At 35.3% G+C, this 70,385-nt stretch overlaps 9 protein-coding genes across 10 annotated transcripts in view; 6 read left to right on the top strand and 3 right to left on the bottom strand.

The window, feature by feature from the left end:
• LOC130235800 (uncharacterized) overlaps window positions 1-6,864 on the top strand; it is an 11,675-nt gene extending 4,811 nt beyond the window's left edge. Inside the window, exons 4-8 of the mRNA XM_056466300.1 lie at window positions 1-66; window positions 362-414; window positions 583-707; window positions 4,260-4,577; window positions 4,656-6,864. The exon at window positions 1-66 is cut by the window's left edge and continues 74 nt beyond it. Coding sequence (XP_056322275.1) covers window positions 1-66; window positions 362-414; window positions 583-707; window positions 4,260-4,577; window positions 4,656-4,988 — 895 coding nt within the window. The 3' untranslated portion in view covers window positions 4,989-6,864. The remainder of the gene's footprint in view (window positions 67-361; window positions 415-582; window positions 708-4,259; window positions 4,578-4,655) is intronic.
• A 315-nt stretch (window positions 6,865-7,179) lies between these two features.
• im:7136398 (schwannomin-interacting protein 1) lies at window positions 7,180-18,924 on the top strand. The gene is made up of 7 exons (XM_056466301.1): window positions 7,180-7,504; window positions 12,092-12,327; window positions 14,498-14,628; window positions 14,732-14,819; window positions 14,892-15,005; window positions 18,037-18,154; window positions 18,283-18,924. The coding sequence occupies exons 2-7, from the start codon at window positions 12,127-12,129 to the stop codon at window positions 18,381-18,383; spliced, it is 753 nt and encodes a 250-aa protein (XP_056322276.1). The 5' UTR covers window positions 7,180-7,504; window positions 12,092-12,126; the 3' UTR covers window positions 18,384-18,924.
• A 4,478-nt stretch (window positions 18,925-23,402) lies between these two features.
• LOC130236540 (P2Y purinoceptor 3) lies at window positions 23,403-24,665 on the top strand. The gene has a single exon (XM_056467263.1). The coding sequence runs from the start codon at window positions 23,403-23,405 to the stop codon at window positions 24,663-24,665; it is 1,263 nt and encodes a 420-aa protein (XP_056323238.1).
• A 2,697-nt stretch (window positions 24,666-27,362) lies between these two features.
• LOC130235769 (PPP2R1A-PPP2R2A-interacting phosphatase regulator 1) lies at window positions 27,363-36,322 on the top strand. The gene is made up of 9 exons (XM_056466227.1): window positions 27,363-28,249; window positions 28,412-28,496; window positions 28,580-28,636; window positions 29,912-29,958; window positions 30,037-30,094; window positions 30,188-30,255; window positions 30,381-30,436; window positions 32,492-32,576; window positions 32,654-36,322. Exons 1-9 carry the CDS (start codon window positions 28,164-28,166, stop codon window positions 32,763-32,765), a joined length of 654 nt encoding a protein of 217 aa, XP_056322202.1. The 5' UTR covers window positions 27,363-28,163; the 3' UTR covers window positions 32,766-36,322.
• On the bottom strand, window positions 36,166-43,884 carry c10h17orf49 (chromosome 10 C17orf49 homolog). The gene is made up of 6 exons (XM_056466228.1): window positions 43,650-43,884; window positions 43,474-43,568; window positions 42,813-42,914; window positions 41,203-41,432; window positions 41,010-41,111; window positions 36,166-39,061 (listed from the first exon to the last, which is right to left on the bottom strand). The coding sequence occupies exons 1-6, from the start codon at window positions 43,668-43,670 to the stop codon at window positions 38,997-38,999; spliced, it is 615 nt and encodes a 204-aa protein (XP_056322203.1). The 5' UTR covers window positions 43,671-43,884; the 3' UTR covers window positions 36,166-38,996.
• A 135-nt stretch (window positions 43,885-44,019) lies between these two features.
• rnasekb (ribonuclease, RNase K b) lies at window positions 44,020-46,215 on the top strand. The gene is made up of 3 exons (XM_056466512.1): window positions 44,020-44,223; window positions 44,655-44,737; window positions 45,605-46,215. Exons 1-3 carry the CDS (start codon window positions 44,146-44,148, stop codon window positions 45,747-45,749), a joined length of 306 nt encoding a protein of 101 aa, XP_056322487.1. The 5' UTR covers window positions 44,020-44,145; the 3' UTR covers window positions 45,750-46,215.
• Window positions 46,216-46,231: 16 nt separating this feature from the next.
• med11 (mediator complex subunit 11) lies at window positions 46,232-50,285 on the bottom strand. The gene is made up of 4 exons (XM_056466511.1): window positions 50,183-50,285; window positions 49,914-49,997; window positions 46,887-47,017; window positions 46,232-46,624 (listed from the first exon to the last, which is right to left on the bottom strand). The coding sequence occupies exons 2-4, from the start codon at window positions 49,981-49,983 to the stop codon at window positions 46,481-46,483; spliced, it is 345 nt and encodes a 114-aa protein (XP_056322486.1). The 5' UTR covers window positions 49,984-49,997; window positions 50,183-50,285; the 3' UTR covers window positions 46,232-46,480.
• A 9-nt stretch (window positions 50,286-50,294) lies between these two features.
• On the top strand, window positions 50,295-55,305 carry si:ch1073-143l10.2 (uncharacterized protein LOC565165 homolog). The gene is made up of 6 exons (XM_056466510.1): window positions 50,295-50,577; window positions 50,671-50,734; window positions 50,828-50,915; window positions 52,276-52,349; window positions 52,426-52,677; window positions 54,890-55,305. Exons 1-6 carry the CDS (start codon window positions 50,490-50,492, stop codon window positions 55,008-55,010), a joined length of 687 nt encoding a protein of 228 aa, XP_056322485.1. The 5' UTR covers window positions 50,295-50,489; the 3' UTR covers window positions 55,011-55,305.
• Window positions 55,306-55,334: 29 nt separating this feature from the next.
• Window positions 55,335-70,034, bottom strand: arrb2a (arrestin, beta 2a). Of its 2 annotated transcripts, XM_056466507.1 has the most exons (16): window positions 69,907-70,034; window positions 69,342-69,372; window positions 69,191-69,251; window positions 69,059-69,103; window positions 67,002-67,198; window positions 66,207-66,266; window positions 65,998-66,065; window positions 65,756-65,891; window positions 62,306-62,390; window positions 62,109-62,181; window positions 61,781-61,918; window positions 60,479-60,562; window positions 58,182-58,205; window positions 56,306-56,382; window positions 56,146-56,200; window positions 55,335-56,057 (listed from the first exon to the last, which is right to left on the bottom strand). In XM_056466507.1, exons 1-16 carry the CDS (start codon window positions 69,927-69,929, stop codon window positions 55,970-55,972), a joined length of 1,245 nt encoding a protein of 414 aa, XP_056322482.1. In that variant the 5' UTR covers window positions 69,930-70,034; the 3' UTR covers window positions 55,335-55,969. The 2 variants fall into 2 exon arrangements, with proteins under 2 accessions (XP_056322482.1, XP_056322483.1); XM_056466508.1 differs by lacking the exon at window positions 58,182-58,205.
• Window positions 70,035-70,385: the final 351 nt, after the last annotated feature.

The raw sequence follows: 70,385 nt of genomic DNA, 5'->3' as shown, positions 1-70,385 counted from the left end.
AATTTCGCGCAGCACATGTGGAGAGCAGAACACGCAGACGTTCGACTCTGTGTTCGTCTGCAACGGGTGAGGAATGCCATCTTAAAGAGATCCTTTTATCTCGCAGACATGCTCAAACGGACACAACGGCATCTAATCTCCCGTTGCAGCTCCGCAGTGATGTTCTAAATGCATAACATTATTCAAATAGTGGCATGTTCATTTACCTCACAAAATACCCACGGGCTTTTATCTCGTCGAGGTGATGTGAATAGGTATTATGTTCTGCATTCATGTGGCATTTCTGCAAGGGAATTCAGAAGACCACAGGAGCCCTTTAGCATCTCGGCGCTGACTCATTTTTCCTTGCCTCTTTCTGCAGGCATTACTCCGACCCCCACCTGCCCTACATTCCTGGAATAGAGCATTTCAAAGGTACAACAAATGATCACTGATCACTACAAATGCATAACCCTGAGAGGCCCAACCATTAGTCTCATCGCACCCCTGCGTCTCCCCTTTTATCTCTCTGTCTCTCATCTTCGTTCATTTGTCTTTGTGTTCTTCCATTGCTGTTTTTTATTTATTTATTTATTTTTGTAGGGAAAGTCTTACACAGTCACTCATACCGCCATCCAGAGCCCTTCGCCAACAAGTCTGTTGTGGTCTTGGGGGCCAAAGCATCTGGCGTGGACATTTCTATAGAGTTAGCCCAAGTTAACGCTCAGGTTGGTGATATACAGTTGAAGTCAGAATTATTAGCCCCCTGTATTTTTTCCCCCAATTTCTGTTTAATTGAGAGGTTTTTTTCAACACATTTCTAAACATAATCATTTTAATAACTCATCTCTAATAACTGATTTATTTTATCTTTTCATGATGACAGTAAATAATATTTGACTAGATATTTTTCAAGACACTTCTGTACAGCTTAAAGTGACATTTAAAGTCTTAACTAGGTTAATTAGGTTAACTAGGCAGGTTAGGGTAATTAGGCAAGTTATTGTATAAAGAAAGTTTGTTCTGTAGACTATCGAAAAAAAAATTGCTTAAAGGGGCTAATAATTTTGACCTTAAATGGTTCTTTAAAATTTCCTTGCTGTTAAACATCATTTGGGAAATATTTAAAAAAGAAAGAAAAATTCAAAGGGAGGCTATTAATTCTGACTTCAACTGTAAATATATATATATTTTTCTTAACAAAATTGCATGCCAGTTTAAGTGGCACAGCTTCGTTTGGTTGTGAATTAGAGGGTTCGTCTGATGAAAATGAAAATCTGTCATTATTTATTCAGCCCTCATGTACCTCCAAAGCTGAATGACTTTTTTTTAGACTGTGGAACACTAAAGATGTTCATTCATGCAGCTCTGGATGATGAAGGACCCTGTCAAGCTACAAAAAAAACATTTAAATATATTAAAGCAGCGTTATTTTAATATGATTCATAAATCATAGATTTTTAGTTGTAGTAATTTTGTGATTTTTTTTTTTGTTTTGTTTTTCTTTTGACTTATTTCAAGTAATGAAATTGTTTATAGATTCAGTTTCAATCCTTAATCCCTGATTCAAAGTGGTCTAAAGCTGAAAAAATGTTCAATTTTATTTTGTTAATCATATTATAGATTCAATTCATCAGTACATGTGTTTCAAGTAATCAGAAACTTCATGACTTCTTGAGGTTCACAAAATAAAAAACAGGATGATACATTTATAAATATTGTTCTAAATATAAAAAATAAAGTCCACACCAGGACTATAACAATAACCCATTGGAATCATTTGCAACACAATTTAGAGCTGAGGAATGATAAAAATCATTAATAACCAATCACATTTTTCTACATTTAACCACGTACCTGATATCTTTGTTTAGTTCACCCAAAACTGAAAATTTTCTTATCATTCACTCACACTTTACTTGTTCCAAACCTGTTTGAGTTTCTTTCTTCTGTTGAACACAAAAGAAGATATTTTGAAAAATGTTAGAAACCTGTAACCATACATTGACTTTTCCTACTATGGGTTTTATTGGTGTGGTATTCAGCTTTCTTCAAAATATCTTCTTTTGTGAGTTGTGAAACTCTTAAATGTTTGGAACCACTTGAGGGTGAGTAAATAGTGAGTAAATATTTGGTTTAGGTGAACTACCAGAGCTTTATGGATGGTGTATGTTAAGGCCTTTTTGATCTTAAAATCTAATGTTTCTTAATAAACTCATGCAGATTGTGTATGTAAAAAAATTAATGTTAAAAGCAACAGCACTGTAAATAAAACACTACAGAGAGCAGCAATCCGCCAAGCATTGCGGGTTTGTGGTTTAGAATCGGTACTGGTTAAAAAACATTCCTTTTGCATAGTTTTGCCTTCAAACCAAACATATGATTTTAGATTGCAGCTCCAAACTGTTTAGTATCGTTTAACAATATGCCACATCATGTTTGAAAAATAGATCAGTTATTGGAGAATAATAGGCTTTTGGTGACTGGTTGCACCAACATAGACTCATTCTAAAAACAAAGCCCTAAATACATTTCTGGAGATCGTGAATTATGTAGCCAGAAGTACGTACTGCATGACTACATTTCATCTTTCAAACGAACACTACGGGGTGTTACGCTGCACTTACCAGCTGACAGCTTACCTCCGTATGGACTGCCTCCCGCTGTTACCAGTTTGTCCAGTTAGCTCGCCATGTACGTTGGCGGACTTGAGATGCAGAGAGGAGTTGACCACGACGACGGGGTTCGAGTCTGGCGAAGAACGGTTCCAGAAATCGGGGAAGACAAAAACAGAAGCCAAAAAATAAAATAAATAATAAGGTGAGAATGTGGTAAAAACTGAAAACATGGTAAAAATCAGGCGAAGGCTTTTCATTTTCTGGATTGTATTTTAAAACTCGGTTGGGTTTAGGGAAGTGGGTGAGCGGGTCAGTCTGTGCTTTTGAAAACGCTATTGGTTGGGTTTAGGGAAGGGAAGGAGGAGGGTAGTTCAGTCAGTCGACAGCGGCCTCTGGGGAATTAAGTGAGAACAGCAGGCGCAAATGGCACTCGCAAAAGAAATTTGAGATCTCAAAAAGCTTACACAGCGACCTCTGGTGGAATCACGAAAACAAATACTGCAAAAAACTGGGACGTATTTGGCACTCTCCAGAAATGTATATAGGGGTACGTTTTCAGAATGAGCCTGGGTTGGTTTGCACACAGTGAACCACATGAGCAATTAAATGGATAGTAGTTCACCCGAAACTGTTGAACAGAAAAGAAGATATTTTGTAGAAAGCTGGAAACATGTAACCATTAACTTAATGAAAGCAGTTTAGTTGAAGACATATTCAACTGTATTTAGAAGCGGTCGAAAATAGACAAGCTCAAAATGTTTCAAACCCCAGTAATACTTGTTTTTAACATCATCCACTTGTGATCAGATTGACAAAACAAATCTTAAAGGGACGGTTCACCCAAAAATGAAAAATATATATATATATATAATATCTTTTTTCTGTTGAAATCAGAAGAAAATGTTTTAAAATATCTTGGAAAACAGTATCCATTTACTTCGTAGAAAAAGAAGTCGATGGTCACCAGCATCCAACATTTTTAAAATATCTTCTTTTGTGTTCAACAGAAGAGAGAAAATCTGGCAGGATTGAAACAAGTGGAGGGGAAAACTATGACAGAATTTAAATTTTTTAAATATCCCTTTAATACTAGGCTAAAATCAAGCTTTGTATATCAATTCCATCTCACTGATTAATATTTCAAATCTTAAACACTTTTTTTTAAATAAAGACAGAAATTCAAGACGATTTTGTCACGAGTGGAGACGAGGGCAAAGACAACAAAGATAGGATCCAAGTACAATGTAATGGAAAAAATATTCGTGCCAGCATACAATAGTCGAAATCATGGAAAAAAAAACTAAGCGGCAATCAAAAATCACAAAGTATCAAAACAACGATCAGAAACAAAGCAAGAAAACGTAAACAAGAAAAACACAAGTGACGTGAAACAAAGACTCAGTCCAGACTGGTGTATGAAAAGTGTATAAATAGTCTAGATAATTCGTGATGACAGGATTCAGCTGTGCGTGAGTGATCAGTGGTGAATGGTGACTGGTGTGTGTGAAATGGCTTGCTGGGATTTATAGTTCGTGAATGACATGTGTATTTCACCAGAGATATGCAGGAATAGATCGCTGGTGATCATGACAGATTTACAATTGATATTTGAGTGACTCTTCTATCTCTCTTTCTCATCCAGTAACATGTTTTTCTTTGTAGGTGATTCTCAGTCATAACACACAAACCGTGTCCTTACCTTCACCTCTGGGCATCCGGCAGGCCAGCTCTGTTGTTAGGGTTTTGGAGGATGGATCTTTACAGTTTCAGGATGGATCAGTGACTCGGGCTGATGTTCTTCTCTTTTGTACAGGATACAACTTTAACTTCCCTTTCCTCTCTCCATCAGAGCTCGGCCTGGACATACAAGACCTTTTAGTGGCTCCTCTATACAAATACCTGCTGCCCCCTAGCTTTCCTTCCATTTTTTTTATTGGCATTTGCAAAATTATTTGCCCCTTCATACATTTTGATTGTCAGGTGAGCAGAAAACTTAATACAGTTTGAAAACTCAGTGTGATTCGTTCTCACTTTTGCATATTTTGCTTTTATACACAGGTTAAATTTGCTCTTGCTGTTCTGGAGGGCTTGACAAAACTGCCCACCCAGGACGAGATGGAGATGGAGGTACATGGAGAGATGCAAAGAAAACAAGACACAGGTGTGCAGATGAAGCACCTGCTCAATTTGGACAGGGATCAGTGGGATTATTACCTGGATCTGGCCAAGATGGGCCAATTCACACCTCCTCTGGCTGTGCTTGAGAGTTTGTATGAGGAGGTACGCAGACAAAGGCAGAAAGACCCGCAGAAATACAGACTCATTAACTATAGGCTCATTGACGCCACACAGTGGGAGCTTTTGGAAGCTCCGTCTGAACAAACTGCTTGATTGTTCAGCTACTAACTAGTGAATGAGATTTACACACTCTTACTGCCATTCCTATGAAAAAAGAAGAGAGAACATCAGTAGAAATGCTGAAAAAAGAAAATAAAAGCTTAATAATTCCAAAAAGCATTTAGATAGATAGATAGATAGATAGATAGATAGATAGATAGATAGATAGATAGATAGATAGATAGATAGATAGATAGATAGATAGATAGATAGATAGATAGATAGATGTTAAAAAATAAAGAGGTCACCATTCTCCGTTTCTTTGGATTAACAATTTATAGTTGTGTTTGAGAAAACACTTGATTTATTCTGTAAACTACTGATGACATTTCTTCCTAATTTAAAATAAAACTGTTGTCATTTTTAGTTTTTTTTCATAGAAAACTAAGAAGTGCTATGTTTTTATATGTTTAAATTTGATATACAACACCATTATCTTTTTTAAGAAAGCAATATTTGATGGAATAACCCTGATTTTTCAATCACAGCAAATGAAAATACCTGTTTTTCTGACCAATTGTCATTACCTGAAAAAAATCCTTTTACAATATTTTTAATTTGATATTTGGAAGAAATGTTATCAGACTTTTACTTATGATATAACGATAAATAGTAATACTAATATTAATAATAAAGCAAAATATAAAAAACAATATTAATAAAGTAAATAAAAAAAGAGAATTTGCAAAAGGTCTCTTAATATTTTTCATAGCTATACATTAGGATTATTTAGATGTAAGAACTATGTGAATATAATAAGAGACGAGTGAAGGATTACACTGTATTTATACATTTATCTGCCATCCTAACAACGGTTTTATCCATTTATTAACAGGATTATAATCATTTAAATATTTTTTTTTTTTAATAATTGAAGGACAGAGTAAAAATGTTTCATTTTTACATAAATGTTGGACTGGTGGGTGTAATGAATTCATGTAATGATGTAATGAATGAATAATGAATGTTGGTTATTACACCCATATTTTGAGATTTTATTTTCAATTATTGTCAAATTATTTGTCTTTTTAACATTCAGTTATATAATGACAAAACACAATAACATTTTTATGTAAGCATATTTTAAAAACTAAATTTGTATTATTCTATAAACCTGAAGCTGATAGAATAAAAAATCTGAAATAAAAAATATATATAAAATTAGCATCTATTCTTAACCACTTTGTTGCCATACAACAACACTCTCAAAAGTTTAGAGTTAAATATTTGACTATTAGGATTGTTTTGTTATTGTTTTTTTGGCATATTATCATTTAATACATATTGTCTACACCAGAAATGCCCAAGCCTGCGGAAACCCAAAGTTTTCTATTTAGGGAAAACTATGGGTAGGGGTAGGGAATGCCTTTAATAGTTTGTCATCTCTAATTTAACATAACCTTTTGTTTGTTTGTGTTATTGTTAAGCTACAAAAAAAGCTAACTTAAATGTTTCAATTAAATGTTCAGATTTTTTCAAATCTACATACTGTCACTCATAGAGAACAATGCACAAGACAATGCAAAAGAACGGGCAGCTTGACCAGTGTTTTCAGCAGGGTTCTAAAAGGATTTTTTTATATGTTCATCATAAAATGTTTAAAAAAGCATTAACGGTTAATGTTTTGTATTTATTTTGAAATATTATTAAATAAATTGGATAATTACCCATGGTACCCATTAATCTAATATAGTTTGTTATATTTAACTTCGGCCCAAAGCCCTCAATCAGGTTTTTGGCCCGTCATAAGAAAACGTTTGGCCACCCCTGGTCTACACAAACGTTTTAAGATTTATTTTTTAAATATTTCATCTATATATCTTTTTAGACTGTATAACTCTGCAAAATTAAATTATTTTCAACCTTCAAACACGCTTCCCTCCTTCATTTCAGTGGTAAATGTTTGCTGACACATATTTTCAGCAGGCTACACCCCATGTTACCTCAAGGCTTCTCGAGAAACATTTAAATATTTGCACCGAGATGCGACGTGAAGTTTACGTTAGGCTTTAAGAGGATGTGATTTTCTGCATTATTCAAGCATTGCATCACAGCTTTCATCAGCAGTGTGAACAACAAACCACAATCCCACAGACTTTCCCATCTGCTCGCGCTCTTCATCTCCCAACATGTGAAATCGGACACCTACTTTCTCAACCCTTCCCAAACAGTCTTATCTGCACTTCCAGCTGTCACTATAACAGTACACAAAACATTCACGCGCAAATCCAAACTTGACCAGCAGCGACGGACTCTTCAAGTTCAGAACATATCGATGTAGATTAATAAGAAGAAAGTAAAACTAGCCGTAAACTTGCGGTTTAAGAAAACATACACGAGAAGAAACACTGACGGAGGGCGGGAGGAAAGGGAAAGCCAAAGGGGTGTTTCCTCTCCAGCAGAGGAAGGACCGAAGTTGAGAAATAAGTCAGTAAACTATACGCGAAATGTGTACAAGCGTTAAACTTTATGTGACAGTCGCGATGTCGACGTCAGTTTTCCGATAAAAGGTGAGTGAATTAATGTCATCTTCGTGGTAAGAAAACAAGAACCGCAGTGGCTTAACCGCGATACAATGTTGCACACTTGTGATATAAAGTGTATGATTTATGGGATAAAAACAGCTTTGCGGTTTGTTTGTACTTAAAGATGCGCGTGTTAGTCATCGTGCGTCACGAAGCAAACAGAAAAGCTCCTTCACTGTAGTGTGACTGGACAACGTGAGTGCGTTTGAGTTGTTTGCTCTGAAAACAGGAATTTTAATGTAGCATGGGTTTCTTGTAAAGGTCTGGTGAGAAATTTAATGCCCCGGTGTCTAATTTGGAGGGTCATTTAATTTAATTATGTCCCTCATGAATGGGTAAACAATGACATGAAGTAGCTATTCAAAGCTGATAACAAACTGTGCTCTTACTATCTATTGTATGTAGCTACATATAATTTTATGCAAAAATGATTAAATAAAGACTAAATTCAGATGACAAAACCTCTAAATGCCATCTAAAATGTCCTCCTAAAAGGAACATTTTTCGAGCCTCCTATGAGCAATTCCATGCAAATGTCAATCTTGCCATGAAAAATTTTTCTTTTTACCAAAATATGGAAACCGCTTCTAAGTTTTTTGTGTGTAAGGAAGTATTTTACAATACTTTAGAAATACTCAAACAATTATATTTACTTTACCAAAGTCTCACAAGTGGCAATTTCACATCTTTCACATAACGGAGAGATGTCACATCCATTACAACACTTTTTCCTCATAAATGCAAAAATATAAAATAAAATAAAATCAATAATTTTTGTTCTAGTGAGCCAACTCTTCTCCTTTTGATAATCATTATTTCTTTTGGGTTGTGGAGTTTAATTTACAGAATTTCTACAAAGTATGTTGAATTTTGCACTGTAAACCCAACAGTCAACTTTATCAAATAAAATGAGTGTAGTTAACTTGAAATGTACTGAAAGTTAACTCTACTTATTTGCAAAGAGTTTTGAACTCAGTGTTGAAGGTTTATTAAATACCTCATTACTTAAATGGAGTAAGCTCACTGTATGGTGAACTTACTCCATTTAAGTAATGAAGTATTTAATTAACTCATTACCTTCAACACTGAGTTCAAAACTCTTTACAAATGAGTTTGAGGAAACCGATTGCTACAAATTATTTTTTAACTCAAATGGTTTGAGTTGCCTTAACTTATTGGGTTTTACAGTACTCAGTTGGTTTGAGTTCTCTTTATTTGTTGGGTTTTACTGTGCTCACATTTCTTTGTTTACTCAAATGGATTAAGTTCACAGTACTCATTAGGACTAGTTTTTGAACTAAAATGGTTTGTTGCCATCGGTTTCCTCAAACGGTTTGAGTTACCTTAACTTTTTGGGTTTTACAGTGTGCAAACTCACATACTTTTTTGGTCACATCCAAAACGCTTGTTTATTTTCCTCATTTAAAGTACAAAACATGTATACAGATTGATATTTTCCTTTAATTCTGTGGTCAGTTTTTCTGGAAAATATAAACAGATGTTTCACTATAATGTTGTTAACATGTACTTAATATGTGAATTTATTTTTTTTAAGTTTTAACTGCAAATGTCACATCCATAACGCTGGAATTGCTCCTATATTAATGTTTAGTTATTTCAGTTTAAAGCCAAGGAAAAGTACTTATTCGTCACAATAAAAGTAAAATTACTGAGTCCACAGACAGGAGTTGAAGAAAAATGCTAATTTTAGAAGAAAATATTAAATGGCATTTGGAAGTTTTTGCATCTAAAACTCTTCAAATGAAGCCTACATTTATTTTTGGTTTCATTATGAAGGTTATGGCCTGTGTCCATGCAGCCATATTTCCAAATTCCCCATGCTGTGTTACAAAATATGCTCATTTTGATTGCTAAATATGCTATAAAACTGTCAATCCGGCTAACTCGTACTACTGTTCACAAGTTTGGTGTCTTTAAGATCACCTTTTACAGAAATTATACTTTTGTTTAGCAATAATGTATCAAATCTGGCATTTGTAATGTTAAAATTCTGTTTCAAATATATGCTGTTCTTTTAATCTCCATCAAAAGATCCCAAAATAAAAAAATGAGCTTCAAATCAGCATAAGCAAATCCATGCAAATGTCAACAATGCCATGAAAACTAAAGTTTTTTTTACTAAAGTATCCCTTTCTAAGGTTTTTTTGTAGGTTTGTGTTTTTAAAAGTACTCAAAAATGTTTCTGTCAATGTTCTCAAACAATTATATTTGATTTACCAAAGTCCCACAAGTGGCAATTTTACACCAGTCACAACCATAACGAAGCTTATTCCTTATGAATACAAAAATGTCAAATAAAATGAAATCAATCATTTTTGTTCTATAGTGAGCCAACTCTTCTCCTTTAGATGATCATTATTTCTTTTGGGTTGTGAAGTTTAATTCACAGAATTTCTACAAAGTATGTTGAATACTGCAAACTTGCAAGACTGCAAGACTTTTTTGGTCACATCCATAACACATGTTTAGATTCCTCATTTAAATTATAAAAACTGTTAAGAGATTTATATTTTTCTGATCCCTTGACTCTGTGATTAGTAGTTTTGAAAAATATAAACAGATGTTTCAATATAATGTTAACATATACTCTCTATGTAAATTCATGTTTTGAGATTTTACTGCAAACGTCACATCCATAACGCTGGAATTGCTCGCATATTAAAAAGTATTTTTTTTAAATAATGGCACAGAAGACTGAATCCTTCTGGAAAATCAGCTTCATCATCTCAATTAAATACATTTTTAAATATCAATTATATCATATTTTGTAGTTATTTCACAATATAACAGTTAGCATCATGTTTTTGGTCAAATAAATGTAACACTTTTTAAAGATCTGTCAAAATTGCGCAGTGTGTACTTTAATATAATTACAGAAGTTTCAATATTATTGTGACAATTTGAAAGGTAGAGTCTGTAACATTTTAATATTTCTTTTGAATTACCAAAGCAAACTTATGATAAATTATCTGAAAGTTGTACTTTTAGGGAAAAAAATTGTGGAAATGGATGTTTTATTTCTTCCATTTTGCTATACTAATAGCAGTTTTATATTAATTTAACAAAAAAAATGCACATATTTCATTACACATCAAGGAAAATATGAAAACATGAATACAGTTGAAGTCAGAATAATTAAACCCCCTGAATTATTAGCCCCCCTGTTTATTTAAGTGACATTTAAAGCCTTAACTAGGTTAATTAGGTTAACTAGGCAGGTTTGCGTAATTAGGCAAGTTATTACATTTACATTTACTCATTTAGCAGACGCTTTTATCCAAAGCGACTTACAAATGAGGACAAGGAAGCAATTTACACAACTATAAGAGCAGCAGTGAACAAGTGCTATAGACAAGTTTCAGGTGTGTAGAGTCTAAGGAGCAAAGCATTAGTAAATTTTTTATTTTTTTTGAGAGAGAGAGAGAGAGAGAGAGTACAGTTAGTGGTATAGCCAGAGAGACAGTTAAGATTAGGGAGGAAAGTGGAGACTAAACAGTTGAGTTTTTAGTCGTTTCTTGAAGACAGCAAGTGACTCTGCCGTTCTGATGTAGTTAGGGAGTTCATTCCACCAACTGGGCAGATTGAATGTGAGAGTTCGGGAAAGTGATTTCTTCCCTCTTATGGATAGAACAATGAGGCGACGTTCATTCACAGAATGCAAGTTTCTGGAGGGCACATACAACTGCAGAAGTGAGAGCAGATACGAAGGAGCAAAGCCAGAGGTCGCTTTGTAAGCAAACATCAGAGCTTTGAATTTGATGCGGGCAGCAACTGGCAGCCAGTGCAAACGGGTGAGTAGCGGAGTGACATGTGCTCTTTTGGGTTCATCAAAGACCACTCGTGCTGCTGCGTTCTGAAGCAGCTGAAGAGGTTTGATAGATTTAGCTGGAAGCCCGGCTAGTAGAGAGTTGCATTAGTCCAGTTTGGAGAGCACAAGAGCTTGAACAATGAGTTGAGCTGTATGTTCAGATAGGAAGGGTCGGACCTTTCTGATGTTATAGAGTGCGAATCTGCAAGATCGAGCAGTTCTAGAAATGTGGTCAGAGAAGTTTAGTTGGTCATCAATCGTTACTCCAAGGCTTTTTACCATTTTGGATGCAGTAATGGTTGCCCCATCCATCTGGATTGATTATAATGAATATAATCTGGATTATATAATGATGGTTTGTTCTGTAGACTATCGAAAAAAATTGCTTAAAGGGGCTAATAATTTTGACCTTACAATAGTTTAAAAAAATTAAAAACTGCTGTTATTCTAGCCAAAATAAAACAAATAAGACTTTCTCCAGAATGAAAAATATTATCAGACATACTGTGAAAATTTCCTTTCTCTGTTAATCATCATTTGGAAAATATTTTAAAAAGAAAAAAAATTCAAAGCGTGTTTAATAATTCTGATTTCAACTGTATGTTAAATATACTCACGAAGAAGAAAAAATGTTTATGCATAAAGATACACAAACTGCATGTAAAATGTAAATGTAAGGAATATTTGGACTAATGTTTATCATTTAGTGACTTTAAATGCATGTGTAATTCATCTGCTTTTAGCCTGCCTGTGCTTGACCAGCATTACTCTCCACCGGATGGAGGAGAATCCAGACAGCGACAGGCGTTATTCGAGGACCACCGATGACCCCTCACCCTCTGACCAGGGGACCAGACAGCAGAGTGAAGAACAGTCTCCTCTGGGTGACCACGACCTTCCCATCATGCAGTGGGAAGAGTTGAGTTTGCGGATTGCAGAGCTGGAGAGGCAGGAAGAGGAAAGAAGGAAAAAAGCAGAGGTAATATCATACACACACTGTATAAATCTTCTCCCACACTTTGTGATTAACGAATGCTTTATTTCAGGATTCACATTGCTTCATAGGATCTTGATCTCTGTCAACATTTGATGTCGAAAAAATTAACAGTAATTATTTTGACATTTTGTTAGTTTCTAATGATATATTGACTGGGTTTGTTGTGTAAATGTCAGTACAACAATTTGGCAATCTGCTGGCAGTATTCTTATTTATTTATTGCTATATATTATTACTTATACAGTATAGTTTTACTCTACTACAAATGTCAAATTTTCATCATCAAGGTCCCATGATGCAAATTGAAACTGTAAATAAATGGAAGGCATGTGTGAATAAAGAGCAATGAACAACTGTTCAGTATCAGTTTATTACCGTAGACATATAGACATTATATACACAACATATTATACTCTAATAGCCAAAAAAAAAAGAATAATTAAGGGTTATTAAAGGTTTTTTATTCTCTTCAAGACATAATCAGAAAACTATTTTATATAGGATGCCTTACAATATTATATGTTTGCATATACATTAGATTAGTCAGTACTGCAGCCAAATCTGGAGCTAATCTGACAAAATAATTTACGATAAGAATTAGTAGCGCAACCCTATGTGTTAGGGAAAAATATTAAATGAAACGTTTAAAACAGGAAAAATTTAAAGAAACAAAACCAAATATATATAAAATTTTGTTGATATTTTGTTGTTTGTCTTTTTTTTTTTTTCAATATTTCACATGAATGTCATTGTATTCTCTTTCCATTTCTAAAGATGTTTGGTGACTAAAATATTATTTTAATAAATACATCTGTTTAATAAATCTGTTTTGTTCAAATGCTTTAAAATACTACCTATAGTCACTGAGAAATAGATAAAAATATTGTATATATTAGATCTATGTATATTAAAATGTAATCAATTCCTCTTTTGGCAAAACAAATAGAATGTATAAATTAATACATTGATTTTAAAATTATATAAAAATTATACAATTATATAAAAAAGTAATTACAAGTATCTACTTTAAGCCAAAATTATTATTCAGTATAACAGATGTAAAATGTGAACACTTATTCTCACCTTATTATTAAAATCTATTAAAGACTATGAGACTGTACAAATTGTTATTATATTATCAGTTATTAAAACTTAAAGGGCACCTATTTTACCTCTTTTACAAGATGTAAGATAAGCCTTTGGTGTCTCCAGAATGTGTCCGTAAAGTTTCAGCTCAAAATACCCATCAGATTATTTATTATAGCCTCCAGAATCTGCCAATTTTGGTGTCTGAGGGCTATGTAGCTGTTTTTGTAGCCTGCGCCTTTAAATCCAAATGAGCTACTTCTCCCCACCCACCATTCCCACGTGCGTGTCTGCTTCACATGCGTTACGTCATATAAACAGCAGTCAGTGACTAAGGCAGAAATGGATGAAGCTGAAATACAGCTCATTAATCAAAAATACCAAGTAAGTTTATTTGATGTGTTTGAGGTGGAGTTTATTCAAGCCTTTCTGAGTCACACACAAATGCTGTTTGCAATACACACACACACACATTTACTCACACCATGCGGCCATGGTGATTATAGCAGTTAAGAATTAGATAGCGATTTTGCTGTGTTTATTACAAATATACAAATATGTTTTAAAAACATTTTAAACTTATAAAACTTATAAAAGTCAAAGATAATTGTAACATATGTTTTAATACATTTTCTTTGCAAAAACTGTTCTGTGGACGTGTGTACATGTTATTATGGAGACATGGCACCTGTCCATCAATTCGGTGGGCAGTGAAAACCCCACTCCTACGGTACATCACATTGTGGTGGGCCTCAAAATCACTGGGATTTGGATCCTATTTTAACATCAAGAAATGTATTTATATAAAGAGACTCGTTGTGTTTATATGACTCCAATATGACTATGGACACACTATACCAACACACAGTTCTGTCCAAACTCTTTCCAAAAGTTGATTTTGCCTCATAGGTGCCCTTTAACATACTTAAAAATAAACAATGCTAAGATTTTTGGGCCTTTTTTGATCATGTAAATCAGGGTAAAATGTATATTACACATTATTTCAGAAACAAAAAAATCTGTTTTCAAAAACATTTCAAACAGTAAAGTCCTCATTGTGTTTCAGAGTCTGGGTCTATCAGAGCGAGACCGAATACTTGGATGCTGGACCGAATCAAAACACCATTCAGTCCACCGGGAGCCATGGGCAGATGAGAACGACTACAGTCCCTGTCGCATTCCTGTCATAACCTCACGGTATTCCTCATGTTCACATTCATAAAGGCATGAGGAACGTCATTAGGCACGTCATTTAAGATGCTTCTTTTTCAAATATGTACCCTGTGCTTACATCCGGCAGGTTTAACAGCCCTAAAAATCTTCAGCTCTGTTTCATCAACAACAGCGAAAGCGAGGAGGACGAAGACGAAGGTGCATCAAGCAAAGAGGTGGATAGAAGTTTACCAGTTTTTCAAAAATACGTTTAAGTTGTTATGATTGATGATGTTTTTTGTCCTCAGAGCTCATGTGAAGCAGAGGTACGTGGGAGTTATTCTGCAGGGCTAAAACAGGAAGTGAAAATAGCACTCAGGGCTCTCAGAGACGAGCTTTTGGCCGAACAGAAAGAGAAAGAGGTGAGATGTTTCAAAGACACAGTTCATCCAACAGCCTCATGTGACTGTCTTTCTCCCGAGAAACACAAAAGACGATGTTTTAAAGAATGTGCTGGGTGGTTTTTACATGCAGTTACATAAATGTGGAGCTTGTAATGGGGACGGAAGCTTTCAAGTTTCAGAATGGATTCAGGAGCTCCTTAAGAGTATCATTCGGGGTATTTACTATTGTGTTCCGCAGTATAAAGTTACTCAGGATCACATGAGGTGAGCAAATAATGACAGAAAACAGCCTCGCTTCCGGAAGCATTTTTCTACCGTGATTTTCTCCACAAAGATGTTTGGAGTTGAAGCAGACCAATAGGCTCTGGGATGATTCACATCACAATCTTTCCCCACACACTCTCCCTCTCTCTCACACACTATGTAGGCCTACTTGTTTTTTATATCCAGGTGGGGACTTAAACCTGAATGCACACAGACTCACGGGAACCAAAATTGAGGTCCCAATGGGCAAACATGCTTAAAATCACACAGAATTAAGTATTTTGAAAATGTAAAAGGAGTGGGGTGGGGGGATAGAATGTACGGTTTGTATAGTGGAAACATCATTATGTCTGTGGGTCCCTACTGGGATATAGGAACAAGTACATACACACATGTTTGTTTTTCTGAATTGTGGGGACATTCCATAGGTTTCCATTGTTTTTATACTGTTCAAACTGTATTTTCTTTCATCCTATAACCCAACTTTATCCCTAAACCCAACCCTTACAGGAAATTGTGTGCATAAAATATCTGTGTGGTTTATAAGCCTTTTGAAAATGGGGATATGGTGCAATATCACCATATCTCCTTGTCCTTGTAATAACTATGTCATACTAATGTTATTATATAAAATTGTGTCCTTCTGATTTGTCACAAAAAAGGCCCACATCATGTACACACTCACTCATACGGCCACTTTATTATGTGTGTGCTCCTGCCTTCATTCCTAATGGCATAGATTCAACAAAGGGCTGGAAGGATACATAAACATATTTTGGTCCATAATGAAAATACAGCATCATACAACTGACGCAGATTTGTCAACTGCACATCCATAATTCAAATCTCCGGTTTCAGCACATCCCACATATTGGATTGAGATCTGCTGACTGAAGTCATCTGGGTTTAGTGAACTCACTGTCATGTTCAAGAAACCAGTTGAAGATGATTTGAGCTTTGCGACATGATGGCACGTTATTCAGCTGGAAGTAGCCATCACAGGGTTTTCAGCCATAGAACTGCAGCTCAGTGATATTTTCTATATCAATCTTATTTAAACCCTAATAATGATTGCGTGTGAAAATCCCAGTGGTTCAGCAGTTTCTGAAATACTCAGATCAGCCAGTTCTGAAGTGCAAAACATGAATCGTGTGGACCAATTCACTATACATAATGACAAACAAGAGATGTGTTTTTTAAATAAACTAAGAGATGATGTACTTCTAAGTAGATATTCTCACAGAACAGAATCAGCAGCTGTTGTATAATGCTGAAGGGCTTTATTCTACAAAATAAATAACTGCCTACATATACATTATCCTGTTTATGCATTTAAGTATTGTTTTTAGTTTGAATCAGTATTTTTATTATGGTATTGTAACATCTGACTATGGGACCACCAATGAAAACTAGTCTTTGGACTAATTAGTGTACATTTACGTTGTTGGGGATTGATTAATGTACACTGTCCCTTGTTGTGAAATAAATAAACAAACAAACAAATCAGACACAAACTAATTAACCGTAAAGCTTTCAGTAACAAAAACAGCTAAATGCAGCCTACACTAACCTACTGATTATTCAGTGGCAATATGGCGCCAAACCCTCAAGAACAGCAGCTTTTTGAATTTTCTGTAAAAACCAAACCAGAAATTGAGGATGTGTGACGTCATTAGCATGATGACACAAGATACAGTCTGTGTTTCTAGCTAAAATGACTTATTTCTCTGAATTTGAACACTCCTCAAATCATTCAGCCGATTCTAATGTTATCACTCGATTGAATGGGCATTATCAGTGGTTATCAGTTGATAGATATGGGCCAGTAGTTGCCTTCTGTTATCATCCATCCACATGGTTAATTAGCTATAGATCACATACGGCTGCGGCTGGAAGTTAATGAGAATTACAAGAGAACGAAAATACAAGATATTTAAATTATTTATTCAATTTCTCATTAATTGTAATATTAATAATAATAATAATAATTAATTATTCCTTTATGAATTAGGAGGCCATGATGGACCAATGGGCAAATTTGGCCAGGATGCTGGGGTTAAACCCCTACTCTTTTTCGAAGGACATTCTGGGATTTTTAATGACCACAGAGAGTCAGGACCTCCGTTTAACGTCTCATCCGAAAGACGACACTCACTGAGCAGTATAAAGTCCCCTTCACTATACTGAGGCGTTAAGACCCACACAGACCGCAGGTTAAGCATCCCCTGCTAGCCTCACCAACACCACTTCCGGCAGCAACTTAGCTTTCCCATGTGGTCTCTGATCCAGATACTGACCCAGCCCTGCTTAGCTTCAGTGGGCGACCATGTTAGAGTTGCAGAGAGCTAGCTGCCGGCAGAACTAAACCGAACCATCGCAGTAATGTAAAAACAGATCTGGATCTTCTCTATTAGTATAGATGATTAGCAATGTGGATGGATGATACCAGCCTTCTGAGCCTACTAGTAGGCACAGAAGGCCCCTACTGGCCTATATCTATCAGCTGATAACCACTGATAACGCTCATTCAATCGAGTGATAACATATTGTGCCTTTAAACGCACTAAACTCCTGTCACATGATGGCTTAACAGATATTTGCTAACACACAGTTGAACAGGTGAACCTAAATATAGCCAGTGTTAATACAGAATTATCATAAATCAGATTCTCTATAGAAATAACTCAGCAGTATTTTTTACTTTTGGGATCTTATTGTTGTGCGCCAACTTTCGATGTGATTTGCTTTATGTGTGACTGGTCATTTCTCTGGTATTTAATTTCAGCAAGCCCCCCACAGTAACATGAACATTCGGAGAAAGATCCTGAGCCTGAGTGATCTGCAGACGTGCTCTTTACTGCAGCTGAATGCACTCAGAGCTTCACTCAATGAGGACATTCAAGGTATCATTTCCCATAATGAAACAGTGTGTAGTTATTGAACAAGATGTTCAATCAATAATGCCTCGGCTCGCACAAATGTGTTGTCATTTTGTTTTCACCTGGTGCATTATTTTGATTCATGCTTTCAGATTTGAGCTCGGAACTGGTGAAGCATCTGGTAATACGGGACCACCTTCGGACCAAGCAAGACGCTTTGCTCCTGGATGTACAGGATATGACGTCATTGTGAATGATTTTTTGTTTGCGATGCTGCGTGACAGCAGTTCAACGTTGGCACTTTCTGAAAGCGGTAATTTACTGTTACTCATCCTGTGGACTAACAAAGGCCAGAATATCCTGTTTGTTCTTGAAGAAACGTAGCCCTCAGAAACTTTGATAAAATGTGAGTCACATTGATAAAAGTCACAAGTTTTATTGTGGAAAAAAACAAGTGCCTTAATAACGAATCCTAATGGCTCTGATTCATGTCTCAGCACTTGGTTTAATTTAGCTTCCATAAATTAGTGAATATATGTATAATAAGCTGCTGTCAAAGCCATATGTGATCAATAACTGGGATGTATTAACCATCAGTTTCTCTGAAGCATTCCAATACTGAAATACAGTATATATATATATAATCGTCATGACAATATAAACTGAATGAAGCTGTCTGTCATATGAATGTGCCTTACAACTTTCCTGTGTATCGAACTTATACATGAGAATGAAATATATCTGAATTCTTAATATTCACTATAATTTAATAAAATCATTTATTTTATATTTTATACACGTTGTCAGACTTTTTTCTCCTTTATAATAGTGTGAAATTTGTTTAAAAATACATTTGAACAAGTCACAAATGAATTATAGATACTGCCCAATAATGTGGTGCAGAACACATTCATTTAACAAACATAAAATTGGCCATTTTATACAATTTTATAGTTATATAGTAATTTTATAGATAAATAGATATATTTATTGTGTTTTTTGCAACCAAGAGCTATGTTTCCATCCAAAAACGCGAATTAACTTCATGCGCCAAACTGGATTATTGCGTAAAAGACGTGCGAATAAAGTAGCGTTTCCATCCAATGAGTCAAAGCGAACAAAATCATCACTTCTTGAGTATCTGGCGCCAAATATCAACAGTAAAAACAGAATTTGCTGTGGTAGTAGAAGCTGCGTGAATCTTTTCTTTTTTAAATGACTTTCGTCCCAGAAGGCAATCCTGTGAACGCATGGTGGCGTGAGACGCGGAGCACAGACGCTCTTAACAATTCTGGAGGTCATTAATAATATAATAACACTAATACTGAAATGGGTAAGGCATTTTAGAATGACCAAAACAACATTTCAGATGTTTTACAATGTTGTCGGCCTGCTGATTTATCCATTCGCACACATTTTGATCATCACATGATCTCTCTTATAACAAATTCACATTAATTTTTTAAAATGGTTATATCGGTAAAAAGTGTTTCCCCTGTAGTTTATGCGCATCTTTTCTTATTGAATAAAATGTTTATCCTACTCAGTTATGCGTACATTTTTTTATGCGCATTTTCAAAATTTTTGTGCATCTTGGCATTTCCATCAACCAAAATGCGCATGAAAATGGGTGGATGGAAATGTAGCTAATGTAATGTGTATTTATATAGCGCATTTATCGTGTATGGCCATCCGTGGTGGAAAGAGTACAGAAAATTCACTCAAGTTAAAGTACCATTACTTGCCTAAAAATGTAATGCACATAGAGTAAAAGTATCTGTTGTAAATATTACTCAAAGTATGAGTAAAAAGACCTTTCAAAAGTACTCAAGAGTAATGAGTAGTGAGTACTACGCTGTTAAAAGCAGATGCGTTTACATGTAATTTGTGCATGTGTGTGTAAATGTAACATTCTGTAGTGCATTTAGTTATTGCCCAGCAGGCACACAACATCATAAGACGTTAATACTAGGTTAGATTTTGGTCGTGACGTCAGGCGACCAAAATTCAATGTCTTGCCAGCGCCAAAGGACAACGTTATTTTGACGTTCAATAATGACATCAATAGTTGTTAGAATGTGACCAAAATCCATCGTCAAGGCAACATCTTAAACCAACATCATATTGATGTCAAATACTGACATTTATTCGTCAGGTATGGCAAATAGAATCTAACGCCTGATAGACGTCATAGTGGTAACGTCCACACAACATCAAGCTGACGTTAATATTTGGTTGATTTTAGGTTGGATGTTGGACATGTTGGCCTGATATTGAGTTCTGACGTCAACCCGATTTCTTTATTTCCAAACAAAATGCAACATCCCCACAAAGCTGGATTACAACATCAATCTGACACCATGTTGACATCTTGTGCCTGCTGGGTGTTTAAGGCCATTTTGGTGATCATAGAGTAAACATCCGTCATTTCTCATCAGTGACATGCATCTAAACAGTCTCTGGGTCAATGAGTGTAAAGATTTTGGACATCGTTCTGGACACTTTTAACACTTCCAAACAGTTTGCTGTAATTATAAATCACCATGTCTTGAGGTAGTTCATTATGATGCGATTTACCTTCTATGTGCAATTTGATTGGACAGGAATCACAGGACTGATTTTTCTAATACCCACAAGAAAAAAATAAAGTAATGACTGCAGGTTGAAGGAAAGTAGTGGAGTAAAAATACCGATACTGCACATAAAATGTACTCAATGGAAAGTAAAAGTACACATTTTTAAAACTACTTAGTAAATTACAACTCCTGAGAAAAACTACTCAATTACAGCCATTTGAGTATTTGTAATTAGTTACTTTACATCACTGATGGCCATACACCCAAAGCACAATCATGAGGAGGCTCTCTCCGCAGCACCACCAATGTGCAGCATCCACTTGGATGATGCGACAGCAGCCACAGTACAACGGTGCCAGTGCGCTCACCACACACCAGCTATTGGTGGAATGGAATTGCCATAGTATTTTTAATGACCTCAATTTAACATCACATCTGAAAAACGACGCCCACTGATAGTATAGTGTCCCCTTCACTTAACTGGGGTATTAGGACTCAAACATACTGCAGGTTGAGCGCCCCCTTCTGGTCTCACTAACACCACTTCCAACAGCAACCTAGTTTTCATTAGCTTTTCATCTGGTCTCTCATCCAGGTATTAACCAGGCTCAGCCCTGCTTTGCTTCAGTGAGTAACCGGTCCTGGGTTGCAGGGTGATATGGCTAGTAATTTAATTTAATAGGACATTTGAATATATGCGCACATTTATATAAACTTTGCAGAATGTGTATTTTTTCCCCACATGGTTAGTGTTGTATTATTTGTGACTTTAAACATGTTAATGATGTTAATCATGTGAATAAATGGCTATAATGCTGATTAAAAAAAGCATGTTTTTGCAGAAACTGAGCTTAAAGTACTCAACCGTGGCTTGGCTGAGTGGATGGTGAGAGAGCAAGAGAGAGAGAAAGCAGAGACGAGAGAGAGAGAGAGAGAGAGAGAGAGAGAGAGAGAGAGAGAGAGGGAGGAAAGAAGCACACAGAATTACTGATTGAGAAGTGATTATTAAAATCTGCAGCTCTGGATAGTAAATTGGGAAAGTAATTTGTAAACAGAGACCGTAGTTGCAATGCAGGAAAAGCTGAAGTTTTTCTCCTGACCTTTTATCAAATCCGAGAAGAAATGAATGCATTTTGACTTCCCTTTGGAGTTTGCGTTTTTCTTGACCTTTAAGCAGGTAAGCTATTTCATATAGATCTATTTTCAGCAGTCTGCAGAGCAAATTTTGCTTTACTACTAAAGGAAAGAAGATTGCCTTAAATGAACAAAGATGACCTATTCCTTTCATTCTCTTAAATGCATTTTTAAATCATTTCCCCTTTATCTAGTTTAACATTTAATAATGGAATGATGGTATTTATGATCGCTATGCACAGTTTTGTGCTAAACTGTATGCTGGATTGGGTTTCCGCTCAGCATTTCTTGTCTGAATGAACGGGTATTAATTATTTACTGGAACATACCTGCCAGGACACATGATATTGTAATACCAAAGCTGCTTCTGGTACACAGTAATATTCATTAAGAAATAATCTCAAGTATGTAGCGAACTAAAACAAGAGACCTTGTCATTAGATTTACATTATGTAGGTCCTCTGCATGTAGATGAATGTAACGGTCATGTCTAGACATAAATTAGGCATCTTAACACACACGCTTACCAGTTTTCATTGCAAGCGGGGTCAGCTAGGTCAGGAAGTGACTCATGTTGACACCTCTTAATCTGTACAAAGAAAAAAAAAAGGGTCACATTTTATATTAAGCAGCCTTAACTACTTTGCACTTGAGCATTTATTACAATACTTCTGTACATATATGATTATGTGCTGTAATTACATTTAAAGTAAACTTTTATAGCTAAATTTACCTATTTCCAGAACACAAAGTCTTATCATAATAGCCAAACTTCTCAAACCCTAACATTGAGCTTGAACATTTGTACATTTCAACATACTGTACTGTAAACCCTACCCTTACTCTTAAACTTAACCAAGTTTCAAACAAACTTATGTTCCCTTACTTACCGTATGCTATACCTAAAAGGAAGATTTATAGTTACACACTTATCTTTATTCCAAAACAACAACTAACCTCTTACTTTACATCCCAAACCCTACCATTTCTCATACTTAACCCAAACCCTAAATCTTACACCAAACTAAACCCCAAGTAAACATTTATATGCTGAAAACCTAAACCCTACTTTTAATCCTTACCTCAAACCTAAAGATTACTAGCAGCGAATGTGAAACCTTTCCAGAATAACTAGCATCTACTACGCAGTAAACCCATAGTCTTGTAGTATTTATTGTTAGTACATTGCAGTTATAAAGTGCAACTCATCCAAAACATTGGACTGCAAAATGGGGGATGGAAAGATGAATGAAGGGTTTGTGGAATTCTTTGTTACTGATTGATGGGTTAATAGAGCAGAAGAAGCTGATTCGGCACTATTTACAAATAAAGTTGAGTCACTGGTCAACCTTCAGTTTGCTTGTGAAATGAACTAAAGAGCGGACAGCGAAAACACTGAATGCTCAGTTTTACGGTAACTCTGATCTGTTTTCTCCATCTTGGAGTCATGTCCTTACAGGATATCCTGAAGAATGGATCACTTCGAGATTCTAGATTGAGTTGAAGGGGTGTTAGGAAGAAGTGATGTGGCTCTGTGGACACAAGGTCAAGGATAGATTACCATGAAGACCACGGCTTCGATCTTCAACGCATCGGTGAATGTTCAAAACCACAGCTCTCTGCATAGCTGCAGCATCGACGAGTCCTACAAGTATGTCATCTTACCGTTGTGCTACTCTTTAACCTTCTTGCTCAGCCTTGTCCTGAACTCCACCGTCCTTCTCCGCTCCTACCGATGCAAGAGTAGCCGACAGTGGAACACTTCGCTCATCTACATGGTCAATCTAGCCTCTACGGATTTAATGTACAGCTTCTCGCTGCCGTTCCTCGTGGCTAGCTACTTAATGCGTGACCATTGGGTTTTCGGGGACTTCATGTGCAGGCTAGTGCGTTTCTTGTTTTACTTCAACCTGTACTGCAGCATCTTCTTCCTCACTTGCATATCCGTCCATCGCTACATGGGCATCTGCCATCCAATCAGAACCATCGCTCTGGAAAGCAAGCGGGCGGTTAGAGCCATCTGCGCAACCGTTTGGGTCATCGTGTTCATCCTTACCTGCCCCATTGTCCGGTTTGCCAAAACAGGGGAGGTTTTGAGGAAAACAGGAGGCGGGATGAATGAAGGAGTTGATTCTTGGTTGGAAGGAAGCGGCGATGGTGGGAAAGTTGAGACGTATAAGAATTGCTGGGATGATGCAATAGACAGTGAGTTTTCCGAATACGTGCCTTATGGAATTATCCTACACATTTTGGGTTTCTTTTTCCCATTCATCGTCATTGCGTGGTGTTACTCGCAAGTTGTGCGGACCATCTTCGAGACGATTCATTCCCAGCCACAGGTTCAGGAGGAAGGAGGAATGTGTGGAGCGGTGGAAGGAGCGAAGAATAGGACGTCTGTGTCCATTTCTGGTTCCCAACATGCGCCGTACTTTAACATGCGACGCAAGTCGATCAAAACCATCATCACCATCACTTTGCTCTTCGCGCTTTGCTTCCTGCCCTTCCACATCACACGCACTCTCTTCCTGGTCCTCAAGGAAACAAAGGCCGTCAAGTGCCAAACCATGCGGATGGTTTCCATTTTTTACAAGATCACTCGGCCGCTGGCTTCCTGCAACTCGTGGCTCAATGCACTCCTTTATTTCTTAACAGGAGACAATAGCTTAGCCTGCTGCAGACGGGCCAGCGGCGGTCACAACACCCACCTTCTGTGGCCTTTGCAGATTCTCAAAAAACAGAAAGAGGTTGAGGATCAAGAGCAAGGCAACTCACATAAAGCAGATGAAGGTCAGGACAGTGACTCCAAATCTTCAGGAATAACATAGAATGCAGACTCTACTTTAAATGGTCCATGTTATTTATTATTCACTGATACTACTGAGCACATAACCTTGAGTATGTTTTATTCTAGTATGTGATGAGCAGTTTTATCCACCCACCTCTCTTCAAAAGAAAATCTGTGTGTGTTTGTTTGTTTCTTGTGGGTATTTTGCAAGTAAAAAATAGCACTTCTTAAGAAAAAAATAAGTTATTAAAGTTTTGAAATTATCGCCATAATATCAAAACTAACCATATGATTTTGTTAGCTGAACATAGTTTTGTGCTGAATAATTCATCTGTGCATGTCAATAAGAAAAAAAATGTTGTCCTTCTAATCTTTAATTGAAATCTGAAAATGCACTTCATGTTTGTTTCCAGTTGTATTATCAGATTATGTGATTTTGAGGTAATGGGCATGGCTAACGCTGCTCCAACTGTCAGTTTTGACAATAAACAGAAATGGTGAGCAGGAGGAGTCTAGTTAGGTTGTAATAACTCTTATAAAACCCCTGTCCCCATCTTTCAGAATGAAATGACTACTTTATTACATCCAATCAGCCTACAGTAGAAAAAAACAAGCCACGGCCACTGTTTGCTCATTTCATATTCCGTTTCTCTAGCGACTGCCTCACAATACGAAAAAAATAACAATCACAGCTTTCGGTTCATTGGGACGTTAATAGCTGACTGACCAGAAGTCAGGTACAGTTAAAAGGCCGAAATAATATACAATAGAAACAGTTTTGTTTTTAATGTATAGATCTAAACATGGACACCTGTGTTCATGCTCATTGTGTTTTTGCCTTTATGGTTAAATGGGGCATATGCACACGGACTGTCTTTTCATAACAAAATTGTCACGTTTAAGATCTGATTTCTTAAAAATTCAGCGATCTTCACTGCCTCTTAGATATACGTTATCAAATGGGTCTCAGATCAGACAAGAAGCACTGCATTAAATTCCATTTCCCACCACCATGTCTTTAAAATATGACCGTTATTTTACCCCAGTATTTTCAATGGAATTTCTGCGCTAGCCTGTAGCTACTGACGGCGCTAGTGGTTACAACGGTCTTTCATCTCGTTTTACGTTTGAACAACTAAATGAAGGCTTAAGTCTATTTAACTGAATGTATTTTATTTACATTACAACATCGATGCTGTAAAAACAACCTTGTGAAATAAAAAAATAGTCACATTAAGCTTTCACTAGAAGCTTATCATTGGCTTTAAAACTCTAGCTGTGCATAGAGCCCGTTGATCATTCCAAAGCATTCATCAATTCATAAGAAAAGTAAAAACCCTGATATTTGTGTTTATGGATGATGTTCATGTTGACTGAATAAATGTCAAAACAATTTATTTAGTTCAAAATTGTGATACATTTGTGGAAATGCATACACATACAGTTTCAGACTATTGTTGTGATTAGCTTGAATATGTGATGTACATGCGTATATATTTGTTGTATGACGTTATGACGAGATTAACTTGACATAATTCAATATGTTTAATTATGTTTACCTTAAATACAGTTTTGAAAGTTGTACACACTTTCAGATTTGTAAACAATTGTTCGGGAGTATATCCTGTATGTTCCTACCATTATATGATTGTAATTCGCATTTACTTGTTAACACTTAAAAATAAAACTCCATTTGTAAACATTGTTAATGCTTTAGGTAATGACTCAACAATGAATAATACTTTCATTTAAACCATTATTAACATTAAATGATAAATTATGCGAACACAAATAAACAATACACAACAAAACTTTTGTACTTTAACACAAATAAATGATTTAAAAAAATGTAAGATCACCAAATCTAATGAATTTTACTCACCCTCATGTCATCCAAGACTTTTTCTTCAGTAGAACACTGTTGTAAATAAAGCTTGTTTTCTTGTCATTTCACTTCGTGTTAATTTTCTTATGCTTGTATGTTTTTTCAACTCTCAATGCGCCCGAAGTCCTTGACTTGCATGTTGTAGATGACCAAGGACCACAGTTTAAGCTAAATATCTTCTTACTTGTTTTTCCAAAGAAAAAAAGGTCACCTACATCTTTCTTGGCTTGAGAAAAAGTAAATGAAGCGCTATTAGATGTGAATTATGAACTGACTAACTAAGGCTAATAGATGAAACCATATTACTTACTGTGATATATGAGTACACCCCTCACAAATCTATCTTTTTTAATTTATATTTTTAAATAGGAAGCTATACAATATTATATTTGTGCATATACATTAGATTAGTCAGTACTGAAGCCAAATCCGCAGCTCAAAAAAACAATCCAAAAACTAGTACACCAAAATGTATATGTTATAGAAAGATTAAATACAAATAAAAAAAGAGGGAAAATCAAGTTATTATAAATCAAATATTAACTTATTAGTATTAACAAGCTTAATATAGCTTATACATATTTTCTGGAGAGAATTACTGGTGTATTTTAGCTTAGTATGACTGTTGTGCAAGCCTAAATGAAAGAAAATTGAAAATTACAATAATTTCTTTCACTATTTGTGTTCATTTTTCTTTTACTCAGGTTAACCCGAGATTGAAACTATAGTTATCTTCCTATAAAGCCACAGTAGCTGGCAGAAGAGTTTGCAGTAAACAGCCACATACTCGCTTCTCTTGAGAACAGTGCTTTATCTCTATGTGAATTTCTCCGGTCTACCAGAGCGAGGCGCTGTTGGACAAGTAGATGCACATTCTCCGTTTGGTTGCGGGAAATATGTTTTATTTTCTAAATTAAGAAATGACCGGAAAACTTTTAATGTACCCCGTGTTTCAGACTGTACCAGGAGACACTTTCAGATGAGGATGCTTTCACCGACGAAGCCGGCGATCACCTACTTGATCGGGATTGTGTTATGCCATTTTTCCGACTGCTTTACAAACTAGCAGGTAAACTTGAAAAAATAAGCCGTGGCAGAAAGCTTCACCTTTACCGCGACATTTGACCGAAAAGCCCTGACAGTGTATTTTCTGACCACTTTGGTCGTTGTTAATTCGCTGTTTGTGATTTTTGGTGTTTTATTTGCTCCGTTTGGATAAGTTGGACCGGATTAAAAAGCCAAAGGACCTTGTCGAGTAAGTGGCTGTTCATTGGAAACAGTGCTGAATATCCCTCATTTGTGGCCTGAATATGAATAACCTCTCTAATGCACAGATATAACGGTGTTTACTTGACGAAATCAACCTGAGGAGTTCATACTAAGTTTGTGCGCGAACACATAAAGCGGCTGAAGCGCTGAATCTCACAGCTGTTCATTTAAACAACTGTATCAAGCGGACAGGATTTTACCTAAAAATCTAACGAAATGCGATAGACGCGAGAAAGCAGTCCTCTCGGTTACATTGGATCGGGTGTTTTGGCGTGAGGCCTGCTGGTCGGGCTTTTGCCGGGTGATATTTGGGGCTAAGGCCGCGTCAGGGCGCGTGGAGCCCGGCCGAGAGTGACGCGCAGTCTCGGTGTCAGAGGACGAGCTATGGAGAGGATGGAGGTGGACCAGTGCGCAGGCGCAGGAGGAGCCCTCCGAAGGTCGAACAGCGCCCCGATGATCACGAACGTCAGGTGAGAGAACTGCAGCTATGCCTTGGAGCCGACTATTTAATAAAACTTGCTATTTCTTTTCATTATTCCAAGGCATAAACAAGCTTCCATGTAGCATACACCACAAAATAATGCAGACAATAAATACTTTGATTCTCTTTTTATTTTACATTTGCACAACAGTGATGGAACGACAGTATTCAGCTCCACTAGTTCAGCTCGGTATCGCCGGAGCAGTGTGTCCATAAACCCTAGCTGTCCATCCCGGGTGAGTGTTCAAACAGTCTGTTAATGTCAGTATCGGGCATTTAGTTCTAAAAACCTCAATTACATATTATCTTTGTGTTGCAGACCCTCCCTCTGTCCCCGTTCTCTCTGTCATGTGAGAGATCTGAACACAAGAGACCGGTGAGAAATAAAGGAGTGATGACTGTAAATCACAGATGTCAAATCCAGTTCCTGGAGAGCCGCAGCTCTGCACACTTTAGCTTTAACCCTAATTAAACTCATCTGAACAAACTAATTGAGTCCTTCAGGGTTGTTTTAAACCTCCAGGTAATGCTGCGGTCACATTAGTTTGTGCGTGCGAAATTCTGTTGCATTTAAAAAGCGAGCGATTGGTCCATGTTTTAAATTTCTGCCCAGAGAGGTTATGATTTGATCTTCGATTGGTCTCACGCAATCATGTGATGCAATTTGCAGGTCAGAGTTCACCAAGCTTGAACTTTCCAATGCAACGAAACTGCGAAACTTGTCACACGAGCTTGCACTTCCGGTCTGATGCATTCATGTGCGTATGAATGGAAGTCTATGGGGAGAAAAGTGCAGTGTGACCGCAGCTTGTGTGTAGAAGCAGGGATGGAAACAGTGCAGGGCTGCGGGCCTCCAGGAACTGAGTTTGACACCTCTGCTTTAAATAGAGGGGCGAGAGATGACAGAATTAAAAAAATATAATTCAATTAAAATGCAACTGACTTTTTTTTCTCTCAAGTCTGACTTTATTCTCACAATTCAGGAAAAAAAAGCCAGAATTCAGAGCAAAACCCTGAAGGCATATAAACTGCTGAATTTATTTGACTTATTTACTCAGTATTGTTCACATTTACAAGTTTACTTGGAGTTTATTTCTTACAGTTTCCAAGTTTATAAATTGCAAAATGTATTTTTGAATTAATTTTTAAAAATCTGAATTATGAGTTGTAAACTGGCAATTGTACAAAAATCAGAACTATAGTGTAATAATACTTTTTTTAATTAACTTATTTAATTTGTGTTGAATCAAGCTTCAATATAGAGCACTTGTTGAAATAAAAATGTGTAAAATTTGTTGCATTCAATATTAGTGACTATTGTCTACAAATTGATTCAGAATTAGTGACAATAGTCAGTGTCAGCACATTAATTTGACATATTGAATCATAAGTTTTTGAATCAAAATAGTTTTAGATTAGCATTTGTGTAACAATGCGGCAATGTTCGTTTTATTTAAACAGCGTTATTATAATAAAACATTTTATTTTTAATGCTTAAAACTGTAATTGAGACAACATGAGGTTATCATTACCCTATAAGCAAAGAAAAGGCCTATACCTGTTAATTTGTACTCCAAAATATAGTGAAAATGGAGTGAAAATGATAATTCAGGCGTTATTATTTCTTTTGCACCTTGTTTTTTTTTCCCAGATTGAGAATATGGAGCTGACTTTAAGAGGGAGTTTACAGAGATTAAGGTATCCACGTGTATATAATTTGTTATCAAGATACACATTTTTGGATCGTTTATTAATAAAGTTTTCCCCTCATCTAAGTGCCTCATCCGCTGTTCCTCTCCCTCCTGCGAGTCACTGGCATGATCATCTGTCTCCAGTCAGTATTTCACTTTTCTCGTTTCACCTCATCACTTTAATCCATTGTCATTATGTTCATTCTCTCTCTCTCTCTCTGTTTGTCCCATTATAGGGATTTCATTCTCAAGACAGCGGCGTCACCCCTAATTCCTCACCCAGCCCGACTCGAAGGTTTCGAGGGTAAGTTCATGAGTTAAACTACATCAGTGGAAAGTATCCTTCAATTGTCAATACTGGAGTCATCTTTAGTTATTTGAAACTGTAATATGCATGTTTTCTGAACACGAGTTGTTTTTCTTGAACAGAGGATCTGTAAGCTCTGGAGTGAGATGGCCATCAGCTGCACCTTTGAAAAGGAAAGGTGAGGTTATTTTTTCCTGTTCAACCGGTTTCTTGTAAATGCTTTTGGTAAAGAACATTTGAATCGTTTATTAGCATGATGGCAACAAAAGAAAGCAGTTACCAGTTTTTAATATTTAATTTATTTGTCATTTTTGAGTAACAAAATTGAAGTCCCTTATGCTCAGCAAGCATTCGTTGATTTCTTTTGTTAAAAAATGACGAACATAACAATTTAAAGTGACTGTTTTGTCTGTTTTTAATATTTATTTAAATATAAATGCTTCCTGTGATGACAAAATTATATTTCCAGCAGCTATTACTCCAGGTTTTAATCTTCGTTTGTTATTATCTTTCTAATATATTTAAAATCTCAATTTTAATAGAAGAATATAGACTTTTGGGCTACACGGTGGCTCAGTGGTTAGCACTGTGGCCTCACAGCAAGAAGGTTGCTGGTTCAAGTCCCGGCTGGGTCAGTTGGCATTTCTGTGTGGAGTTTGCATGTTCTCCCCATGTCCGCATGGGTTTCCTCCGGGTGCTCCGGTTTCCCCCACAGTCCAAAAACATGCGCTATAGGTGAATTGAATAAGCTAAATTGTCTGTAGTGTATATGTGTGAATGAGTGTATGGGTGTTTCCCAGTGATGTATTGCAGCTGGAAGGGCATCCACTGCATAAAACAAATGCTGGATAAATTGGCGGTTCATTCCACTGTGGTGACCCCAGGTTAATAAAGGGACTAAGCCAAAAAGAATATGAATAAATGAAATGAATATAGATTTTTTACATTACATACTTTTCTATGTCCAATCAATTAAAATCATAAAACCTAGTCAATTTATTGGTGGGCAAAGATTGATCGCGATTAATCACATCCAAAATAAGTTTGTTTTGACATTATATTTGTGTGTGTGTGTGTTATTTATGTTTATTTCATATATGTGAGACACACAAACAGAAACACAACTATACAAAACAATTCTGTTACATAAATATTTAAATGTATTTATAATTTGTATTTTCTATGTAAATATAAATTAATTTAGGCATTCATGTGTGTATTTATATATACATAATAAATCTCCACAGCACTCAAAACACACTTCTATTTTGGATGCGATTAATCATAATTAATTTATGCCCAGCACTATTTAAAAGAAAAAAATCTAATAAAATGTATTTGTATATACAGTGGTCCCTCGTTATTCGCGGAAGTTACATTCTAAAAATAACCCCCAAAAGGCGAAATCTGCAAAGTGGTCAGCTTTACTTTTTACAATAGTTATAGATGTTTTACGGCTGTAAAAGCTCTCACTACACATGTTCACACGTTTCTGGTTTGTTTAAACATTCTCAAAGTTCAAACCTTCACAGTAAAATAAGCCTAGTTTTAATAGAATGAAACCAAACATTAAAACCCTTGGATCCTCATTTATTTATTCCGTAATGGCGCCTAACTTCTACCTTCTCTTAGTATGTCCAGAAGTCCAACTTTTTGTGTGATGTTAGCATCTTCCTCTGCCTTTTGGGTGCTACCGCAGGTGCCTTTTGGTACAAAATGTTTCATCCACATTTCGGAAAACTGGCAAACACACAGTGCAGCACTTCAGAGTCACACTGCTAGCGATCAAAGATTTCTGTAAATTTGGCAAGCTGAACGCATTCTGTACTGTACAGGAGACACAGCACGGAGGAAATTGATTGACAATGGTCTACAGCCAATCAGGACGCAGAACACAATGTGCTGTAGGAAAAAAGCATGTCAAATTGCTAAACTACGAGGCCGCGAAAAGTGAACCACGTTGTAGCGAGGGACCACTTTATTTGGTTTATTCCAATTTACTTGAAAATATTAAACAAATATTTAGAAATTATTTTGTCAACATTTTCTGTGTTGTGGAATTCATCTGTTCATGCTGTTTTTGATGAGTATAAAGTAACAATTCTTGGTTCTTTTCTAGCGAGACATGACTAAACACTTCATTTGGAATGATTCAATAACAAGAATTGGCTCGTTTGTGAAATATGATTCATTTAAAATCTCCACTTTATAACAAATATATACGTTTGCTCAGGTGGAGTGGAATCAGACGGTCCTCCCAAAAAGCTCTTTGTCGCTGGAGTCACAGACCCTGCTCACATAACCAGTTACACAGTCAGGTGAGTCTTGATGATGCTCAAACAACACACTCAACTGAATCTCATGCTTCATTAATGAATCTCTTCACACTTTCTAGTGTTTCCCAGTCAGTGGACTCATCCTCTGGGACGCCTCCTGCCAGCTCAAACACCCAGGCCCTGTCCCTCTCCCCTCCGCCCCCGTTCACCTCGCACCATCCCAGCATCTGAACCCAAGTGTTCATCACACCACAGTCCAGGTGTTGTAAAATGAAGACCAAACTTATCCCTGTTTTCCTGCTTTTTTTGTCATTGTTGTTGTTCATTTGGTGCTTTGATGAGAGTCTCTTAGCTCAATCACTTCTGAAGGAAAGTCCTCGTAACTGACTTTGATTTCTTCGAAAGTCAAAATGCAACGTTAGGATGATTAAATCTTGACGTATCTGACTACACGGACGCTGAAAACGATCATGTAATTTATAGTTCTGGATCTTCGGTGCCTACAGAGTAGTGTGCTGTACATCTAAAAGAGTATCTGCAATGACAGCGTTCAGGTTACTGCTGCAACCTGGCCAATCTTGACTCAAAGAGCCTTTTTCCTCAGTGAAGACCAGTTTTGCTCTTCTTTGCTTTCCTCAAGTTGTGGCAGAACACGTTTTTTGTATTTTTGGTACATCTTCAGCTTCCATTAACAGGGTCCATCGGTCATGCGGAACTGAAAACAAAAAGGACTAAAGCTAGAGAGTATTAAATGAGTTGACCGCAGAAGTCAATGTTTTGTGTAAATGTGTATAAATATGTGAATAATCAATTATTTTAGCTATTAATTCTTTGTTTCTCTCTTGCGTTTACCTCCTGAGGGTCTGATATCTGTAAATAAGTTTATTTTTCCACTCAGATTTGAGCTCAAACTCTTTAAGTTGGAACTATCTTCTTTAAATCGCCGGAAATGATACCAGCACATTCAGGCAACTCTCATCCACGTTTTAATTGCTTTATTATAATAAGTACTGTAAAAACTAGACAACAACAAAAACTATCGCGTCTTGAATCCAGTGTTGGCGAAAACTCAAAGCACTTTTAGTGAAAAGTCCACTTCCAAAACTGACCTAGAGACTGAGAATGTATCCTGTCTGAGGCTTAGATGTGTTATCTAGTACCATAACAGTGTCAAATCAGTCAAAATGTTTTGTCCTCAATTCCTAAATGATGATCGTTCGCTGTTAAGTTACATACTCAGACACGTCCATGATGCAGGTGACTGTTTTTTTCTTTAGTAGATAATTTAAGATTTTTAACTGCAACTGCGGTCCTTTGTGATTCATGAAACTGAAGCCAATGGCTATCAGCACTTCGAGAGTCGAAAACACTCAAGAGGCAAAGAAAATGAACACTGAAGATACATTGAAGCCTTGTTTACAGAGGCAGAAGACCCGAAAGCATCTTCAGGAACCTCTGGTATTAATTATGTTTTGCCTGTCTGTGCTTCTCTAACTCTCAAAGTGCTGAAAGCCACTGACTTCATTTTTTTGTATCACAAATAACCATAAACATAGATAAAAATCTTACATTTTCTACAAAAAAAGTCTCTTGCATCTTAGACAGCCTGAGTATCAGTAAATAAATAATTTAGGAGAATTATTACTTTAAAGGATTGCATTACCTTAGGAAATTGCCATCATTTACTCACTCTAATGAAATAGTTCCACACAATTCATTCATGTCGTCCCAACACAAGTCGTTTAAGTTAACTTAACACTTTTAACAAATTTATGTGGACTGAACATAAAAAATTAAGTTGTCCCAATGAAATCTGAAGAATTGTGTTGTTTCAGCTCATTTTAATTAAGTAGTTTGAACAAGTAAAAAAAAAATATTAGTTTGAGTGTCCTTTATAACACAACTAAGGAGATTTCCATCCTCACCACTGAAACTGATGCTTCAAAAGAGGTTGAAAAATAAATCTATAAGAAATGAGGGATCGTGTCTCTACAGAAGACTTGGATAACAGTTTTTGTTTGATATGGATTTATTTTTTGATCTCTCTATAAACGTTTTGGAGCCGCAGAGAAGAAGACTAAAAATAGCGAAAGATTTATTTTCAGATTTCATTCAAATATCTTACTTTGTGTAACAAAAACAAACAAAAGGGTTTGAACAACAATTGTACTGATATGAGTGATAGTTCACCCTAAAGTGAACATTTCCTCAACATTTCCGCACACTTAAGTGGTTCTAAACTGTTTCTTGTATTTCTTCAGTTGAACATAATACAAGATATTCTGAACAATGTTGAGAAAAAGCAGCCTTTGACATCAAAAAATACTATGGATGTCATTGGCAATTTTTTCCAACGTTCCTCAATCTTTCTTTGTGTTCAACAGACGAAAGAAACTCAAACAGGTTTGCAACGAATGGAGCACGAGTATAAATGATGGCAGAACTTTGGGTGAACTATCCCTTAAAGTTGTGAATTATGTACAGAAAACAAAGACTTTAAACTTATACAATCACCGTTTTAGCAGATTTTATCCTCTTCCTCTTGTACTATTTGCACAGTGTTAGATATCAATGTTGCTGTTACATGAATGGGATCATATTTACTTTATTTTTAACTCATCTTCGTATGTTTGAGTCCTTTCAGTTGGGAAATGTTGACATCTTTTTTGAAGTCGAGACTTTTTAAAGTCTGCAATATAAGATGGGTTATTTTAATGTACAAGCCTCAGATGCACCACTTCAGGCTTTAATTCTGAGGTTTAAGCTGGATGGATTTTATTAGGCCTGATAAATTATTGTATTATCCCCAAAATAGAGAAAATGTTAATAAAATGACATGCTGCAGTTAATTGAACTGGAAGCCCTTTGTAATAACATCTCCACGATACTTCACAGCATTATGCAAATAACATTGAGCGCTGCATCTGTTATGTTATTTATGAATGCGCTCTGTTAGCAGTATCTTTACAGATATCACGGTAAAGATCCTCAAGTCCCAAAGTCATTATTTTATCAACCGCAGCAGCTCGTCTGCATCTAAAGCTGTGCACGGGACATTTAAAGCCCTTTCTCTGTTTCCATATTCATATATCAATAGGAGTGCGGCTTGTTCTTCGATATGACGCCATTGCCTTTTCCTTGTAGTTTCTCATTCAGTGAAGACGATGCCTTACAGGTTTTGAGTCTTGAAGTTTGAATTCCAAAGTTACTTGCACTGTTTCCAGTTGAGGTCCTTGAGATTTCAAAGATTGAAAACCAATGTTCATGGCTCTTTAAAAGTGATGTGCAATATGCATTAAAGTTGCTGGAATTGGTGTTTGTCACATTCACTGGGATAATCAGTTGTGTGTGCTTATCAAGAACCCAAACAGAAGACTTGAGAGCAGTTTGTTCTAAATCAGTTGTATAATCAGCTATTTTTATTCATGTTTTCCTACATTATGTACCATATTTCTTTGTTTAGATTTGCCATACACTTCCTGTAAGATCTGTGCATCAGAGATGTCTTCTGAGCACTGTTAATAAATGGATTGTGAGCGCACGGTAAATCATTGTAAATGCCAAAGCCGACAGACTCTGTTCAAGTTGTAAATATATTGTGAAAGCCAGAAAAATTCAAGTGAAAGATGGATTATTTTTTTGACGCGTTGGTAGCAAAAGTACATTTATTACCCCGAGATGAATGGCCAATTATCAGAGAAGGAATATCATTTAGCATAAAATGAAATGTATATTATACCATATATTCTTATTATGAAGAAGATCATAATAAAAACTCATTTTACTGACTTGTGTTCTGTCTTTTTGTGCTGAAGATTAAAGGTGCAGTAGGTGATTGCCTTCAGAAACATTTCTTGTTGTGCTGAAAGTTACTTCACATTCCAATAGTAATGATTAATGTAAACGATCTAAATGTTTTATACAGTTGAAGTCAGAATTATTAGCCCCCCTTTGATTTTTTTCTTTTTTTTTTATATAATTCCCAAATTATGTTTAACAGAGCAAGGAAATTTTCACAGTATGTCTGATAATATTTTTTCTTCTAGAGAAAGTCTTATTTGTTTTATTTCAGCTAGAATAAAAGCAGTTTTTAATTTTTTAACCATTTTAAAATTATCAAAATTATTAGCCTCCTTTAAGCTATATTTTTTTTTCGACTGTCTATAGAACAAGCCATCATTATACAATAACTTCCCTAATTACCCTAACCTAACTAGTTAAGCTGATTAACCTAGTTAAGCCTTTAAATGTCACTTTAAGCTGTATTAAGTGTCTTGAAAAATATCTAGTTAAATATTATTTACTGTTATCATGGCAAAGATAAAATAAATCAGTTATTAATAAACGGGGGCAAATAATTCAGGGGGGCTAATAATTCTGGCATCAACTGTATGTATTTTTATATTCTGGGTAAGGCATAAGACAAAAAAATGTTTCAAATTAAAATTTGTCAGGCCGACAATTCCCATAATTCTGATAAGTAGCCCAAACTGTCTGTCAACTAATGCAGTTTTGTACATCTGTGCAGCCGTTCACGCAGATCTGCAGGACTTCTAGCTGAAGTATTTCTAGGTAATCTTATGTTTAAATGTTATGTTAAAACTCTTTTAGTCACACAATGCTTCTGTAGATTGTGTTGCGTTATGAATGGGTTATATGCACAGAAGTGTTGTTCAGCCACAGAAATCTGGTGATAGATTTATATGACTTATTTTCAATTTTATAAGGGACTTTTTACAGCATCGATAATGTAGACTTTTATTTAGGTTAATAACAAAACATAAGTACATAGCGCTATTCCGCCTAGCCTGCTTTACTGAGGTGAAGTTGGCTTTATATTCACATCACAATGGTTCATTTTTGTACAATGACAACCTGTGACATGCTCCCTACATTGTTTACCATGCTACTTTGAATATTCAGACTGGAATAGCATGTAAGTATGATTTAGTAATAAGTGTAATTCCTGCACCCCTCTGGCCAACCACTAAGCATACAGTAGTCGCTTTAGGACAGCGTGAGAGAGTCTTTAGACCAGCGATGCTTGCATGCATGAAATATTCCACATGATGACAAGTTTTGCTTGCTACACGACTGAAAACAAGCTAGATATAATACAGTTTTGGTTCAGAATTGTAGTATTATAAAGTACTATAAAGTTTTCTAACTGGCAAATGACATGATCTAGTGGGTTGCCTACTGTTATCTTTAGGGTGTCAAAGACTGTCATCTTTGGACGGCAAGGGTGGGACTGTGCTCAGATATTACGCTAACCGGTAAGCATTTTGGCAGATCACCTACTGCATCTTTAAAGACGAAAGTGAAATTTAAGCAGGCATGTCTGGCGTCTACTGTCAAAATGACTTGTTTAATTATATGTAATGTTAAAAATAAAATATATACACATACAATAGAAGCTGCACCTAATTATGGAAACCTGTTTCCACCACAGAATGAAAGTAAAAGGTATTTGCGACTTCTTGTTTTCGATTGTGAGACATCTAGACAGACTTAACCGCTCAATTGCAAATGAACAGCCTTTTTACACAGATGTTGAATTTATAGAAACTATATCATTAAACATTGGGTCATTTTTACTTTCTTCAGAACTGCGCGAAATGTGTGACTTTATATATTGTTATTCTGTAAAATAAAGTCATAATTATGAAATAATGTATATTATGAAATCATTTAAAACAGCTAAATATAACCTCAGAATGACAAGAAATAAAGTTATTTAACGGGGAAAAAGACAGAATTGCTATAAATGAAGTAGCATTTTGAGAAATCCTATTACAAGAAATAAAAAACTATTCTGAGAAAAGGTCAAGAAAGTTTCTATAAAATCAAAACTGAGTGACCTAGACACAATTTTGAGACAATATAACAAAATCTGGTGATTTAAAAAAAGTCGCAATTACGTTTTCTATTTGTGTGTGTGTCAGAAACAGGCTTCCACATCTAACATACAATGGCAGTGACAGAAAATAGTAAAGAAGATTCTTCAACTATTTCGGATTGCATGCTGCCACTATTTCATTACAATCAGCATCTCATTTCACTTCACAAAGCTTTACTTTAGCCAAAGGGGCCTATTAAAATACAAAAACAAATATTTAAAAAACAAAAAACACTATTTTTAAGTCCTTTGACCCCTGCATCACTGTCCTGTAAAACTCTTTTCAACTGTGGGTAAAATCAATCAAACAACATGAAGAATAATAGATACAAAACCATAATAATCATGATTTCTGCTGCATTATGAGAAGTATGGATGCGGTAAATACTTCATTGAGGCTGGGTAGAGAAGCTAGTGATGCAGTTCAGGTTTGGTCTAGTGCTGTTTGGACCCACATTTGAAAAGGTGTAACAGGTGTAGAGCAATGATCAAACTGTGCTGTCATTGATCATGTTTGCCCCCCGTTGCCCTGAATCTCACTTTGACTGAAAGATCATTGAAGGTCAGCGGGACAGCAGAGGCAGATCACTGGAGTTCATTATAAGGCTGGAGTCCAAATTCAAGCTCTCTGTCGAGAAGAAAAAAAAAAACAAGCTTATTAACAGCAGTCAATACACGTTTGTATACACTCACTGGCCACTTTATTAGGTACACCTTCCTAGTACCAGGTTGGACCCCCTTTTGCCTTCAGAACTGCCTTAATTTTTCATGGCATCGATTCAACAAGGTACTGGAAATATTCCTCAGAGATTTTGGTCCATATTGACATGATAGCATCACACAGTTGCTGCAGATTTGTCGGCTGCACATCTATGATGCGAAATGTCAAATATTTCCACCACATCCCCTTTTTTGGACCATTCACTGTAAACCCTAGAGATGGTTGTGCGTGAAAATCCTTGTAGATCAGCAGTTTCTGAAATACTCAGACCAGCCCATCTGGCACCAACAACCATGCCATGTTCAAAGTCACTTAAATCCCCTTTCTTCCCCATTCTGATGCTCAGTTTGAACTGCAGCAGATCATTTTGATCATGTCTACATGCATAGAGTTGCTGCCATGTGATTGGTTGATTAGAAATTTGTGTTAACGAGCAGTTGGACATGAATGAACAGCGTGTATGAATGTATCCCAGTGATAAGTTGCAGCTGGAAGGGCATCTGGAATGGATGGGTTGCAGCAGGAAGGGCATCTGCTAAGTAAAACTTATCCACTGCTTATATGCTGGATAAGTTGGCGGTTCATTCCGCTGTGGTGACCCTAGATCAATAAAGGGACTAAGTCGAAAAAAATATGCACCAAAATATATTGCGATAAACGATATTATTGTCATTTTATTTTATGCCACTCATTATACAAAGACAGAATGACAATATGTCCACTCTTCCAAAGAACACATATTTTATTCTCAAGAATATTTAGTTTAATTATAGTCATTTTAACAATTGAATAATTGGAATCAGAATGTGAAAATGTATAGCCTACATAATAATAATAATAATAATAATAATAATAATAATAAATGTTAACAAAAAAGTGCAAGGTAAAAAGTAAATGTGGCTGTGATCTCTGCTACCAAATCTATTTTAGGTTGTCAGACACAAACATGATGGCTATATACTATAGTAATTTATGGTAAATACTATAGTGTTTTTTAACCATACTGACACTGACACCTCTAATAGAAATAGAGATGTTGCACAATCAGCTAAAATGTTGCTAGAATTGGTTTTTTTTATTGCATCACCAAAAATTATTGAGGTCCTGTCTATTTATTGTGGGATAAGTCGATATTTTGATTATTGTGACAAGCCTAGCTTGTTTCCACCACAAAGTAATAAAAATTAAGTAATAAAAATTAAGAGATTACTGTGACTTTATCTCTATTGTGATTATTGTGACTTTAATGACTTTTCCTCTCAGGAATGTATTGTCTAGATGCAAGATTTCCTAAAATGTAAATAGTCACAAGTTTATATCTTGTTGTTGTCATTTATTTCCTCTGAGTTTATTAGTGAAATCACCTAGAAACTTAAAAATAAAGAGACTATAATCTCAAAAAAGAGATGCAAACTTGATATTTTGTCTTTTTAAATTATAATTCTGAGTATGCATCTAAGCATTATGATTAAAAAAGACTAAATTTCAATTCCGCAGAATTGTAATAAAAAAGGTTACTGCTTTATTTACACATGTTCCAAGTACTTAACATAGTAATTGCAAAGAATTATGCCTAATTACAAGCAACTAACCCAAAACCTAGCCCTCATTCTAACACTAGACATAACGCATGTTATTTAATATCACTCAGTATTTAAATGAATAGTTACACTTGAACAAGACACATTAAAATAAACTGTAACTTTAAAAAAGTGCCACGATTCTCTTTTTTACTAATTTTATTTTAATTGTGTGTGAAAACTGGCTTCAATAAGGGGGTTTGGAATGACATATAGATAGTGACATGTGTAGGTAAATAAATAACCACTTTCACTGCATTTAAATTGTGACTCACCTTGGTCAAAGTTTGGTTTTTTGGTGGACCCCTCTCCAAGCCCCTCGATGTCCACCAAATCACTGTTCACATCTGAGTCATTCAGAGCACTCAGAGTCACATCTGATGATACAGAGCCAAACTGTGAGTACTATTACACCTCTACACTAACATTATTACTGACAATTCAGTTCATGATTCATCTGTCAGTCACCTGATGGTTTAGGGTTTTTTATTGCCGGTTGTAAAGACGAGGAGCTCTGCAGTCCGGTTGTCACGACGACTTGTGAAGTGGGCACAGTAATGACGGTGGGGGCCACTGATGCAGGAGGCGCAGGAAGAGACACCGTGGTTTTCTTCATAGTTTTCTTAGGCGACTCAGTAGTGAGAGGAACCCTGCTGTCCTCATACAGTTTCCTTTTCACTGTGGTCTTAATCTGGGCTCTGTGAGATGATGGAGGGACGGAGTTACTGATTTAATTTCAACATTTACTAAGGCATTATTAAAAAACAAAGTTGTGTTTGTTGACTACTTAATTAGTTAATGCACTGTGAGAACTAACAATGACTGACTCGAGTATCATTAATAAAGATGAATAAATACTGTAATAAATGCACTGTTCATTGTTTTTTCATGTCAAGAGACATTAACATTAGATAATGGAATCATACTGTAATGTGTGACAGTTTTAGATACGTTACATCTTATATTGCTCATGGGTAATAAGAAAAATTCTAATTATATATAATATTACCCTCACAAAGCATTTAAAATCTACCTCATTTTCACATTACTGCTCAGTTTCATCATTCTGTTCAATCATCATTTTGAAAAACCTGTTTTTATATATTGGATCTCTTTAATAATGGAACGTGGAACTTTTCAGAGTTTGTACTGTTACCATGTTATCACTAGATTCAACCCTTTCTTAAATCATTACAATCTGAGAAGTTCTTAAAACACTTCAAGAAAACATTTCTTTGTTTGCGTAACTGACGATTGCTCAAAAACTGTCCAAATCTATCCCACATGCATGTTTATTTCCAACAAAACAACACAAAAATTACTCTTTTCAAAATAACTTCACTTTCAGCTGAAAAAAACCCAATAAGTATTTCATGTTGGATTGGTTTGTCAAATAGGTGTATGTATTATCATGTTTTATCAAACACGCACTCACACGCACACACACACAGATACAGTTGAAGTCAGAATTATTAGCCCCCCTTTGAATTTTTTTATTTTTTTATTTTTTTCAAATTATGTTTATCAGAGCAAGGAAATTTTCACAATATGTCAGCTAATATTTTTCTTCAGAAGAAAGTCTAATTTGTTTTATTTGGCTAGAATAAAAGCAGTTTTTGATTTTTTTTAAAAAGCCATTTTAAGGTCAAAACTATTAGCCCCTTTAAGGTATATTTTTTTTTCAATAGTCTACAGAACAAACCATCATTATACAATAACTTGCCTAATTACCCTAACCTGCCTAGTTAACTGAATTAACCTAGTTAAGCCTTGAAATGTCACTTTAAGCTGTATAAAGTGTCTTGAAAAATATCAAGTCAAATATTATTAACTGTCATCATGGCAAAGATAAAATAAATCAGTTATTAGAAATGAGGTATTAAACCTATTATGTTTAGAAATGTGTAGAAAAAATCTCTCCGTTAAACAGAAATTGGGGGAAAAATAAACATGGGGGCTAATAAGTCAAGGGGGCTATTAATTCTTAATTCACGTGTATATATAATGTAAAAAATTTTAAATGAATAAAGTTCATTATGACGGTCTTAATTGTAGTTTTGTTCTTCTTGAACACTCACACTGTGCGCTCCTTTATGACTGAGCTGATGCTGTTCAGATCTTCCCCAAAGCGGCGAACAGCGGATCGTAGCATCTCAATCTCTGTGTCTGTCCATTTGGCTCTGAGAGAAGGGAAAACAAGTCAGTTATACATTTAATTGAATTTATTAAGATCAGTGTCGGGGGAAAAGTAATATATTACAATCTCAGGTAACTAAATAAGGTAGTTAGTTACTTAAAAAAAGGATTGTGAAAGTTAATATGTCATAAAAGTTTTACTCACAGTTATGAGTGCATATCTTGCTATTAAGATTTTATTTTTCACAGTTTCAAGTTTAAGCAGTTTTAATCGTAGTACAATTCCTAGCACATATCTTGCAACTCTGACACTCACAATCTCAAGTTTAAGCAATTATACATTTATTACAAATGAGTTCATATCTTGTAGTTTTGTCTTTATTGCTTGCATTTCTAAGTTAATGTGCCATTATTCTGAGTTTTTATATCTTGCTATTCTGCTAAATTTTGTTATTAAAATTCCAAGCACACATCAATATTGATTTTTCCCCCACATAATTTTGAGTTTAAATCTCAATGATTACATATCTTCCTATTGCATGAATAGTGCATGAAACTGTGTAGCTCCTGTTATACAGAAAGGCGGTTTGCTGAGCATCTCACCCCGCAGGTGAAGAGTCCGCCACTGGATGCAGCTGCATGGTCAGTTCACCCAGTTTGGAGAAAGCAGCGCCTGCAGCCGAGAAGATCTCGCCCACCTAAATGACATTTATTCGTGCTTTTTATTTATCCGTCACTGAAAAATATTAATAATAATGCACAGATGTGCGAATGTTTACCTTTGTGGAAGCTGAAGTCATGCTGGAGTGATGAGCAGAAATAAACAGAACTGACACAAATACAGAAACAAATCCCAACGACTTCAAAAGCCGAAATTATCAAAGCGAGTTAAAACGACTGTCGCAGTCATTTAGTGACCTTCCGCATTAAAAAAATAACTCTATTTTAATTCTGCATCTAATAAAACGCCTCTATATTCAGTATGAAAGCAACATAATAGTTCGAAGTAAAAATTCCCAGAGTACAATGCGCTTCGAAAATCGGCGTGTAATTGGTCGGTGCGTAGCCAATGAAAAGATCGCACACGATCTGCGCAACATGCAAACGAAAATAACCGAGTGTCGCCGAATAATTACGGAACCAGCCGAACAATCCCGAGCGTCGCCACTACACATCCCGTCGTCGATGAAGAAAGAGGCTGGCTGTCATCCCGATTGGATGTAGCATCTTTCTCCCAGTTTTGAGAGGAAGAATCGGTGGGGGATTTCGGATAAAATGCCGTCGCTCTTATTTTGTGGGCCCAAATTGGCCGCATGCGGGATCGTGTTGAGCGTCTGGGGTGTTATTATGCTGGTAAGGATTACAGTCTACGTGACATTGCATGCTAGCTCTTACGTTAGCTGACGTTAATGGTATTTACTCCAATCGACGGGAACACCTGATAATAGTAAATATTCGTGTATTTGAAAGTACGCAGATAAATAAATGCAGATATTTGTATTACATTTGCATCAATAGATCAGTTTAACTACATATTTATCAGCACCATAGGAAAATAACTCGAGGAATGTAACAGCAGGTGTTGAGATCGTAGGATGGAGAGGCCTTGGCTTGACTATTTTTTTCATTCATTTTATATATATATATATATATATATATATATATATATATATAATATATATATATATATATATATATATATATATGCACACACACGGTGTCCTTTAATAATTAATTCCACTTAATATTATTCATAGCAACATTTGTTATTGTCTTTATTTCAGTCGATGCTGGGGATCTTCTTCAGTGCAAAATCAGCTGTTCTCATCGAAGATGTTCCATTTACTGAGGAAGACATTCGTAATGAGTAAGTTATGCCACAGTATATATATATATATATATATATATATATATATATATATATATATATATATATATATATATATATATATATATATATATTAATGCTGCCATGTTCCAGAAAACACATAATAGAAAGTGTTAAGACAGTTGAAATTTTTGAAGCCAGTAAGATTTTTGTTTTCCAGCAAGGACATGCTAAATCAATCAAAAGTGGCTGTAAGCACATGTATTGTCTTATAAAAGATTTATATTTACAATAAGTTATTTTCTTTTGAACATATTAATCAGATAATTGAAAAATGTAGCATGCTTTCCATAATATTAAGTAGCAACATTAAATGTTTCCTGTGCAGCAAATCAGCATATCAGAATAATGTCTTTTTAAGTTTGTATGAAACTGAAGACTGCTTACAATTCAGCTTTGCTTTTACAGAAACTAATCATATTTTGTGATAAATCACATACATTTAAAAAACTAAATTATTATAGATTGTAATCATAATTTGAGTAAGTTGCATTCATGGAACTGGCAGAGCGGGTTTATTGTTTGTTTGACTAGTTCGGTGAGCCTAATCATCAGTGCAAAATTATTTTTGTATGCATGCTAAGCAGATTTTTTGCAGTCATTTGATTGGCTACACACTGACCAATCACAAGCCGATTTTCAAAGCGAATTGTACTTTTTATGCTAATTTAATTTTTTACTATTATATAAGATTAACGTTGTTAGATAATAAATAGATCTTTAGAATCTTTAAATCAGAAGGTCACAGAATGTCTTCAGCTGTTGTTATAAATAAGTCTGTGAGCTGATAATATTACATATCTGCATGCAAATGTTAAGCTGTAAAATTTTATTTGTCTTCAACAGCAAAGATCCACCGCAGATCATTTACGGACTCTACAACCAAGTCGGAATCAACTGCTTCATTGCCGCTGCCATCTATGTAGGTGTTGGCGCAGTATCTCTGTGTCAGGTTCGCCTTAACAAGCGCCAAGAGTACATGGTCACATAATTAAATGTGAATTCATCTCATGTTATTCCTAATTATTTATATATAAAAGACTACTCAACAATCTAGGAGAGAAATGAATCTATTTGGCAGTTCAGCTTTGGCTCAAGATTTAAACAATTGAAATACTAGTACTGTAAATGAATACAAAGCGAAATGATTCTTTAAAACATACAATAAATATGCACAAATACCTGCTGTGTGCATATATACATGTTGTGTTGTTAGATTGACTACACGTTCCCTATGATATAAATACACAAAAAAAGTTTTGCCTGTACTATAAAACACTATGGGTCCAGATGATAGAAGCTGGTGTTCATATAGGATTTGTGTGTGTGGTGCACTTTTTTCTTTTTGAATTGCAATATTTAAATGTTTGTGTGGTGATTTACATGTCTGTTACCTCGCAAGCGTTGTGCTGTATACTTGGCATTATCACAACAATAAAAGTGAACTGAGAATCTTACGTTCCCTTCAATAAATTGCTGGTGAAAAACAAATATTTTATTGTTCTTTAGGAAAAACTAGTATAAAAGCTATACCATGTTACAATGCTTAACAAACATGACAAAAGAGTTATGGTGCTATTTTACTACAAAGAATGATTTAAATGAATCACAGGGTCTGTCATGGAATTTCCTTTAGATTGTGAAAAATAAAAAGTGTTTGTTCGCTTGTCTTGAATGTCGGCTGCCAAATATTACAAAACAACAGTCTTTCGTCTCCAGTTTTTACGTCTGCGGGTCAAGCATCATCTCACAGGTGCGACCCAGCTCCCCCAGCTTGACACGGGCATATTCTGCACGGTTTAGTGCCATCTGACAGTCCTTTCTCGCTGAGTACGTTGATCCCTCATGAGGTTGACCTGTAGCCACCTTCACTCAAACAATAAAAATAAACAAAGGAGAGGAAGATTTGTTATTATAGATAGATGGATGGATGGATGGATGGATGGATGGATGGATGGATGGATGGACGGATAGACAGACAGACAGATATATAGATAGATATAGATAGATAGATGGACGGACGGACAGACAGACAGACAGACAGACAGACAGACAGACAGACAGACAGACAGACAGACAGACAGACAGATAGATAGATAGATAGATAGATAGATAGATAGACACTCACTTGTGTCAGATATCTTATCTGTGAACTGAGTTCACTCTCGACTCTGTTGATGGAGGTCTGGAACTGATTCAGCTGTCGGTCTAATAAACTGGCATTGGCCTTCTCTTTGGAAAGCTCCAAGACAATAGTTCCTGAAAGACAGATTATTAATACTCAATTTATATATTTGATTAAAATGGACAAAATGAACACCAAAAAGTTGTAATAATAAGGTTGTGGTTTTGCAACTCAACTACGATAAACACATTAACCGTTGTTTTGCTACATGAAGCTTAGTTTAATCACACTGTTTTTAGTAAAAATGTGGGTATGCAAATGGTAAACAAAATGCCACAAAAAACTGCACTTTTACTTTTAGAGAGCGACTGATAATTTTTCATAAGGGTTAAATAGATATATGTATTATCATCAAAACCCCTAATTAAAAACAAAATGTTCCTCAATAAGTTGAACACATCTGTTGGACTCCCTGTCTGGCCAGGTTAGATTAGAATGCCTTTTATTGTCACTGTAGATGTATACAATGTACATTATATACATGTACGATTGAAGATTGAGTGTGTTACTCCACTCGAGATGAAACAGGCTTGAGTCGTTCTTTATATTAACTGATATTTATTCGGACACAAGTCTGTAGCATGTCCTGTACATTCTAGCCTTGCATCCCTTTATGTCCTAACAATGCGTCAGAACTACGAAAAGAAATACATAAACTTAAATTAACCCTTTAAAGGTGGCATTTGCACATAATGAATGGAAAAATACATACAGCCGATATATAAAGTGCGCATTCAACACGTAAAGAAATACACTTGACTGCCTGATTATACATTAACATATGCACACATAGTCATACATGTTCACATATGGCAAAGCCGTTAACACGATGCGACACATACCTAACAAATAGAGATTACATAATTATTCTAATGATAACTGAATATTTGAAATATATATTGAAGTTTTAACTGTAAAGTGCATATTATTGTCTGTATTATATGAGAGTTGCCTGTGACGGCAGCTACAGAGCGCATCTCACTACTCAGTGCAAACATGTAAATATATCATTCAATACAGATCACACTAAACAACAAGTCGTCACCTTAGAATTATAAGGTTCTATCTGATATTTTTGTCAAAATTGAGTTATTGACATATTCTTATTAAATGACAACTTATTTACATTATGGGATGTTTTTTATAAGTTGTTTACATTTTAAGACTTTATTTGACAATTTGACAAAAACAAATGTTACACACATACTGTTTGCTTTATGGAATGCAAAAACTTTGAAGCTCAATATCTCAGAATCATTCAGAACGCAGATAGAACCTTATAATTCCAAGGTGACGAAGTTACAGTAGAAATAACTGTAGACGATAAACAGTAGTGCAAAATAGGCGGGTAGGATGAGGTGGAGTAAACACATCTGAGGTAGAATGGGGGATATATACAAGATGCACCATGTAAATTTAAGATGATAAACAAATAGTTGTGAAAAATAGGAGATGAGGGGGGTATGGAGAGGTGAAGTAAACGATTCTGTGGCAGAAAGGGAGACATATACAAGATGTACTATGTAAATGTGAGCTTATAAATAAATAGTGGTAAAAAATAGGGGATGAGGCGGAGTAAACAATTTTGAGGTAGAACAAGAGACATATACGATATGAAAATGTAAGATGATAAACGGTAGTACAAAAATAGGGGACGAGAGGGAGGGGGGTAGGGTGAGATGGAGAAAACTGTTCTGAGGCTGAATGAGAGATATATACAAGCTGTATATAATTTGATATGTGTTGCATAAAGTCCAGTCCATGTGTGTGCATGTATGGGGGCAGTGCATGTGTGAGTTGAGGATGGTAATGCTTCATTGAGGTAAAGTTGGTTTTATATTCGCACATTCCTTCAGTGACAACTTGTAACACGCTCCCTATACTGTTAACCATGGTACTTTGAATATTCGGTCTGAAATCACATGTAAGTATGACTTCAAAACAACATTAGCACTATTTGATTGACTGTGAACAATGCTGTACTTTTATAGTCATTGGCTGCTAATATGATTTCCCTATTTAGAATTTGCAAAGAATACTTTTCTGAAATTATATTATTAAGGAGAAAGTCTGAATGTGCGAATAACGTGGATTTCCTTTTATGTTACGCTAAATACAACTTATCCAGACTTGTTTTTGTTGAAATCAATAAACTAGTGCACCAAAAAAACAATTCTGGATTAAACCACTCAATGAATATAGATTTTCTTATCCTCTTATGAGCTTTGAAACATCAGCGTTTTAATTGCGCAATGTTTCTGGGGGTACAGAATACGTTTTAGACTACTAAAAATATTGTAGTGTACCAAAAAAGAACGGATTTGTTGTGGGTTTTGGACAGCATTGGGTTTAAATAATACGTACGTTACATTTAATTTTTATTAAACCTATATATATTGTTTGTTTACCCTCTCAATTGACATTTTAATTTAGTCTACCCTTCTAGTTTGATTGTATACAGTTAATTATTTAATATAATTTAAACTTTAATTTATAGTTTGCTAATAATTAGATGTGTACTGTATGTATTAAATGTTGTGAAATATATAACAAAATGGGTTGATTATATTCATTTGTGTGGCATTTTCACTTTTTAAAGTTTACACATGCAGATATTAAATTAAAAAGGAAAAATGAACGAACAATATTTAATATTAAGCAATACTGTAAACGTATTACTGCTTATCCTGTATTCTAGCCAGTATTAATAAACTGACAGGAAAAAACCCTTAATACATGTAGTAAGAACGTCGTCTCACGGTTGCTGAACGTCACAGGACAACAGTGCTAGACTTCTCATGTCTTACATTTCTACGTAGTACCAATGTAGCGAGCACGTAAGTGGCGACGTTGCCTTTGAAAAAATGCAACGTTGTAGAGACATCGCCACAACGTAACTTAGATGTGTTTGTTGGGATAACGTTAACATTATAAGTGTTTCATTGCATACATCTCTGATGTGACACAAACCTGCACTCTGCAGCACTAAAGCAATCTCCTTTTCCACATCCTCTAAAGCTCTCAGTCTGTCATTAGCCATTCCCTCCACAAAACCTACAGCAAAAATAAGCACACAAGTATATAATAAGTGTTTAAACAGACCAGACAAGCGCTCGCCTCCTAACAACATACAGAATGACCGATAAACAAACACGCGTTAGCTATACAGTAATAGTATAAACACCAAATAACCATCAAACGTAATGGATGAACATGTAAAACAGTGTAAGGCTACGTACATGTACATTAACACACTTATCGATAAATTCCACGGGCTAACGTTACACAAAGCACTTTCAGTATGTGGCGAATGAAATACTACGGAAGCCGCAAAAGAGCAATAATAATCGAAACGCGAATTGGACTGGATGGCTTTCTGGTTGAAGTTTAACTGGTAATTAAAGCGATTTGCGCTACAGCTAGAGCAAACCTGTCACATACATTAATTGCACATGGTATTTCGTGTCGTTTAACGTGAAAACAATGCAATAACACAACAGGAGAGAGGGAAATAGGTGGATTTTGTGAGCTCCTCAGCAGCAGATCATGGAGTCTTGGAAGAGTCACGTGCGCGTAGAGCTGTTTCACAGAGACTGCAGGCAGAAAGATCCTTTCTCTGGCCTCTTCCACAAAGGTGAGTTTTAGTAAAGATGCAGTCAAATGAAGAGAAACAGAGGAAGTGTGTTTTTATTGAGTAATGATTGATGGGTTAACGTTACTTTGGCAGTGTCCAAGCTGGAGGAGATGTTGGACTTTCATGTCAAACTCTGGCAAAGCATGGACACAAGCTGGTAGGATACATTGTCTGTGTTTATTTTTTATTTTAGCTTAAATCAGTTTCCATTCTTTGCACTTGATGTTTTGCTGCATGTTATTTTTGACAGTTCTAAAGAAAATAAAGGATCTAGATGCCCTGATGAAGGTGGGACACTCTATTTGAGAGTGAATGAGATGGAGCTTTTTAATCAACAGGTGAGAAAAATATTCATATCATTAGACATCACTGATACAACTTTTGTTTCATTTCCCCTTCGAATTGTAGTATTTTATGCCAAATTTTATTGTTTTTTTTACAGCTTATAAAATTGTTACTTTGCTTTCTCAGTCTTTGAACACATTATTTAATTTTAATTATCGAAAAATATGCACAAACACATTTTTCCAAGAATCAAAGTGATAAAATAAAGGGTACTACAGCTTTAAGTATAGTTTAGCTTCTTTTTTTATTCTATATAGAGTCCTGTTTAATTTCTTTCTATCTGAGCAAAATAAATTTACTGTTTATACATTTTTTATACATAAGTTCACAAATGTAGATTTATTTATAAATATTTATATTTATTACACTGTACATTTACATATCAAAATATATTATTTTTCTATATATTGTATTATGTAATATATTAAATTATATTTCTATTTAGAAGAAGAATCATTTAAGGACTTTAAAACTACACAGTGCAACTCAAAATACTAACTAAATTCTCAATTTTTATATAAGGTTTAAGTACACTGTAAAAACCGATGTGAGTAAACCAGTTGCTTAAATCAACAAGTTGACTTTACTTAAAAAAGTAAGTAAATCCATTTGTAACTTTGAACTGATAAGCTGAGTTAATTCTTAAAATGATGCACATAGTTCATTCACATAAAGATTTAAAGGGAACGGGTTTACTCTCTTTTTTTTAAGTAAAGTCAACTGATCGCTTTTTACAGTGTCAGTTTAAACTATTGTCTGCAGTACATTTAAATAAATAAAAATATAGTAGCTTAGCATGATCACTTATTCTTTAGGTGTTTTAATAATTACAGGCCAGAACAATCACGTCATTTCATTTGTACATGAAATTGTGTTAAGCTGAATGACAAAGGAACATATCTAAATATTGGTGAAAACATTACACAACACCAAAAGTGGTTAGCACTGTCACCTGTCACAGCAAGAAGGTCGCTGGTTTAAGTCCCAGCTGGGTCAGCTGACATTTCTGTGTGGAGTTTGCATGTTCTCCCCGTGTTTGCGTGGGTTTCCTCCGGGTGCTTCAGTTTCCCCCAACGACATGCGCTATAGGTGAATTAAATAAAGTAAATTGGGTGTAGTTTATGTGTGTGAATGAGTGTACGGGTATTTCCCAGCACTGGGTTGCAGCTGGAAGGGCATCCACTGCGTAAAACATATGTTGGATAAGTTGGCGGTTCATTCCACTGTGGCAACCCCTGATGAATAAAGAGACTAAGCTGAAGGGAAATGAATGAATGACAACCAAAAAAGGCACATTATATAGGCTGTGTGATCTAATGTCTAATGCTCTTCTTGTGCTGATTGTTGTTGTAGCTCAAGCAGAAAATTTCAGATCTGACCAGCAATATATACCTGAAGGATGCAGAATTACAATACTGTCACTCACAGTAGGTCAAACCGTCTTAAAAGTACATAAATAAATCCGTCCATAAGAGCAGTCCTAACAGTGTTGTCCCTCTGTAGAGTGTCCCGTTACAGGACTGAGGCAGTACTGTTGGCCCAGGGGTCCTCATGTCTGAAGGCTAATCTAGAAGAATATGAGTATGAGCTGGAGTGTCAGTCGAAGGAGCTGACGGCACTGAGACTGGAGCAGAAGACACTGAGAGAGCAGCTTTCAGCCGCAAACCTGCAGAACGAGCAGCTCCTGGAACGCTGGCTGGAGGAGAAGAAAGAGGAGGCTGAGAGGATCAATAAACACAACGCAACACAAGAAAGGTGAATGTAGTCATATTTTTAAATAAAGGATTTAGGTCACCCAAAAACTGGGGGAAATTTGGCCATCAGAGATGCAGGTGAGCTTTTTTTTAGTAGAATATTAAACAAGATTTGAGCTAAAACTGCTCATTGTTGATTTATATAATGCAAGTCACTACCAGCTCTTTCAGAGTAATAAAGCAAATTAATAAATAAGATACTTGTAGCTCCTCCTGATGACACACATTGATGTCTTGTAGAGTGAAAATAATGTTCTGTGCAAGAAACTGAACATCATTTACTACAGTATTACTTCTAACATGACTAGGGCCATTTGTGGAGGCTGTGAATTGAAGGTAATAATGATGCAAATATATGGTGCTGGACTGACATCAGAAGACTAATTTGCCATGGGTTCCTATGGGTTTTTGTAATGGGGAGTTTTTGACTTACGAGAAAAAGATCTGTGTATTTCATGTCATTGATTAACAAACATTTAAAGTATTGTCAAGTTTTGGTTACCACAGATCATTTAAATGAATAATTTCCTATTATAACAAATCCTGTTGGAAAATGACACACTGCAAATTATTCTGCAGAATCCGATGTCATTTCTGCACATCTTAATTTCATTTTTTGCACAGATTGATAGTTTTTATTTATAACACAACAACAATGTATCATCAGGAGCCACATATATTAATTTCTGTTATAAATTGCTCACCCTCATGTTGTTCCAAACCTTTGTTCAAATTCAGAACACAAATTAAGATATTTGACATGAAATCTGAGGGTTTCCTCATCCTCTAGAGACAGGAATCATCCTGAGATGTTCAAAGTGCAGAAAAGGATCCAAAAACATCCTGTGTCACTTCAGTGGTTCAGCTGTAATCTTTAGAAGCTCCAAGAACATTTTTTGCGGCTGTTAAAACTGTAAAAACTAATTCTGACGTCATTCTTGCATCCCCATTTCATTTTTTTTTTGCACAGACTAACTGTATTGCTTTATAAAAGTCATGAATCTATCATCTGGAGCCACAGATATTAAACGATTAGATCACCCAAAAATTCAAACTCTGTTATAAACTGCTCACCCTCATGTCGCAACCCTCTGAATCCTTTGTTCAAATTCAGAACTCAAATTCAGATATTTGACATGAAATCTGAGGGTTTTAAAGTTCAGAAAGATTACCAAAAACATTGTCAAAACATCCTGTTTCACTTCAGTGGTTTAACTGTATTCTTAGGAAGCTCCAAAAACGTATTTGGGGGCCGTTAAAACTGTAAAAACAATGTTCACCTGACGATCGCACGTTCTTGCAATAGTTTAGAACTTACGATTCAGTTGCCTATGGGAGAAATGACTGGGAATAATTAACTGCAGAAAACATCTCTGCAAACAAGTGTGTTCATGACTATACAGACAAAGCTGAATAAAATAATAAGAAAATATCGAGCAGCATAACGAGCTGTTTTAAACGTCTAAAAATGAATGAAAGTGAGTGAGACCGGATGTCTTAAGCCAAAAAGATTCAAATGGCTGGGCCTGCTCGTACTCAAAGAATAAGGTGAATATCTTTCACATCAGGTCAGCTTGCACATTTACTACAGGCCATACCATGCTACCATGTGTGTTGAGCTGCTGACTCTAATGGCAATACTTTGTAATGCCTGTAGTAGGAAACGTGCACACCTACAAGGAAAAGAGATTGGTGAACAAAGCCACTTTTACATTTGTTTTGTCACACAAATGTATGTTTGCACCTTCATACGATTACAGTTAAACCAATGAAGTTGCTGAGAAAATATTTTGACCATGTTTTTGGTTCCTTTTCTGGACTTTGAATGTCTCAGGACTGTTGCTGACTTTTAAGAGCTCTCGGATTTCATCTGAAATATCTTAAATTGTGTTCTGAAGATAAGAGAAGGTTTCAATGGATTCAAATGACATGAGGGTGAGTAATTAAAAAGAGCATTTAAATTTTTGGGTGAACAAACCATTTCATTTTGCCTGTTTGTTTTTAGACTCTCAAATAGACTTGTATTTTATGAATCATGGTTTCAGCTTAAACTTTAACCTTCTACTAAAAAATCTACACGTCATCTTGGGTGGCCTGAGGGTGAGTAAATTTAAGCAAATGTATTATTTTCGGGATTAAATACTGGATCTCTTCCTTGTTTCTCCAATGGTTTTGCACGTACATGACCTGAAATGTCTTCCATCGTCCACCAGGTGGCAGCGTTTGGCTGGTTGTCTAAAGAAGCGGTATCGCGCCAGGTCTCGCCCACCGTGTGCAACAAACATCTCCGAAAACAAACCCTCCGAGTCCAAAATTCAGCGCCCTCCATCTTAATACTTACTTAACGACAACGAATGTAACATTTTATATAGTTTTTGTACACATTTTACATTCAGCATTCAAGAAAGCTGGTAAAATAAAGACCAAAATGGTGGATTGCTGAATGTAAAGGCGAGGGACGTTAATTGGTTAACAGTTTACAATATCTAATTTGCTAATAGTTAAAACATTTATTTACGGTGTTTTTAGCATTTAGGCAACAGCTAATGCTAACAGATAAACATGTCGTATACAAGTGTAAGCAAGCAGTGTTTCTATGAGTTAATTTTAAATAACATATGAAACTTGAAAGTGTTACTAATATTTAATAACAACCAGTTTGTATTAGTTTTTTATTAAAAAAAGTTAAATAAAAATCCAGTTTTAAAACCAAAAAATAAAATGGCAAACAGTGTATCCTGTCATTAAGAATGTTGTAATAACAACAAATTTCCTTTCTTCTGAGGGATGTTAAATCTCTATACATCCAATTCCTGCAATTGTATTTTTTAACCAAATCCAGCAGTTTGACAAATTAAAAGCAGCATTTTTCATATATTTACAACCCGCTCAATTACTTAAGATCTTCACAGCAGCTCCGAGAAACATGCACAGCCCTGACACTGAAACTGTCCATCGCTGTGGATTATTCATGTATGTAGATCACAGGAAAATCTGTAAAGGAATATAAATACCGAGCAATATAGCCATCTCTATAGACTGGCTCGCCATTCATAACATAACAGTTGGCACAATATGACAGATATAATCATCACATGCCTATGCAGAAAGTGTATGAAATTCCCTGGTATCCCCTTCTTCATTTGCTTTTTACATGAATTTAACGCAATATACATTTTTTCAAATAAAAATCGCCAAATACTGCTTCATTCGTATTGGGATGAGAAGAACCGTTTCGTTGTTACACCTTCGGGGACATGAAAGATGCACAATTTGATGAATACTGAAATGATTCAGCAATCCTCTTCTTTATCAATAATTCCTTTCAACCTCAAGCGAGCAAAGTCTTCGAATACAATGTCGTCGTCAGGGATTAAACTGCTGTTAGAAATAGGAACATGGAAATGAAGCTCAACACAGAATATTATAGTCATTAGACATGACATTTATATAGAAAAATTCTGCTTACCTGGTGTCAAACTCTATCAAGTTGGTGTCAATTGGTGGATCCAACATTGGCACAGCTGTTAAACAAACAATATTATTAACTTCATGCTTCTTTAACTTTGACAGACAGTCTACTTCAGTTTCGGCATTCTGTGTGTTTGTGATTACGGTTCGGCGAATACCTGAGGTTGAATGGGAAAGGCTGGACTCTGATGGTTTTGGATGCATCAAGACAAAAGGAAGTTCCACTGAAACATCCCTGAATGAAAAACAAAATCAACCATGCCATCATTTGAAATAGCTCAGCTGAGAATAAGCATAGTGATGAATCTCTCAAAAACCCACTGGGTCATGTTGTGTGCAAGATATATTGTTATTCATGGGCCACATTCTCAAAAAATGTTATACCACTAAGTGAGTGGTTAACGTTTTCAAAAATAGCAGTAAATGTTCTTGGTTGGATTTTGGATTTTTCTCATAAAACCCATTTACAAGTATTTACTAAAGAACAGAGAAGTTTTAAGCTAAGATTCAGGGCAGTGTACATAATAATTGGCTGATGGTGAAGGGAGGCATCTCCGTCATCTTAAGATGGTTTCTGAAAACAGCCTCAGGTGGTTATGTTACTCTTTATTTTTCCCACTAGCAAGGACGCTGATCACAAATGATAGTGAAGGGATTCATTATGTTGCATCCATAAATTATTCTCATTTCTATATTCACCAAAAAATGTGATTAGAAACAGCGATATTAGAATAAATCTGCCATAGAAATAAATTATCCAATAAACTCATTGGACGATTTATTAGGTACACCTCACTAGTACTGATTTGGACCCCCTTTTGCCTTTAGAACTGCGGCATAGATTCAACAAGGTGCTGGAAATATTTGTCATAGATTTTGGTCCATATTGACTTGATAGCATCATGCAGTTGCTGCAGATTTGTCGGCTGCACATCCATGATACGAATCTCTCGTTACACCACATCCCAAAGGTACTCTATTGGATTGAGATCTGGTGACTGGTGTTTAAGAAACCAGTCTGAGGTGATTCGTGCTTTATGACATGGTGCGTTATCCTGCTGGAAGTAGCCATCAGAACACGGGGACAAGGGATGGACATAGTCAGCGTGCGTGAAAATCCCAGTAGTTCAGCAGCTTCTGAAATACTCAGACCAGCCCACCTGGCACCAAAAACCATGCCACGTTCAAAGTCACTTGAATCCCCTTTCTTCCTCATTCTGATGCACAGTTTGAACTGCAGCAGATCCTCTTGACCATGTCTACATGCCTAAATGCATTGAGTTGCTGTTATTTAACTGGCTGATTAGAAATTTGCTTGAACGAGCAGTTGTACAGGTGTACCTAATAAAGTGGCCGAAGAGTGTAGATTACAAAACAGAACACATTAATTATAACAATATTTAATAATATTTTTACTGCATTTTTCAGTATATTAAAGCGAACAAAATCTAACAGGACGACCCTCTGGCCTACCATGACGTAGCTGATATTTTTATTTCCTCAGTAATACATTATGAAAGACTGTCTGAAACTGTGGTAATAAAACCAAGTCAACTTTTACCGTCAGGATTATCAAAAAAGCACGTAGCATAATAATAGTACTATAATAATAATAGTAATAATCAATGTATCATCAGGAGTGATGGTTGATAATTTTGTATGTATATTTTATTTGACTGAATGTGTCGGTGGACCACAATTTCAGCTGAAAGTCTTCAAGTTCAACTGAAGAAAAAGAAAAACACCTACATCTTGGGTGGTGTGTAAGAGTAAATTAACAGCAAATCTGCAACATTAAGCAGGCCTTATTTATGCAACTTTGGGTTTAAAAGGTAAAACATGACCTAGACATTTCTTAGTGAGATTCATCCATCCATGCCATTTTCATGGTTAGTAATAGAACGCTATTGATATCAGACAGAAACCACCGGGGGTAAAGTTGAGCGGAGCATTGAACACCATGCAGATCTTCTTGTTACACCAAACCTAGAGACATTACAGCAAGACACCAGAATGCAGAATGGATGTATTTACCTCTCCAGCAAGCTGCTTAAAAGCCTGACGTGACAGACAGATGGAGGGAGGGGAAGGAAACAGACAGAGAGAAAGAGAGAGAGACACATAAAACAATAGGAGAGTGACAAAATGATTCGATAACCAGAGAGAAGCAGCACACAGAGGCAAGGGTTCATGAAGGGAAGATAAAACACAAGACTTATGAAGCATCCTGGGGAAGAAAAAAAGACTTAAATGCTAAAGCGAAGCACACTAATTAAAATACCGCCACTAAAAAGAAAAAACATTTACACTAGTCAATCTCAATAATATCTTAAAAAAGGGGAGTGGGTGATTAATTAAAGGCCATTTTCACACACATTTTATCAGTAAAGTCGGTTCTAGTAAACACATCCAGCACGTGCTTTCAAATGGAGCAACATCTCCTCATTCAAATTAGATATAATCAGATAATTCCGTTTAGGAACTAATCTAGATTGATTTTTCAGCCCTAGTGTACATTTAGTCAGTGTTGGGTGTAAAGAGTTAAGACTGATTTATACTTTCGCCTGGCGCCACATCGTGCACATCTGCTGACTGCGCAAACACCTCACGAAACGGAGGAGGCTTTTATACTTGATGCGTTTGCCGTTGTGATATTCTTTAAATTGAATAAGAGGCGGTCAAAAGAAAGCAAACACAGCGATGACATCACATTTGCCGCTTGCACTATCGATTAAGCGATAAGCGAACTATCGATTGCATAGAGTATAAACCAGGCTTAACAAATTAGGAAATTTATGTAATTTAATTCAAGAAAAAATTCAAGCAATTAAAGTATGAGATTACAGTTCATTTTTAGATCATATAATTACGCTTACTTATAATGTACTTTACTAAAATACTATAGACCATTTCAGTGTGGTTCAGATTTCATCGGCCCATGAACATTTACTGATTATTGACAAACTATTTTATAACTGTAACAAACCGCGAGCCATTCATAGCTTTACATTAAAACCGCTCTCGTAACATTATTTATCATTGTCAATCTTTTCAAATTCTCGGATGCTATGGAAATTAAAAATGTATACCAGGAAATATATTATTGTTTACATCCCTCAAAATGGTCTATACAGTTCTGTAAAAATCAATTCAGAGAAGCAGAGTAATTGAATTGTTTTTGTTACACACATTTAATATGTAAAACAATCCTGTTCTTCAACTAAAGCAGGTTACATTTATCCTGACTATTGCACATGCTTAAACAGTGAATTGAGTTAATTCTAATATTATGGTACATATAAAATATGCATCAGTACTACTTCGAAACATGTTTGGATCAGTTTTTTGAAGACTAATTCTATTTGTTAAATAAAGAGTTACATTTGTATTTAAAATGTTGTTAAATAATTCAATTTAGTTTTATTTCTGTTGTTTGTGCATTGGGATTTATAGACATATTACTGAGTAACTGAATTTCTGATTGAATAAGTTCATTATTTTTCATTTAAGTCATTTAAATACTTTGAAGTCGATTGAATACAATTTTAAATGTGTATGAGCAATCAATTATGGTTTTTGCTTTCATGTAACTAGGGCTGAACAGCATCAATATCACAATGCGTGTATTTGCAATAGTCACATGCCAGGATTAGATTAAGATATTAAAAACAGGGTTTCTGCAGGTTTTATAAAGTCAAATTTAAGACTTTAAGACCTTTTTAAGACCGTTATTAATGAAATGTCAAAACTATGTGGGGCTAAACACAAAGGATTTTTTACTAATCTCATTAAAAAAAGCTAATTTTCATTATTTCTTAGCCACATATTTTATATAATGTGTCAAAACAAGCAAACTCTAGTTTTATAGATGCATTTTAAAATGATTTAAGACCTAAAACACAATATTTCGATAGAATCAAGGCCTAAAAATTAGTTTTTGGAATTTAAAACATTTTAAGGACACCCTGTAAATACTACTATTATTGTTTATACAATGATGACCATGGTATTTTACATTTGATTGTACAAATTCTGTACTTGAATACTGCTAGACTCCCCATAAAACCCAAAAGCACTGTTTATTTATTAATTTATGCTTGTAATTTATTATCATTTATGCAGATCCACTACATAGAAAAGACTTGATCATCCAAGCTGATCTAAATTAATGAAACTTCCCAAACAGAGCTATTCAGATCATCTGATGAAATCATAATTATTAATTTATATTTAATATTATATATATAAAACAGTCATCATCATTATGTGTGGGTGATTAGAAACCAGCAGAAACAGTGTTTGAGAGAGGAAGCAGGGATCACATGACTCACCCTCCACGGGAGACCACCAGTTTGACTTTAACCCGATATGACACCAGGACACCCAGAACTTCCTTATTACTCACATCTTTCACACTGCAGACAAACACACAAACACAATCTGTCAGTCGGCTCTTTATAATCCAGATAGCTAAAGTCAACACTACACCTGTACTAAAATTGTGCACAATTGTTTTATGTAAATCATTTTTTTAATGTAACATTCATACTGAAAATAGATGTTTCAGTAACACTTTCCAGTAAGGTATAATAGTTAATGTTAAATAATGCATTTATATGCACAAGAATCACTTGCATGAATAAAAGGTACAATCATTACAGTATTTATTTGTCATATAAAATAAAGCTGTTCTTTGTTAGTTCATGTTAACTCAGTGCTTTAATTAAATGTTAACAAGCATAAATTTGGATTGTAATAATAAATTAGTAATAACTGAACTGTGATTAATATGCTGTACAAGTATTGTTCATTATTAGTTCATATTAGTAAAAACATTAACTAATGAAACCTTATTGTAAAGTGTGAAGTTCATGTTTCTTTCCTACCAATATATCCCCATCAAACGGCAAAAGTTTAAAATTTAGTTTTATAATAAGAGTTTTAATAAGATCTATTAAGAATCTTATTTAATAAGATGCAGGATATATAGACTTATAGCCATTTTTATGGTTTCACTAAAAACTGTAGGATGTTTGCCAATAACTGTGACTTTCCAAGATGTTTTGTTAGAAAACAACCTAATTTGTCAGCTGGGGTTTGGTGGATTATTTGAAGCTGCCTAAATTTGTATTGTCAAATTGTGTCTACATTGAGACCTGTTCATTTTCAATTCAATTAAATGGCAATGTCTTTTTACTTTTTATTTTTGGACAAACTATTCCTTTAACTTAATGTTTCTCAACCATGTTCCTGGAGGACCACCAACACTGCATTTTCAGTCTCTGCTAATGAGCTGATGATCTGAATCAGGTGTGTTTGGTTAAGGAGATATGGAAAATGTGCAGAGCTGGTGGTCCTCCAGGAATGTGGTTAAGAAACACTGCTTTAACTATGTCTCTTAAATGGCCTGTTGGCGAGTAAACAATTAGGAAACGTTCATTTTTGGATTAACCGTTCCTTCCGCTATGCATGTATGTGTTGTAATCCAGTAACATGTTTAGGTTTTTTTTTTAATTCTACAAGCTAGTGGGTTTGTATTATTACACTTTTAAACTGAAAAATTATTACATTTATCATAGAATCCACTTCAGTATGAGAGTAAAATTGTAGGATTTAACTCCAGTAATACCCACATTGTACTGGACGCCAGGTTGGTGTCCTCATGTTTGAGTTTTCCGTCCAGCGCCAGCCCTCTCTTCTCTCGATTGTTGTTAAGAGTCGGCGTGAGTGTGTACACTTTACAGAACGTCGAACTGGATGCCACTTGATCACTATAGGACGCAAAGACAGAAACAGATACAAACAAAAGTACAAATCACCACAAATTAGGTTACAGAGGACAAAAACACTCTTATAATCAAGAGATTCTGAAAATAACCCTGACAGTTTTAACATTGAATCATCTAAAAAAAAATAAAAAAAAACTGCAACAAAAACTCTGTTGAAATAAAATATGCTTACTCTGCCTCTATCTGAGCCACCGGACACTTGTACTGTGCAGTACTGAAGAGACAGATATCAGCATACTGTCGAACTGTAAAGACACAAATGTAAACAGTACAGTAGGATTGAGTAAACAGGTGACCGATGATGAGAGCGATATAAAAGTAATGTCAGCCTATAAACAAAAGTATCCATCTGATATAGATCTGACTCACCTGATATTTTAACCCTTTTGACGGTCTTGGTGGAGTTATTGGTGACATGGACATTAACACTGATAGGTTCCCCATGGTAATACAGCTGTAGAGAAAAATCGATGTTATAGAGATTTCACTTAAGAACAAAAATTCAGACATTGTTTGCTCAATGTGTTGTTGTTCTAATGGCATGTGCACTTCTTAAGTTCTCAGACCACCGAAGGGGAAATCATGCTAGTCAATATAATGGCTTTGAAATGAACTAGCACTTGGTTAAAAAAAAAAAAAGTTCAACAATATCCTATCTGACCTTATGTTCCAGGAGTTATTAGAATATATCAGGGGTTCCCAAACTTTTTAGCCCGTGACCCCCAATATAACAATACCAGTGACTCGCGACTACTAATATTCTCGGAGGGGATTATGATATATAATCCTTGCATGCAACAGCGCACACATACCAATAGTGCAAAGTTTATTTAATTTTGGAGAACGCCACTCGGAGACCATCCACCATGCTCAGTTGTGACCTGTATTTTTTTTTTATGTATGTGTGTGCCGTAAAGGTGTCATAAAGTTTAACCTGATGCCATAAAGTCAATGTGCTACATCTGACGCTATTGCTATATCTTTAATATAACGTAATCACCCCAGGAGTCGCCAAAAATAAAATAAAAAAATGTAAAGGCTGATGGCTTTTTATTTGCATGTTGTTTGTTATTTAAGGTTTACTATTAACATGTTAACAATGTTCCTATTAACAACAATTCTGTTCTTCAGTAGGTTATGGAAAAAATATGGTAATTAAAATATGAAAATTAATATGGTAAAACTACTGGGATATATAATAGTTTGTTTTGGTAAAAAAATTTAATAATTACCATACTCTAACTTATTGTTCCTGCAGTGCAAGCAAATCAAAAATAGGTACTTTTACTAATAGTTCTAGGAACTGAAAAAAAAAATTCAAAATGAAAAAATAATCCTCTGCTGCCAAAACACCTAATATTTAGCATCTTTAAATAATTATAAACCATTTTATTGAGAAGACCATTGTTTTGCTTCTTTCATTTACACAGAACATATCTTTACACCTAATTAAGCAAGACACAGCACTCTGAATGGAATGTTGCCGTTAAATAAAATAAGATTTTAACCAAACTGCCAGCCTGTTGTTAGATTGATCTGTCTTTTGATTGGTCTGCTGCTTTGGAACTGACAGTAATGAGTGATGCCACATGTAAAAGTTCCACTTGATATAGTCTTAAAACACGATGCTAACATATGAGGCATAGCAAAAATGCAAGACGTGAGCGCAAGTCACGCGTGTGTGGTTTCATAGAACAGTAGCAGATTGCAATGAAAAAATTGTGTTGTGTTTCAATGAACATCTGGAATTTACTGCTCACATCGGGTGGAAACATAGTGTGACATTTCTGTATTTCTTTTTTTAAAAGCTTGCCATTTACAGCTTTTGATATACATTTATTTATTGTAATTTTACATAATTTCTCCTTTTGTGCTCCAAAAAAGAAATGAAGTATAGAAGAACAGGGTGAGTAAATGACTAAAAGGTGAATTATTTCCTAATGGGAATTATGCACAGCTAGTGTTTTTCAGCTAATGATAAAATGTCAATGATTCCAGTGACTATTTTCAATTTCATTTAACAGTTTCAAGTTTCCTTTAACAGCATCGATGTTGTAATGCAATTCAAATATAATTAGTTAAATAGACATAAGCATCCATTTGGTTGTTAAAGTGTAAAAAAAAAAAGAGACGAAAATCTGTTTAAACGCAGGCAGCGTCATTAGACGCAGACGCTAGCGCAGAAATTCAATTTAAAAAATTGGGGTAAAATTAATTTTTCATATGCTAAAGACATGGTGTGGAAAAATGGAATTTGATGCAGTGCTTCTTGTTTGGTCTGCTACCCACTTTATATCGTGTCTCAGCCAGGCAATGAAGATCTCTGTTTTTTTAAAGAGCCCGTATTTTGCATTAAAAAAGGTCATATTTTGGTTTTAGGGGTCTCCAACAACATGCTGATATGTGTGCAAGGTCAAAAACACTTTCATTGTCTTATAAAATGCATTTATTTTTACCTAATTATCCCACCGACTCCCATATGTATCGTTCAGCGATTCAGTTGTTCCCAAACCCCTCCTTAGCGCGAAGCTAAACTGCGCTGATCGGCCCAATGACCCAGTCTATTGCGATTGGTCGACTGCATTCAGCATGAGACCGAGAGAAATGCCCACCACGGCTACAGTATGAAGTAGCAGAAAGTATGTGAGAGCCCATATTCAATAAAGCAATGCAGTTAAACACCAGCATATTACTCTACTCTTAACCCTAACCCAAGTAATAACAACGACACACATTCAGTATTAATCCACACAGTGGCAAAAGTTGAACTATTTTGAAAATTGACCACGCCGCGTGTGTGAGGAACAGCTGATGGTGGCCATAGCAAAAGCAGACAGCAGAGGATCGCCAGTTCAGAAATGCATTTAAAATTGGTAAAGGAAGAAGCACACGTCACGTTTTTAACGTAGTTTTGGACGCTATATGTAAATAGCCCCATACAGATTTACCCTAAGAGATGCAGTACAAGTACTGATCTATAATCGATGTAATTACAAGCCTCGCGGGGCGATTACAACTTAAAACACACAATTAAACACATATTTTGCAAACTATACAAAACGAGGCAACAATTTTGATTACACTTACAAGTTATAATCCGGAGGAAGAAGAAGAAACTGATCCATGTGAACTGTAAAAGTTACTGATAAAGTCCCTGTCAAAGTCTGACAAAATCCCATAATCTCTGCTGCTCCTTCAATAGCAAACAGCTGACGAATGTACGAGTGTAGGTTAATGTATCAAAATTCAGAAAAACGACAGGAACAAACACAGCACTGGGTTGGCTATACTGTGGTATTGTTGTGAAAATGAACTTTAACCCTTTATTCCCCGCAGCCGAATCTCCATCTGTCAGTGATCATCATCTTTGCTTCATGATCAGTCCTGTGATCCCCCGCGCCACCGCTAGTGTGTGGAGGGAAAGCGCGTGCACATTTTATCGGAACTGGGACTACATATTTGGTGATGTACCATGTCGATGCGATCAAACAAAAGATCCGAACCCAACTCGATTCATTTATTCGACTCTGAATCAACTATTTCGCTAAAGAATCAATAGTTTTAAACAAGGTGCACTTTGAGATTTAAACCTCAGCTGGATGTTTTCATTAACTTAGAGCTGTGTTACACACTGCATGTAAGGTCATATTCCAAAACTCATAATAGGGGGTCTTTAAAGAAATCTGATCTTAAACGCAGCGATTTTGTATGGAATGACAATTGACCGGACGCCCTGGGGCTGGCTTATTGAAATTAAAACTCTGTGTGCATATGGCCTATTTATTTACTCCAACTAATCTGTACTAAACAGCACAATACCTCTTTATCTAGTGAAGCCTCTAGATGTAAAGAGCGGTCTGACATGAGAAAACTCCTCGTCGTCTCCACCATGGGCTGTGGGCCGGGTTTTTCAGGGGCGTATTGGACTTTGCGTATCACTAGCCGAACTGAATTCCTGTGAAAAAGAGAAATAAGCTTCATATAAGATCTAAACTCTCTTTTTTATATCACTTACTCAAATGGTTACAAGGCCAAATAATAACAATAATATATAATCCGACCTTTTGTGATTCTTCTCTTCCATTGATTTGGCACAAAAAGCCCTGATCTCAAAATCCACCCCACAGGCCTGAAGAAAGAAAGATGGAGGTGAAGTTCACAAGTTCACCTGAGCTTTACAAAACAGGATGTGTGCAAAATGTGATGAGAAATCAGAAGGTGTTAGACAGTGTTTGTGGTGTCAAAAGAAGTTGAGTATGAGCTGTAATACCTTTCCTGTGTCCTCAGGGCCAGGCTGCAGGGTAACAGAACATGGCAAGTTCTGTGGTATCTAAAAAAACAACAACAGAAGAATATGTCTGTTTTATAACAATATTCCAGTATTTCTATAAGATTGATGAATTAAAATGAATGGATGATACAAAGCTCATTTTCATCTGATAAACAATTTAGGGCCAGCATTAAAATAATTAAAAAATTACAATATTTAACACCATTATTTCATAATAAACAATAACAAGAAATATGATAATTGTTCGGTTTATTTATGATTTCACAAATATTTCAAGTTAGAGTCATTATCCTCTTCACATTTAAACTTTTCCTTCATAAATAATGTAAAAACATTTATAAATGAATAAATAAATTAAAATAAATTAAAATATTATTATTACATATAAATATTAAATTAATTTTAGGCTTATACCAAGCAAATAATTATTTCCAGGTAAAAACTAATAAACAACCAATGACTACTTTTCTTGTCTTATTAAAAAATTATTAAAATTAACAAACAAATATAATTTAATAAATTTAAAATGGCTGTTTTAATTAAATATAATTAAAATATATATTAGTATTAGGGGAATATATCAATAATAAGAGAATACATAATGTTATGATTTCATGAATACTAATATAATACAAAAATGTAAGATAATGTTCATATTCATCATATTCTCAATTAATAATATTGTATAATAATTAGCACATTGTAACTATTACTAATAGTTTAAATATTCGATATATAAGATATATAGGTCCTAAAAAGCAAGTAGAAACTCACAGTAAAATGGAAAGGATAAGCATTTTGCCCCAGTTTCTTCAAAAGTCTCTCTTGCAGGCGACTGTGAGGTTTGCATTCCTCTGGGATGGGAGGATAGGCTTGAAAAGTGAAGATGTAAAGGTCTTTTCTGAAGGAGAGCCCAAGAACGTCAAGGTCCTCGCGGCCATACCGGAACGCACAGGTTAAAGTCACGAATACTGCAAGAAAAAATAAGTTATTACCAATTTATTATATGAAGTGGAACATTATTTGCATTCGATGAGAAGCTATATGACAAGTATGCAAAAATACTCTACATTATATTAAACCGTAGAGATAGTACAGTACAGTCGTATCAGTCTCATAACTTATTGTGTACTCAAATTTCCATTTATTGTTGAGACATTTTTGGTGTCCACATCAGGTTGCACATATAAATGCACTTTTATATGCATAGAAAGCAAACAAAAATGCAAATACATTTTATAATGCTTTAAAAACTTTAGTCAAAATAAATGTAAATGTACAGGTAAAACTATGTTCTGTCATTTAGCATAACATGTTTATGTAAAGATTTCTATTTGTTTTCCGACCTGTACTTACTAAGATAAAGAGTACTCGACATAATTGAGTAGAGCCTATATTGAAAATGATTATTTGTATCAATTTCTCAGTGAATACAGGTAATGTATTTTGGTGCATTTATACAAAACAGATTTATTAAACAGACATATTTATTAAAATAATATTTTAGTCACCAAACATATTTAGAAATTGAAAGATAATAAAATTAAATTTAAGAAAAATATTGCAAAAATAAATGACAACCTACACAATTTCAACCAAAATGTTTAATTTTTTTTTTTTTTTTTGCTTTTCTTGATTTTTCCTCTTTGTAACATAAATTTGGGTGTACTCGTATTTGGACTGTTATCATGAGTCACTTTGTTAGATAAGCTCCAGATTTGACTTCAGTACTGACTAATCTAATGTATATGCACAAATATAATATTGTATAGCTTCCTATTAAAATTATGAATTTAAAAGAGATTTGTGAGCTTGAGAGGTGAACTTGTATATGCTGAGCACTGTACATACTGTATATTTTAAAACTGGATATAAACATTTTATTCGGTCTTAAAGTGTAAAAACTAGTGCTCTGGAGCATAGTGGAAAAGTACAAACTCAATGGGCAAATATTTAGTATTTTGCAGTCGTTTTATACGTCAACAAAATATTATTTAAATATGTAAACTAGTACAAAGAGCTTATATATAGCTTAAATATAGCTTTTCTATATTTAGCTTTTAGACAAAATAATTTTGAATTTTAACACCTGCTATTTATTAACTCAAGTTTTTTTTATGCTTTAAACAACAGATACATGACAATAGAACAAACAAAATAATGCCAGGATAATATAAGGTAAATAATACTGACAGTACAAAAATAAAGAAATAAAATAAACAATTTGAGTATAAATAAATAAAATTCTTACAATTACAAACAAATAGAGCACAAATGGACAGTTTTAATGGCCTTTCTATTAGCACTATGTTGAATTGTATACAAATAATTTTTCAGTAAACAAGTTCAGTTTACTTAAGTAAAACAGGGTTTTATTGTGGGAAAATTTACACTTATGAATATGAAACTTATCAACAAAACGAACAGATTAATAACAAAAACGTCATTATTCAGATTATGATAATTAAAATATCCAAAAATTACACTTTCAAATGTAAATTAAAATTAAAGAGTACCTTTTTTTTTGCTAAAGACAGAAGCATTATACCAAAGCTTTTTAACATAACCCTAGTGCCAAAAGATGTGGGGTACACTTTCCAAATGCAAAGAGCAATTTATATCAATATCCTTTTTCAATTTACTGAGAAAATGTTTAATAGAATTTATGAATTAGTTTAAAAGATGTTTCTTTTATCTTATTTGTAACAAAAAAAATTGTGAGGTAATGACCAAATACTTTCTTATTTAGGAATTCTTACAAGATTTTTCCAATAGGTAATAGAGCTAGGCCTGGAAACAACTTGGTTTTAAACTCAAGATTTGTTGCTCACCTTTTCGGTCTTTCAGATATTCAGGGTCGACCAGGATCACACCATCTAAAGCAGTAGTATAATAAGTATTGTGCCTTTTATTTTTTCTTCTCCATTTAAAAACAATTGTGGTTTTAATCTGATGTGACTAACCAACAGGATCCACGTGATCTAGATGATCCACAAAATCTCTTTTCCCCAGATATACTGTAACCTACAAAAAGGACAGGGTTTGAGTTATAATTTGTGCAAATCAGAAACAGTGATACTATGAAAAAAGAAGAGAAAAGAAGAAAAGCCTTACCTTGCAATTGGGACTGGACTTTTTGAACACCCTTTAGAATAACAAAAACGAGTGCATTACTAATCACAGTTATGATCAGAGTTGACCGTTTGTGAAGTAGGTGGGAACACTTTAAAGTGCAGCAGATGGCAAGAGCCTAAAGAGCAAACAAATGGCGGAAAGCAACAAATGGCTACTTTATGTCCAAAGCCCAATGTTACTATGGTCATGCTTGACAAAACTAGACTTTGATGAAATAATAGGATTGATCAGTATGAGAAATCTGCATTAACGTATCATGAGCAGCTGTTGTTAGCTGGCAGGCTATGCGACATGCATGCTAAAGGATGAACTGACTTATAATGAAGCATTTGAACATTGCTCAACGGATTTTTTAAAGCACAATAATGAGGACAAATCTATTTTATATAATGTATGTGCACATTATGTGCTGTTTCCCCATCATGCTCAGTCAGGTTATCCAACCACGTCCATTTACAACCCAGCTAGTATTAGCTTTCCTATCTGTTCGCAACAAATATACAAACATCATTTATTTTGGGATCCGAGGCATTAAAATACTCACCGGGTGCCTGCCTTGTCCCCCATAACGAGGGTTAATTTGGACGTGCAATATTGTGCAGCAAAACACGCAGCTATAGTGTAAACAGCAGCTCCTGAAGATGTTCAATCATTCCCTGGTAGCTGGCGGTAGGCGGGGCTACAGGCGGGTCACGTGCCCTGCCGCCCACAAATGTGGCAGTACACGATGAGGGAGCACACAGAATAAAAGATTTATTTAATTTATAATACTATTATTTAATTGCACGGATTCATCTATATATCCTTTATTAGTGATATTTGAAATTTAGTGAACACCAAAAATACAAGATGAACAACACTAAATACCCCTGAAATCTTGGGATCTCCATAATAGCGGAACCTTCACAGGTCTTGGATCGCAATAGTTTCCCTTGGTAATCTTTAATCAAAACCTACAAATTTAGAAATGTTTCGTAATGGCATTCCTTTGATGTGTCAGTTTGACAGCATGTGGTGAATATT

This window comes from Danio aesculapii, chromosome 10, assembly GCF_903798145.1.
Source record: "Danio aesculapii chromosome 10, fDanAes4.1, whole genome shotgun sequence".
Taxonomy (NCBI): domain Eukaryota; kingdom Metazoa; phylum Chordata; class Actinopteri; order Cypriniformes; family Danionidae; genus Danio; species Danio aesculapii.
Note: the sequence above shows the minus strand (reverse complement) of the source record. Positions and strands in the feature narration are given on the sequence as shown.

Bases quoted from the DNA above. Each gene is read 5' to 3' on its own strand.
- LOC130236540 (XM_056467263.1), top strand. From the start codon at position 23,403: ATGAAGACCACGGCTTCGATCTTCAACGCATCGGTGAATGTTCAAAAC.
- med11 (XM_056466511.1), bottom strand. From the start codon at position 49,983: ATGGCTAATGACAGACTGAGAGCTTTAGAGGATGTGGAAAAGGAGATT. The intron at 47,018-49,913 runs GTTTGTGTCACA...TCTGTCTTTCAG, and splicing joins TTTAGTGCTGCAGAGTGCAG to GAACTATTGTCTTGGAGCTT. The intron at 46,625-46,886 runs GTGAGTGTCTAT...GTTTGAGTGAAG, and splicing joins AGATAAGATATCTGACACAA to GTGGCTACAGGTCAACCTCA.
- si:ch1073-143l10.2 (XM_056466510.1), top strand. From the start codon at position 50,490: ATGGAGTCTTGGAAGAGTCACGTGCGCGTAGAGCTGTTTCACAGAGAC. The intron at 50,916-52,275 runs GTGAGAAAAATA...TTGTTGTTGTAG, and splicing joins TGGAGCTTTTTAATCAACAG to CTCAAGCAGAAAATTTCAGA. The intron at 52,678-54,889 runs GTGAATGTAGTC...ATCGTCCACCAG, and splicing joins CACAACGCAACACAAGAAAG to GTGGCAGCGTTTGGCTGGTT.
- c10h17orf49 (XM_056466228.1), bottom strand. From the start codon at position 43,670: ATGACTTCAGCTTCCACAAAG. The intron at 41,433-42,812 runs GTGAGTGTTCAA...ATCATCTCACAG, and splicing joins GTCATAAAGGAGCGCACAGT to AGCCCAGATTAAGACCACAG. The intron at 39,062-41,009 runs GTGAGTCACAAT...TCTTCTCGACAG, and splicing joins AAAACCAAACTTTGACCAAG to AGAGCTTGAATTTGGACTCC.
- rnasekb (XM_056466512.1), top strand. From the start codon at position 44,146: ATGCCGTCGCTCTTATTTTGTGGGCCCAAATTGGCCGCATGCGGGATC. The intron at 44,224-44,654 runs GTAAGGATTACA...TCTTTATTTCAG, and splicing joins TCTGGGGTGTTATTATGCTG to TCGATGCTGGGGATCTTCTT. The intron at 44,738-45,604 runs GTAAGTTATGCC...TGTCTTCAACAG, and splicing joins GAGGAAGACATTCGTAATGA to CAAAGATCCACCGCAGATCA.
- LOC130235769 (XM_056466227.1), top strand. From the start codon at position 28,164: ATGGAGAGGATGGAGGTGGACCAGTGCGCAGGCGCAGGAGGAGCCCTC. The intron at 30,437-32,491 runs GTGAGGTTATTT...ACGTTTGCTCAG, and splicing joins TGCACCTTTGAAAAGGAAAG to GTGGAGTGGAATCAGACGGT. The intron at 32,577-32,653 runs GTGAGTCTTGAT...CACACTTTCTAG, and splicing joins ATAACCAGTTACACAGTCAG to TGTTTCCCAGTCAGTGGACT.
- im:7136398 (XM_056466301.1), top strand. From the start codon at position 12,127: ATGGAGGAGAATCCAGACAGCGACAGGCGTTATTCGAGGACCACCGAT. The intron at 14,820-14,891 runs GTGGATAGAAGT...TTTTGTCCTCAG, and splicing joins AAGGTGCATCAAGCAAAGAG to AGCTCATGTGAAGCAGAGGT. The intron at 18,155-18,282 runs GTATCATTTCCC...TCATGCTTTCAG, and splicing joins ACTCAATGAGGACATTCAAG to ATTTGAGCTCGGAACTGGTG.
- arrb2a (XM_056466507.1), bottom strand. From the start codon at position 69,929: ATGGGGGACAAGGCAGGCACCCG. The intron at 66,066-66,206 runs GTATTACAGCTC...TTCTTTCTTCAG, and splicing joins GCCCTGAGGACACAGGAAAG to GCCTGTGGGGTGGATTTTGA. The intron at 56,201-56,305 runs GTATTCGCCGAA...TTTGTTTAACAG, and splicing joins CCTTTCCCATTCAACCTCAG to CTGTGCCAATGTTGGATCCA.